This window comes from Helianthus annuus, chromosome 12, assembly GCF_002127325.2.
Source record: "Helianthus annuus cultivar XRQ/B chromosome 12, HanXRQr2.0-SUNRISE, whole genome shotgun sequence".
NCBI lineage: Eukaryota > Viridiplantae > Streptophyta > Magnoliopsida > Asterales > Asteraceae > Helianthus > Helianthus annuus.
The window spans coordinates 153,491,504-153,563,592 of NC_035444.2; the positions used below are offsets into that span (position 1 = coordinate 153,491,504).

The 72,089-nt window shown below is 38.6% G+C and overlaps 4 protein-coding genes, 1 long non-coding RNA gene and 1 other non-coding gene across 7 annotated transcripts in view; 1 reads left to right on the forward strand and 5 right to left on the reverse strand.

Moving 5' to 3' along the window:
• Positions 1 to 10,480: 10,480 nt before the first annotated feature.
• On the reverse strand, positions 10,481 to 18,762 carry LOC110931007. Its single transcript, XM_022174401.2, has 11 exons — positions 18,604 to 18,762; positions 16,933 to 17,136; positions 16,170 to 16,247; positions 15,784 to 16,082; positions 14,654 to 15,163; positions 13,882 to 14,036; positions 13,628 to 13,791; positions 12,905 to 13,038; positions 11,718 to 12,049; positions 11,547 to 11,647; positions 10,481 to 10,717 (listed from the first exon to the last, which is right to left on the reverse strand). The coding sequence occupies exons 2-11, from the start codon at positions 17,126 to 17,128 to the stop codon at positions 10,671 to 10,673; spliced, it is 2,016 nt and encodes a 671-aa protein (XP_022030093.1). The 5' UTR covers positions 17,129 to 17,136; positions 18,604 to 18,762; the 3' UTR covers positions 10,481 to 10,670.
• Positions 18,763 to 20,653: 1,891 nt separating this feature from the next.
• TRNAA-AGC lies at positions 20,654 to 20,726 on the reverse strand. The gene has a single exon. It is a non-coding gene; the product is annotated as a tRNA-Ala (tRNA).
• Positions 20,727 to 21,325: 599 nt separating this feature from the next.
• On the reverse strand, positions 21,326 to 25,080 carry LOC110928375 (protein NRT1/ PTR FAMILY 4.6). The gene is made up of 4 exons (XM_022171401.2): positions 24,969 to 25,080; positions 24,657 to 24,874; positions 23,121 to 23,558; positions 21,326 to 22,393 (listed from the first exon to the last, which is right to left on the reverse strand). The coding sequence occupies exons 1-4, from the start codon at positions 25,078 to 25,080 to the stop codon at positions 21,419 to 21,421; spliced, it is 1,743 nt and encodes a 580-aa protein (XP_022027093.1). The 3' UTR covers positions 21,326 to 21,418.
• Positions 25,081 to 31,287: 6,207 nt separating this feature from the next.
• LOC118485135 (secreted RxLR effector protein 161-like) lies at positions 31,288 to 31,944 on the forward strand. Its single transcript, XM_035981396.1, has one exon. The coding sequence runs from the start codon at positions 31,288 to 31,290 to the stop codon at positions 31,942 to 31,944; it is 657 nt and encodes a 218-aa protein (XP_035837289.1).
• A 1,724-nt stretch (positions 31,945 to 33,668) lies between these two features.
• On the reverse strand, positions 33,669 to 34,814 carry LOC110932644. Its single transcript, XM_022175965.1, has one exon. It carries the CDS (start codon positions 34,812 to 34,814, stop codon positions 33,669 to 33,671), a length of 1,146 nt encoding a protein of 381 aa, XP_022031657.1.
• Positions 34,815 to 71,136: 36,322 nt separating this feature from the next.
• Positions 71,137 to 72,089, reverse strand: part of LOC118484661 — a 1,944-nt gene continuing 991 nt past the window's right edge. For both annotated transcript variants that reach the window (XR_004873810.1, XR_004873809.1), the window contains 2 exons: positions 71,666 to 71,741; positions 71,137 to 71,288 (listed from right to left, as the gene is read on the reverse strand). This is a non-coding gene — a long non-coding RNA (uncharacterized LOC118484661). The remainder of the gene's footprint in view (positions 71,289 to 71,665; positions 71,742 to 72,089) is intronic.

Here is a 72,089-nt window from a genome sequence, read left to right on the forward strand (position 1 = left end):
ATTGTTATTTAAATTAGGTTAAAAGGCTAATCAGTAAAGCTTATACTCTGCTCGTAAATCTGCAATGTGAGTCATTCCTCTTTTATAAACTCTTTTCTCACAGTTTGTGAGTCAACTGTTTTACAAAACTCCAAGTTATTTTCAAAGTTATAATTACAGGGATTAAGTCTTTGTAATCACCAAGTTACAGCCGGTATGTGGGGTTTTGTATACATTACTTATTTCCCGTCACACTTGGACAAACGGGTGGCCAAGGGGTGATCTGACCACAGTCACAGACACCATTGGACAAATGGGCTAGCCAATGGATGGTCGAGTAACAAGTACTGTGGGTAGTTGGTTTGATATCAGAAACATTGTAATTCCCCTTAATACTGTAGATTATAACAAATGTGTCGTTTTCAGTAAAATGAATGATTCACTCAGTATTTCCCCGCTGACAAAACCTTTTTCAAATATGCTTCAGGTGATCTGGTATGAGCAAAGAAAAGTGTTGTGGAGCACTCCCAGCTTAGAAAAGTGGCTCAATGTAAATAAATAAATGAACATGTTTTGAAAATAAAGATTTCCCTGAGAAATCACATTATTGTAAATTTCGGGAGTTTATCCCTAAAGCTATGAAACGAGCAGTTTAAATTATTGAAAGATCATGTTTTAAAAAGACTTCCGCTGTCGCTTAAATTAAATACCACGGGATTCCTGTCCCGCGGCTCCTGAAACGGGTCAAACCGGGTCGGGGGCCGTGACAGGAAAAGGTGGTATCAGAGCCACTGTTTTAAGCTTACTGATTAAAGCTCACTGATCTAATTGATTTAAGCCTATTACAATTAGGAAAATTTTATTTGTCATTCTGTGAAAATATGTGCTTTAACTTATTAATTGTTGAAATTACAGTATGGGTAAACAAAAGATTTCTGCTAACTACCGCAAATTAGATAGTACACCCAAAGAACAGGGAACCTCTTCTTCCAAATCTCCCACCAATTTAGAAGGAGGAATCCTTGTCCGTAAGGCAAATTATAAAAACCCACTTACATCGGAGAAAAGGAATTCAATCCTTATGAAAGATCAAGAGAAAAAGAAACCCCAAACCAAGAGAGTGAGGTTTAACCCGGAAATTCAGGAAATTAACAGTAATCCACCAAGGGAAAATAACTTAGATGAAAAATGGGCAAATCTGTATCTGCTCGCTACTGTAGCAGAAAATGCAAATCTTTAAGCTTTAAATCTAGAAATATTTACTTCCTAGTAAATGAATAAATAGATCTGAGTGTGTTCTGTTTGCTGTTATGTTGTACAAACTGGTGTGCAATAAAAATGTTTATTTGTTAAGCTTTGTTCCAAAGTTTTAACTTAACATTTTTGTGCATTTTGCATATATGCCGTACAGCATGAATGAGATGTCGGAAGCATTTCAGAATCTCAACCTCTATCCTGTGCCAATTGAAGTCTCCCACAACTTCACTGGTTACATTGCTGACATAGAGGAACCGCTAGAATTCCAAGCTCCACCGCTGGAAAAAGCAAAACCTAAAAAGAAGAGAAGATATGTAGGGTGGCGAAAGGTGCGCCGAAGGAAACCTAGGAGAATCCCTAAAATAGAAAATCCTGTGAGTGTGAGCAAGGGAAAAGAAATAGAAACCGGAGAAAGTTCCAAGTCAGCAGAAATAGGGATAGACCTAAAGCAAAAAGGAATAGAGATCGGAGAAAGCTCTAAACAATCTGAGGAAATCACATTCCAGGACGAAATAGACCGCCTACTGGATAATTGTGATGTTTTAGAGCCTATCAACAATAATCTCTTCTCTTATCCTGCTACAGCCCAATTCCCAATAAACCTAGGACCAGCTATTCCAGACCCACTAGTTCACACCCGACCATTAGGCCAAATGGAGGAATGGTGGACCAATGACTGGCAATTCCAAAATATAGTTAATAGTCCCTATAGTTTTCTCCTACAGTTTGATCCAGAACCTATCCCTAATCCGTCAATGAGCTATGAAAATTTAGCTGAACTGCGTCAGTTTGGTGAAGAACTGATAGGCACCGGGAATAGGATTCGGGAAATGGGGGAGCAGATTTCTTGGAAGTACGACGAGAGGGAGCGTCGTTACTGAAACTGCCAGTGAACCAAAAGATAGGAGGGTTTTGGAGAAGTTTGTTTGTATTATATAGTAAAACTGACTTTGTAAAATGGGCAATAAAACAATGTAAGATAAAAGTGTGTATTGAAGCAGGTATAATATATAAAACAAAATAGAAGTCGAGGCATCGACAATTTTGGCTATGCTTGCATGTTATAATGATCTGTGTATTTATCTGTGATTTTGGTATTAATAATTAGACACTAATAATTCCTATTAATACTAATTAGCAGATGGAAAACGCTAATAGTTAACCAGTTAATGAAGTAAATCAGTCTGAGCACAATCAGGAAGATCAATATATAACTAGACAAGATATTGAGCACTTTATTGCTCAAGGGATAGCCAATGCTATTCCAGAAATTGTGGCTGCTGTTCAGAAACCTGCCAACCCACAATTAATTCCTAGTAAACGTATTCCGAAAGATAACGGCAATAACAGCATAAACGGAGGCGGCAATCATGACGATCATGATCCGCAACAGGCCCCACTCCCTAAGAGAGTGAAAGCTGCAACGCCTGGTTGCACTTACAAAGAATTTCTTGCCTGTAAACCCGCAGAATTTGCAGGTAATGAAGGGGCAACTGCAACACTGCGTTGGTTAGAGAAAACCGAGGCAGTAATTGCAATAAGTAAATGTGCTGAAGAAGATCAAGTGATGTATGCATCAAACTTGTTCAAAGAAGGGGCGCTAGAATGGTGGAACACGGTGCTACAAGCCAAAGGAAGAAGAGTGGCTTATGCGATGAAGTGGGAAGAATTTAAGAGTCTTGTCGAAAGAAAATTCTGTCCCGAATACGAGAAGGAACAAATGGCAAACAAGTTCCTGAGTCATCGTATGATAGGTATAGACTGTCGAGGATATACTTCGACATTCTTCGAATATGCGAGAGTGGTACCTTCCCTGGCTTCGCCAGAACCGGTACTTATTTCCCGTTATATTTGGGGATTAATTGGAGAAATCCGTAACATCGTTAAAGCTGCGAGACCACGCACGATTGACGATGCTGTGGAATTAGCTAATACTTTAACCGATGAACTAGTCCGCACCAGAGAGGAAGATCGCAAGAAGGAATTGGCTCAGAAGATTACCAAAGGATTTCGTATGGGTAATAGTAACAATAAGTTCAAAAAGAGGGGAACAGGGCAATCCTCGTCACCTCCTTTCTGTAGAAATTGCAAAAAGAAACACTATGGACAGTGCAATATATTTTGCAACTTCTGCAAGGCGAAAGGACATCGGGAAGAAGACTGCAGAAGGAAAACAAGAGTTTGTTATAATTGCAGAGAAACAGGACATTTCCAGTCTGAATGTCCTAAGTTAGCTAAACCAGCAGACAGTAGAGCTAAAACGACTGAAGGAACTACTAAGAAAAATGCACGAGCATTCCAGCTGACCACTCAAGAAGCCGAACTCATTCCAGACCTGATCGCGGGTACGTTCCTAGTGCATAACGTCTATGCAAAAGTATTATTTGATTCTGGTGCAAACCAAAGTTTCATTAATACTGCATTCTGTCAAGCTCTTAACTTACCTCTAAATACCCTTAGGCAGATTTTTACAGTCGAAACGGCAGATGAAATTCTGTCAACATAGACAAGGTTTTGCAAGAAGTAAAGATAGAATTGTTAGGTCATAAGTTTTCTGCAAACCTGTTACCTATGAATTTAGCTGGATTCAATGTGGTATTAGGAATGGATTGGTTAATAGCCAACCATGCTCGAATCCTGTGTGATAAGAATTTCGTAGAAATCCGTACCCCCACAGGAGAAGTAATCCTAATTACAGGAGATAGACCTCGAAAGCCACTGAAATTCATTTCAGTAATGAAATTGGCTAGTTATTCAAGGAAACAAGAAATGGTGTATATGATTTCTGTAATCATTAACACTAAAAGTAAGGAACTTCAGGACATCCCTATAGTTTTAGAATACCCAGATGTCTTTCCAGAAGAATTACCTGGGTTACCACCTGATAGGGAAGTAGAGTTTAGAATTCATTTAATTCCAGATACTACACCAATAGCTAAGACACCTTATCGATTAGCACCTACTGAAATGTTAGAATTGAAAAAGCAATTAGATGAATTACTAAGCAAAGGATTTATACAACCTAGTTCATCCCCTTGGGGTGCACCAGTGTTGTTTGTGAAAAAGAAAGATGGATCGATGAGAATGTGTATCGATTATAGGAAATTGAATAAAGTTACAATTAAGAACCGATACCCATTACCTAGGATTGATGATCTTTTTGATCAATTACAAGGAGCTAGGTATTTCTCTAAGATAGACTTAAGATCTGGATATCATCAGCTGAAAGTGCAAGAGGAGGACATACCTAAAACTGCTTTCAGAACTAGGTATGGTCATTATGAATTTACAGTCATGCCCTTCGGATTAACAAATGCTCCAGCCGCATTTATGGACATGATGAATAAGATCTGTAAACCATACTTGGATAAATTTGTAATCGTGTTCATTGACGATATACTCATTTATTCCAAAAGCCAGGAAAAACATTGTGAGCACTTACATGCACTCTTAACTTTGTTAAGAAAAGAAAAGCTTTATGCCAAATTCTCGAAGTGTGAATTCTGGCTACAAGAAGTGCAATTTTTAGGTCATATGGTGAATCACGAAGGAATTCACGTAGATCCTGCTAAAATAGAAGCAATCACAAATTGGAAAGTTCCACGAACGGCTATGGAAGTTAGAAGTTTTCTAGGCTTAGCTGGATATTATAGACGATTTATTAAAGATTTCTCTAAGATAGCTGTACCTTTAACTAAGCTAACTTGTAAAGCCGTTAAGTTCGAATGGGGAACTAAACAAGAAGAAGCCTTTAGGATTCTAAAGCACAAATTAACGAATGCTCCAATTTTAGCTTTACCCGAAGGAACCGAGGATTTTGAAATATACTGTGATGTTTCAAAATTAGGATATGGATGTGTGTTGATGCAACGCAAAAAGGTAATTGCGTATGCCTTTAGGCAATTGAAAAAGCACGAAGAAAATTATACAACTCATGACCTAGAATTAGGAGCTATAATTTTTGCCCTTAAAATTTGGAGACATTATCTGTACGGAAGTAAGTTTACTATCTATACATATCATAAGAGTTTAAGGTATATATTTGGGCAAAAAGAGCTAAACATGAGGCAAAGAAGGTGGATAGAAATCCTAAGTGATTACGACTGTGATATTCAATATCACGAAGGAAAAACGAACGTAGTAGCAGATGCCTTAAGTCGTAAGTATCATGAAAAGCAAAAGCGAGTCCGTGCTCTTAGATTAAATCTACAATTAGATTTAATGGAACAAATGAAGAAAATTCAGGGAACGGCAATCAAGGACGATGCCGAAGGAATGAAAGGTTACCTAAAAGAATTAGAACAAGGAAAAGATGGAATTTGGAGATTCCACAAGAAACGAATTTGGGTACCTAAGCAAGGAGAATTAAGAAATAAGATTTTAGAAGAATCTCATAAATCTAGGTATACTGTACATCCAGGAAATAATAAGATGTACCAGGATTTAAGAAATAATTTCTGGTGGATAGGAATGAAAAAGGATATAGCCGAATACGTATCTAAGTGTCTAACCTGTTCACAAGTTAAGGCCGAACATCAGAAACCTTCAGGACTACTACAACAGTTAGAAATGCCTGTATGGAAATGGGAACTCATAACAATGGACTTTGTTACTAAGTTACCCAAAACCAGAAAAGTAACGATGCTATTTGGGTAATTGTGGATCGATTAACCAAATCAGCTCATTTTCTACCAATGAAGGAAACCTTTAGCATGGAAAGGTTAGCCAAGTTGTATGTAGATGAAGTAGTATCCTTACATAGAGTCCCACTCTCCATTGTATCGGATAGAGATAGTCGTTTTACCTCCCGTTTCTGGACAAGTTTCCAGGAGGCAATGGGAACTCGACTCAATTTAAGTACTGCATATCATCCTCAAACGGACGGACAAAGTGAAAGAACGATACAAACCCTGGAAGACATGCTCCGAGCATGTGTAATTGACTTTGGTGGTAATTGGGATAGCCATTTACCATTAATTGAATTCTCATATAACAATAGTTATCATTCGAGCATCGAAGCTGCTCCATTCGAAGCACTGTATGGACGCAAGTGCAGAACTCCCGTTTGTTGGGCAGAAATAGGAGAAAGTCAATTATCAGGACCAGAGATTGTGCAAGAAACTACTGACAGGATATCGCAAATCAAGGAAAGATTGAAGACTGCTAGAGATCGTCAGAAGAGCTATGCAGACAATCGCCGTAAGCCATTAGAATTTCAGGTAGGAGACAAAGTACTTTTGAAAGTTTCTCCTTGGAAAGGAGTAGTACGATTCGGTAAGAAAGGAAAACTGAGTCCCAGATATGTTGGACCATTCCCAGTAATCCAACGAATAGGACAAGTAGCTTATCGTTTACAACTACCAGAAGAGTTAGCTGGAGTACATGATGTGTTTCATGTATCCAATCTCAAGAAATGTTTATCAGATGAATCCCTGGTAGTACCTCTTCAAGATATAGAGGTAAATGAAAAGCTGAAATTCGTAGAGAAACCTTTACAAATAGAAGATCAGAAAATCAAGTTTCTCAAACACAAACGACTAGTACTAGTAAAAGTCAAATGGGAATCCAAGAGAGGACCAGAGTATACTTGGGAACTGGAATCAGAGATGAAGCGAAAGTATCCTCATATATTTCAGTAAATCTCGAGGACGAGATTTTTCTTAAGGTGGGGAGGATGTAACAACTGCCATTAAAATCAATAGTTAGAACAATAATTAGTCAATAAGAAAACCCTAATTGAGACACCCAAGTAAATCTGCACTAGCCCTAAAATTTTCATAATGATCAAAATCAGGATCAGGGCCCCTAAAACTCAAGGGGGGCAAACCCTAGTTGGTAATAATCTAAAATAAAACGTTGCTTTGTTCCAATTGGTTGAAATCTTGAGTCACCAAGGCTAGTCCCGAGCTAGGCAGCCTATAAATTAGACTGCTTAGCTTACGGACCGTAAGGGTCAGGGCATACGGTCCGTAAGGGAGTCCCAAAACTTGCTATAAATAGCCGACATTGGCACTTAGCTTCTGGTGTTAAAACGTTGCACAAACCTTCTGTGAACGTTGAGTTATTCCGAAATCAGTCTAAACACACACACACGATCACGAGGTGCTGCCGCAATCAGGGTAATAACTCGATCGCTATTACGATTCAACGTCCGATCGATTATAACTATCCAACGATTGTCCGAGTGCTGCTCAAATTGAGCTTGTACTTTGTTATTCATTGTGATTTCAACTTGAATGTTTGAGTGCTGTTCGAATTCGGACTATGCTCTGTCATTCGTTGTGAATCCATTGAATTGTTAAGTATCGCGCTTGATAATAGTTGTGAGGGTTTAATCTCGTGAATTGACGTAACTGCTGAATTAGTTACTAATCCCGTTTGTGTGTGCATTGTTATTTAAATTAGGTTAAAAGGCTAATCAGTAAAGCTTATACTCTGCTCGTAAATCTGCAATGTGAGTCATTCCTCTTTTATAAACTCTTTTCTCACAGTTTGTGAGTCAACTGTTTTACAAAACTCCAAGTTATTTTCAAAGTTATAATTACAGGGATTAAGTCTTTGTAATCACCAAGTTACAGCCGGTATGTGGGGTTTTGTATACATTACTTATTTCCCGTCACACTTGGACAAACGGGTGGCCAAGGGGTGATCTGACCACAGTCACAGACACCATTGGACAAATGGGCTAGCCAATGGATGGTCGAGTAACAAGTACTGTGGGTAGTTGGTTTGATATCAGAAACATTGTAATTCCCCTTAATACTGTAGATTATAACAAATGTGTCGTTTTCAGTAAAATGAATGATTCACTCAGTATTTCCCCGCTGACAAAACCTTTTTCAAATATGTTTCAGGTGATCTGGTATGAGCAAAGAAAAGTGTTGTGGAGCACTCCCAGCTTAGAAAAGTGGCTCAATGTAAATAAATAAATGAACATGTTTTGAAAATAAAGATTTCCCTGAGAAATCACATTATTGTAAATTTCGGGAGTTTATCCCTAAAGCTATGAAACGAGCAGTTTAAATTATTGAAAGATCATGTTTTAAAAAGACTTCCGCTGTCGCTTAAATTAAATACCACGGGATTCCTGTCCCGCGGCTCCTGAAACGGGTCAAACCGGGTCGGGGGCCGTGACAGTAAGGCAAGGCCTTACGCGGCCCGCGTCGTAGGGGGTTTAGGCCGTAGTTGGTCCGTGTCAGCACCGGGTTCTGCCGCGTTGTAGGTCTCTCGCGGCCCGCGTACACTTAAACAGGGTCTTACGCGGCTCGCCTGAACTTAAGTTTCACTGAATTCAGCTAGGAGCCTTGATACCGCCCGCGTAAAGTGGAGGTGAGGTCCTACGCGGCCCGCCTCAACTTGAATAAACTTGTTTTTAATTTATTTTATATGTTATGATCTATTTTGGGCTCGGTTTTCATATACAGGATGTAATCTAAGACATATTGGGACATTTTAAGATATATTAGGGTGTCAGAATTATTATGAGGGTGTTGGTTTTCCGAGGATTGTTATATCCGTAATGGTTAATGCTTCTTTAGGATCATTTTTCGTCATATCACCATCATAACACCTCTCTTTTTTTGGAAATGTGTGAATTATTCGCGAATGTCGGGAGGTCTAGCATACGTTGTCTTAACCGGGTCCGCGCTAGAGAGTCCACTCGCACAATAGATCCCCAATTTAAACCCCTCAATGAGAAACCCCCTATCACCCAGACACGAACTTAAGACCTGGAGAAAAAAACACACCCAGACCCACCATAGGTGGAACTTAAATACCCGTGTCCATCACTAGAGCACTAGTGATGGTTATCATAACACCTCATGTAATGGTTAAGACCCCTTAATGTCTTTCATTCATTACTTTCCGTATTTTTCTTTCTCATTGGACATTATTCTAGAAATGTCCAACCCTCTTCGTGTTCCTATAATGCCTATGGGGGATAACGTGAGGGCGTTATCAAACCCTTTCATGCCCCTATAATACCCATTACGCATGACCTAATCGTCAATCTATCAATCATCGGGTAATTTCTCGTTAGGTTAAGTTGCATTTAAAATTTCTTGTTAGGTTAAGTTGGCTTTTTGCCCGTTTGGATCGGAGGTTTGTTTTAATGAAGTTTTATTTTCAAAAAAAAAAAAATTTAATTTTAAAACTTTGACCACTTTTGCCAAAAATAGATATTTGTGATATTTTCTTTTTATATGAAAAATATTCATTTTTATAGATATTTGTGATATTTTCTTTTTATATGAAAAATATTCATTTTTAAAGTATGTGTATACACTGTATTCGAATATGTTCTACGTCATTTCTAGACATTATCACATGCTTTTCTGAAAAGATGGTTTTAGTGGGAATTACTGATTAGCCGCCCACTTGTCGATTGGATTATGGGCTTTAGAGCCATCTTGGTCTACTGTTTTTAGATGCTGGGCCTGCTCATAAACTAGTCCTAAGTATTGGCCCATAAACTAGTCCTAAGTATTGGGCCCATTTGAGTTGGGTCTAGTGGATGTGGATCTGCAAAAAAAAACTCGAACCCGAAATCGGGTTTTAAAAAAACAGCTATTCCATACTCGAATGCGTACCCGACCCTATCGATAGGGTACACACCGGGTATGCATAACGATCTGAAAACCCGAACCCGAAACCGGCTCAATAGCCGGTTATACGCATACCCGATACCCAGTTATTCCCATACCCGTACCAGGGTTTTTCCCTATACCCAGACCGGGTTTCTGTTATTAATTTTAAATATATATGAGTTTTATGTTATTAATTTTAAAGTTTCTATATAAAAAATAGAGTTGGAAACCAATAAAAAAACAAGAAATTGCACACACTTACGTAACCGTGTATTCCTATACCCGACCTGGGTTTTAGGGTATTACAATACCCGAAAATAGAGTATTTTTATACCCGGGTATAGAAAAGAGAAAAAGCAAACCCGGACCCAGGTACGCTAGGTATGGTTTTCCTAGCCAATACCCAGACCTTAACCCGACCCAGGTATTGCCAATACCCGTTAATGCTCTTACCCAGGTATATACCCAGACCCAGGTATTCAAAAAAACCGGTTATGTGCACCTCTAAGTGGATCCTTAAATTACAATATTACATATAGGCTTATAGCCAAAAAAATGGTTATATTCGTTGTAAATTTTTGCACATCCAAGTTCGACCAATACCAAAAACGACCCATTGCCCCACCCGTCCGTCACGTTCAAGCCTAAGGGTACAATAACCACAAACAACTGGTTGGAAAATCATATTTCTTTAGACACATAAAACATAGATATGCATTCTCTAGCTACTAAAACCACATATCAATCCCATGCAAACAAACTTGTAAACAGGGTGTAACGATATATTAAAACCCTCATTTCGCAGCTTAAGTGTGCACACATTAGATGCTAGCACTGATACGTATGCTAGAAGTTGCATATCTTTAGCGGGTTCTCAGGGATATAAGATAAACCTGTCGTGCCACAATCAAAAAATGTTATTTAAAAAAAAGTAAAAACATAAACAGTTCAATTCGATGAAGGTACGTTTGGGCATAGGACTAATGTCTGCCCAACAAAATTTCAGATTATTATTTTTTTGAGTAAAATGTCATTTTCGTCCCTGAGGTTTGGCCAGTTTTGCGACTTTCATCCAAAGGTTTGTTTTTCCGCATCTGGATCCAAAAGGTTTGAAATCTTGCCATTTTCATCTGGCCAGTTAACTCCATCCATTTTTCTCCGTTAAGTCAGGGTATTTCCGTCTTTTTTGTTAACTTAAAAGGCAATTCGGTGACCGAATTGCTCTTTCAGTTAACAAAAAAGACGAAAATACGCCTGACTTAATGGAGAAAAATGGATTGAGTTAACAAGCTGGATGAAAATGGCAATATTTCAAACCTTTTGGATCCAGATGCGGACAAACAAACCTTTGGACGAAAGTAGCAAAACTGCCAAACCTCAGGGACGAAAATCGCATTTTACTCTTAAATTTTTTTTGCCAATTATTATTGTAAATATATTACTGAAATCTAAAATTGATCTAAAAAGCTATCAGGTTTTTTTTAAATGTTTTGGGTCAACCAACTCGGATATAAAACTACTTGTTTTAAGTTTTAACCAGTTATCCAACCCGCCTGACCTCCAGAATAAGCACGGTCGTATGGAGCTACAAGCTTTATAGAACACAAATATTTTTTTTTACCTTTTTCAACGTTAATCTGTAAAGAATCTAGTGTAATTACGCCATCAGTCAGTGGTCGTATGGAGCTACAAGCTTTATAGAACACAAATATTTTTTTTTACCTTTTTCAACGTTAATCTGTAAAGAATCTAGTGTAATTACGCCATCAGTCAGTGGAAGTAGCTCAAGCTTGACCGTAACTCTGGATCGTGAAGGAACACACCTGCATTTTTAAAAGTCGTATAAATTACTAACTTTGTAAGAGTAAATTGCATGAAATATTCTGGTCTTACCCAAGAGGAACTCTACTCTTCAACCACATATGTGTACCGCCCAGGTTACTTCTAGGAAGAACATCCGATATGGGAATTGTTTTCTCATTCAAAGTGCCAGGTGTACGGCTATGATCATGATCATCACCATCGCCAGATCTCTGATCTAGTACCTTAGAAGCTGAACGGAGTCTATGCAATGCAGAATTTTGCAAATTGTTATCGACTGGGCTCATTGGTGACGGTGGTGAAAAGGTTACGGACCCCACAGAAGGAGAATTAAGTAAAGACGGGGCAAGTAATGTTAGTGTTAAATCGTTGTTTGTCATATTTGATGCCTCGAGTGTTAAAACCTGATCATAATCATGCGTAAATATTAGAATCTGGTTACAACGGAAATGGGTTAATGGGTCAAGCGGGTCTAAAGTTGCCCAAAATGTATTCAAAATGCGAAAACCTCCTAATAGGGCTGCAAACGAACCGACGTTCGTTTGTTAAGGATATATATGTGTTCATGAACACTTACTGAACGAGATTTTATGTTCGTACTCATTCGTTAAGGAAATGAACGTGTGCGTGCTCGTTTGTTAATTATAGATAACGAACGCTCATGAACACAAACGAATACAAACTAATGTTCATGAACACAAACGAACACAAACAAGCGTTCATGAACAAAATATATTATACACTGATACTTGTCAAATATTTTATTTGTCAGAATTCTTAAGTATTAAACTAAAACATATAAATTAAAAGCACTAACAAATTATCGAACCTAACGAACACCTTACCAAGCGTTCATGAACATAAATGAACGAACGCGGCCTCTGTTCATGTTCGTTCATTTAACTAAACGAGCGGAATTTCTTGTTTGTGTTCATTCATTTATTAAACAAACGAACACAAATGAACTTTCCGTTGAACGGTTCACGAACTGTTCGCTGAACGGTCGATTCGTTTGCAGCCCTACCTCCGAAGTTGTTTTATTTTATAATTGGTACAACAATACAGTTTTCTTATCTCTCTATTCAAACATAATTATTTGTAAATTTACGAAAAGAAGACGAAAAAAAGTGTTTTGCATGTCGGTCCAGCCCACACTAACACGCTTTAACCCTTTCTAAGAATGTATCCATATTGACTCAAACTCGTTACCCAACCCACCCATTTTGTTTACTTCTAGTAAATATGTTTCGAATAAAAACCTGAACGGGTAAGTTAGAGAATTTGTCATCTGGCCCGAGAGGTCTTTTTGACATGTGAGATGCAACAGAGATTAATATATTCTTTTGAATACGTGGTCGCCAATTTGTCGGCTGCTTGAATAACAACCTAGATTCTGCAAGAACATCATTATTATTACTTTATTAGTAGTATGAGTAAAATGCCATTTTCGTCCCTGAGGTTTGGCCAGCATTGCGACTTTCGTCCAAAGGTTTGTTTTTTCACATCTGGATCCAAAAGGTTTGAAATCTTGCCATTTTCATCCGGCTCGTTAACTCCATCCATTTTTCTCCGTTAATTCAAGGGTATTTCCATCTTTTTTGTTAACTTAAAGAGCAATTCGGTCGTTTGAATACTTGTACATTTTGCTAAATGCTTGTGTACATAAAGTGAAAAAGACCGAATTGCCTTTTAAGTTAACAAAAAATACGGAAATTTTCCTGACTTAACGGAGAAAAATGGATGGAGTTAACGAGCCAGATGAAAAGGACGATTTCAAACCTTTTGGATCCAGATGCGGAAAAACAAACATTTGGACGAAAGTCGCAAAACTGGCCAAACCTCAAGGACGAAAATGACATTTTACTCTATTAGTATTATTGACGTCACTATTATTAGGGGTAAATAGCAAGCATAATCACCTCATCCTGACACTAAATTATGATCATTACGACATGAAGTCACAATATAGCGAAGTTAATTACCAGTATAGTTGCATCGACATGATACAAGAACCGCATATTCAACAGTAGGCGAGACCCCACGGTACACATTGGTGAAGATGCGCACACTTGATCCTGCACTTCCTACATTAGAACTCCAAAGTGGTGCTGCTGGTTTTAAAACGAACGAGTGTTCCTCATCTTTCCTGTCAAACAACATGGTTGAGTTGACTATTTGTCAAATGTCTAAAATACCCTTCATAGCCAAAACACTACAGATATTTGAGAGGATTAACCTGAGGGGTAAATTGAGCAAACCATGGCCATTTCCGGTTTCAACACATGCAATTGGTAAATACGTAGGGGCCCCACCCTTTGAAGCTTCCTCGAATACAAGTGTTATGGAATCCAAGTATATAACGATATCGGGAGCATGTTGTGGAGAAACATTCTGCTTAATCATGTTTCCGACACTAAATTAGGTGAAATGTATGCTTACATATGGAAAAGAGTAAAGTACACGAGCCCTGTGGTTTACCAAAGTTTTGGATTTGGTCCCTAGCTTTCCAAAAGTACATGGATGGCCCCTGTGGTTTGCACTTCTTAACGCATCAGCCGACAAATCTAAAGGTTTTAGCATGTCCAAGTTAAAGGCTAAATGCGTTACAAAATGGAAACCACAGGGACCATCCATGTACTCTTGGAAAAAGTTGGGGACTAAATCACAAAGTGCAAACCACAAGGACCATCCATGTACTTTTGCAAAGCTAGGGACCAAATCCAAAATTTTGGTAAACCACAGGGACCATCCCTGTACTTTATGGAAAAAATGGCGAAAAAACCTATGGACTTATGCTGAATTCACATATAAGTCCCTGGACTTCTGTTTTTGCACTGTGAAGTCCCTATACTTGTAAAATCTCAATGAAAAGGCCCTTAACCCTTTTATATAAAGGGTAGGGACTTGATCATGCAAAAAAAGAATGAACTATTCATTGAGTTCTTATATGTTTAGGGTCTTAATCATGCAAAAACGACATATTTGTAACAAATTATATAAGTTTAGACCTTTATTTGAACACAAAGAAGATCTTGTGTATTGCAATCAGCAGCAAAACAGCAAATCTTTAACGGCTGTATAATTTCAATTTTTCTTCTCCATCGTCGACCCGGAACGTAAATTCCTTCGAGCCCGCAACAAACTGAAAATCGTCCGGGCTCCAGGGGTACCCCTCGGAACGATAAAAGTCCTTCATCGCTTGAAAACATAGAAGCGTGTGCGTGTGCATTGGTTGACGGAAACGATGGCATGGAATGGCTTCTAACTTGACCTAATAAAAGGTTCTGAGAACCGAATGAATTTGGTTTCGGTTTTGTTAATGAGTTACGGGCGCTTGAACTGCGGCCAGTTTCTTGAGGAGATAAAAATCGATAATTGTGTACGGGAAGCATCCAGTTTAAGAGTTCACCATATGGGTCGTGTTCTGATTGACCCGCGTTTTCGTATTTTTCAAACTGGAGAATTTCCAAGATTGGATTTTTTAAGAAGTCTACACAAATATTTACTTGTAAGACTACCTGCATCCTTCCGAACAGGAAAACAGAATACATATAAGAAATACATAAACGCAAATCCAAACATGAAACACCCCATGTGTGTGTGTGTGTGTATATAGTGAAAGTTTAAGATACAAAAGGCTCTTAACATGAGACGGTACGCGACCACCAAAATAACGTGCGTAATCTTGTATTATAACGTGCGTATTTTATTAAATGAACATGCGTAATTCACTTCGCACAGTCGCGTACCGTCACACATTAAGGGGCCATTGTACGTTAACCTTCCCCTGTATATATAGTGAAAGGTTTAAATACAAAAGGCTCTTAACGTGCGCCGGTATGCGATCACCAATATAACGTGCGTAATTATGCAAATAACATGCGTAATTAGGGTTAACCAACCCATGCGTAATTATGCAAATAACGTGCGTAATTAGAGTTTTAACCCAACCCATGCGTAATTATGCAAAGTTAATTACTATTGTGCCACCGCATTTAGTTGAAGGCCTAGATTAGATCACATGTGTGGTTGAGCCGTTGAGATGCTCGCGTACGCATCGCACAATAAGGTGGTCTTGTATGTTAACCGGCCTCTGTATATAACATATATATATGCACACATCATTTATGAAACATACCACTATGTCTCCATTAGCTAGTTGGCTACATTTGACATCATTTTTCGCAATTCCACCTGAGGTACTAGCATCAAGAATTCCTCTTTCAACCGCCTCATAATCATTACAATATTCGACCGGAATAAATTTTCCTCCATTTGTTTCATGGATTTTCCTTCTTGACCAAAGAGTTTCATCTGACTCAGCAATTCGAGTAAAAAAATGGGAATTTTTAAATCGTTTTACCAACTCCTCTGTCTGTCTTCTGTATTCTTCTTGCTTGCATGCTGATAAGCACGCTATAATTTGAATTTGTTCACCTGCATTCAACAAAACGTCAAGATTTACCGCAAAACGGAAAAGAAGAGAAATCCAAATTATAAAAAGGTGAAGAAAAGTCAAACTACCTGGAAAAACAAAGGGGCGGTCCAACGTTTTAAATTGTAGCATATCAGATTCTACGTTCCATCTATCGGGAAGCTCTTCTGCACAAGTATCGGACAACATTAATGATTCTTTTAAAACACCAATAAAAATATATACCTTATACAACACTGTCTTTATGCTATAGAATATCAGGGCTGAAAATGAACCGAACGTTCAACGAACAGTTCGTGAACCGTTCAGCGGGAAGTTCGTTTGTGTTCGTTCGTTTAATAAATGAACAACACGAACAAGAAACTTTGTTCGTTTAGTTAAATGAACGAACATGAACAGAGGCTGCGTTCGTTCATTTATGTTCGTGAACATTCAATAACGTGTTTGTGTGTGTTCGATAGTTCATTAGTGTTTTTTAGTTTTTATATTTTATTTAAATACTTCAAAATTCTGACAAACAAAATATTTAATAAGCATCATTGAATTATATATTTTGTTCATGAATGCTTGTTTGTGTTCGTTTGATTCCATTTGTGTTCATGAACGTTCGTTGGCATTCATTGCCTAAACTTAACAAACAAACACAAACAAACACAAACGAACACGAACACGTTCATTTCCTTAACGAACGAACACGAACATAAAATCTCGTTTTGGTAAGTGTTCAAGAACAAGAACAAGTATATTTCCTTAACAAACGAACACGAACAAGGTCTTGTTCATGTTTGTTCGGTTCGTTTGTAGCCCTTGATAGAGCAAAATAGAGTAATCAAGGAAATAGCAAGGGATTACTGTATGGAATGATGATATATCCTTCGTCTTCATGAACATCAATGTGCTTATCTACAATTGTTAAACCGTTATTTGTACTTAAGCCCCCAAATTTATTCACGACTCGTTCACTCGTTCCATCGTAATCATTAGCAGATGTTGTTAATGGATATAGACTTTCAGCAATAAGATCATCTAATTTTGCAGCATGCTTCATGAGTTTTTCTGAAATGCAAAAGACAGATCGTCATTAGTTAAGCACCAAACATGAATATACAGGTATACATACACACACACATACATACATATTTAAGCATGTTTAATCTATACTACTTGGAACTTAAGCTATTCTTATCAATCAACTTATCCAAAAGAAATACAAGCTTGAACTTCTGTTTACAAGCGTTCCATATAAAGAGTACATTAAGTGCTTCGAATATAAAAAGTTAAAAACGTTGAGCATCCTTCGACTTTTATGCATATCAATAAGAGCATTTCTTACTTCAAATTCTTGATATCATCAGTGTTGTAAACATTGGGATTAATCGGTAATCGGTAGTCAACCGATTCGATTTCACCTAATCAGACCAAAAAAATGGTGGGCGGTCCTAGGCAGCCCAAATCAGTCCCTTGGTTTTAACCCGTTAACCCGAGTTCCCAACCCGTCCCATGAATCCATGAACTGATATGTTAATGTTTGAATTTTTAAGTACTTGATTTGTTATGTTTAAGTTTAATTGTTTATGTTTGAACTATACTATGTGAACTTTGAAGTATTATATATGTATCAATGTGTCTGAAAAATTACATATCATCATCATACTCAATAATCCCACCAATAGCAAAGCAAAGGTAGGGTCTGAGGAGGGTAAGATGTAGACAGCTTTACCTCTACCCCGTAGGAATAGAGAGGCTGCTTCCAGTGAGACCCCCGACTCGATAGTAGTTTTGCATCAAGCCTTGGACATAAGGCACATAACACTCAGCAATCGGGACAAAGACCGATCAGTGCATGTACCCTTTTGTCTTTCAGCTATCAACGCCACCACATGATACATGATTAACCGTCCTAAGCTTTTAACGTTATTTTCACGAAATTAGTAAAATAACGTTAACATTAGTTCACTTCACTTTTGCCCCCCCCCCCCCCCCCCCCCGGATGGCCCACACATATATACGTATAAAAATTCCAATCGGATTAATCCAGATTAATCGCTAGGTAGTACCTCATCGCCTGACTAGTACCTAGCGATTTTTACAACACTGGATATTATTCATAACACAAAAGCATTCATAGATCTTATCCTCTTAGGCACTTTAAACATTCAACACATTTCTCTAAAGTGATTTATATCTAACTTGTAAGTACTTAGGGCTTTAAGCTAGATATATTTAGAATCAAATAAAACTTTTAGTTCATAAATGAGACTGAATAATAACATTTTGAAGTGTTAGGTCATTCATAATCATAATCTACACTTCCGTACAAATTACTTCAAATCAGCATTACAAATCAACATTTCTGGCAACAATCTCATGATTTGTGACGTGTATAACTGAAGTGGAGTGAGAATTAGGGTTTACGAATGAAATAACTAACAGAAAAGAGGAAATTGCATGATGATATGTATGTGCCTGCGATAAGACAGGAGGAATGAATAATATGTTGAAAAAGAGTGTAGGAAAACAAACCGATCGGAGATCACGCTATAGAAGATGATCGTATCGTATGCGATCGATTCAGGTGTGTAAACTGTTGCCTTAGATATTTGTAGGTTGTTCGGTTAAGATCACGGTGGTGACATTGCACATGATGATGAATACAGTCTCCGATATACAGGCGATTGATAAAGCAAGCATATACTAAACCATTTTAAATTATAATTTGAGTTAAATGTAATTTTAGTTCACGTAGTTTGAGTTATTTTGTCAGTTTAGTGTAAATGTTTTATTTTTTGTGTGTGGATTTAAAAAGGTTTCACCGTTGCCATTTTAGTCCACTTAATTAACTCCATCTATTTTTTCTGATAACGAGAAGGGCAATTTGATCATTTTATATGGTCGAATTACTAACAGAATTACATATAAATGACCGAATTGCCCTTCTCGCTAACAGAAAAAATGGATGGAGTTAACCCAGTAGACTAAAATGGCAATGGTGAAACCTTTTTAGACCAACAGGCAAAAAATGAAACATTTGGACTAAACTGACAAAACGACCCGAATCACAGGGACTAAAATAGCATTTAACTGATATAAATTAATAAGGTATATAAAAAATTGATTTTTTAAACGTAATTTTAGTCCATGTGGTTTGGGTCATTTTATCAATTTAGTCTAAAGATTTGAAACATTGTCATTTTAGTCCAAATAGTTTTAAACGTTGTCATTTTAGTCCACTAGGTTAACTCCATCCCTTTATTTTGTTAACTAGAAGGGCGTTTCGGTCATTTTATGTGTAATTCTGTTAACTAGAAGGGCAATTCGACCATATAAAATAATCGAATTACCCTTTTAGCTAACATAAAAAAATGGACGGAGTTAACCCAGTGGACTAGAATGACAACGTTTGAAACTATTCGGACTAAAATGATAACGTTTCAAACCTTTAGACTAAAATGACAACGTTTCAAATCTTTGGACTAAACTGTCAAAATAACCCAAAACACAAGTACTAAAATCGCATTTAACTCTAATTGAAATAAAGGAAAATACAACTAACTACTAGCCTACTAAATAACATGGAAAAGGTAAACAACTATACATGCAAGTAAGAAAAGCAAACAATTTGCAAGAGTGGGCTACGTGGGTTGGATGGATAATATTACTTGTAAAAACAAATTTAAGGATGTGAGACTCTACATGGTATTAGATTCTCTCGTTAAATCCTCAAATAATGTAAAAACAAACCTATACTTGTATGGATTGTATAAATACTTCGAGGAGGTTAGGTCTATATCTTTTTCTTGTTTGGTTATGCTTTTACCTATTGCCATGAGTAGTTTATGATCATCATTTGTAGCACTTTTTCTTTCGTTGTTGATTTACTGCTTTTAGCCACATTTTAATAGCAGAAGGTTTCATTGAAAATAGCTCTATACCAAGGGAATAAAATTTGGCCCTCAACCAACTTTCCTCATACTACCCTATCAATAGTCTCGTTAGATCATCTAGTCATAAAGTCCTTTACGGGGCGTTATGCGACAAGTGGCAAAAAGTGCAGAAGGGGGGCTTTATGGGACTTTATATCACAAGAGTGTGTAGTGATAAGGGGGTCATATAACCCCTTCAATTATACATACATATGTATGTATATATATGTGTGTGAGTGGAGAAGGAAGATGCATGGCGTTATCACCTTCACGCGGGCACAAAATAATCAACCCATAGCGCCGGCCATAATGGTGTGGCCGGGCGCTATGGCACCCTCCACCGGGTATACCACCCCACTACGGGTGGCCTTATAAATGAGATTCATACGTTTGTTTTTTATTTTTAATCTCATGATAATGTATTTATTATTCAATACACCATCATTGATGTATAGGTATTATTATTGTCTAGTGGAAATGAATATGACTGGGTAATTTCGCTGATAGCACGATGATACTTCAGAGATCCGTTATTACACACGCAGAGATTATTCACACTACCAACTAATGTTTATTCAGTGAAACATATACTAGGATTTACAAACCGGTGCTATAACTGATATTTCAAAATGGGATTAAAAAACGAAAAATGGAGATGCGGGGTATCGATCCCCGTACCTCTCGCATGCTAAGCGAGCGCTCTACCATCTGAGCTACATCCCCTTTGTTTGTTGTTAATCATCTGCATTACCAATTATCGTTTGAAACAAATCTAAGAGTAACAAATATAAATTACTAAAAAAGTTATAATTAATTATAAAAACATATGAAATAGAATGTTTAGCAGTTTACATGACTGTATGCTCTTATGTTTAGTATATAAATAAATGATTAACCAACTTGATATATCTTATCACACTACTATAAAAAAAAATATCATTAGCAGCAATAGTGCGAAGTTTATGAGTGATGACAAGTGCAGGCCGGTTAACGTACAAAATGTTTTAACGTATATTGCGTACGCGAGGCAGTATCAACATGCGAATTTGGTTTATAACATGCGACTTTCATCTTTTTATATACATGTGATTTCAGTTTTTTTGATACACATGCGATTTGTATAAAAATTTTTAACATGCGATTTCTAGTTTCTTAATGTACATGCGACTTTCATCTTTTCTGTAACATGCGATTTTCATTTTTTTGTAACACAACGTGTGATTTTACCATCGCGTCCGCAACATACGTTAAAGAATATTGTATGATATACTTTTTCATGACAAAGTATTCCTCTAAAAAAACAGTGATAAACACATTCCAAGCACAACATAATCACATCATTTTCATTAAAAGACCTCTTACAACATAATCATTCGATCGATCTACTAGACCGAACTTCATACGACCTTTAAAGTTTAATCGTTCCCCGATATCAATCTATACTTGTAACGGTTAGCCCAAAACAAATAGAAACAGAAATTCAACACGCTCAAAACAAACATTAGCAAGTAAAACTTATCAAGTTGAAAATGATTCAAATTCTCACCCGACAACCACGGATGGTGTCCGTTTCCCCGGCCCGTAACACTGTTAACAAACGACACAATGACACCGCTAAGATAATAACCCATAGCCAAAGAAGCCCACGAAAACGACGTTGCTAACGATCTCACTTTAACCGGTGCTTGAGTAAAAGAAAACTCCATTAGCCCCGCCAACACAAAAAGATCAGCCGAGCCCAAAAACAAATATTGAAACGCAATCCACAAGAATGTAATGGGCAATGGGCCTGGGCCGGGCCCATGTTTGTTTGCCACTTTTTTCCGTTTGATCTCCACTAGGCCCGCAACCGCCATGGCTATAGTGGAGAAGCATAGCCCGAGCCCGATCCGTTGGAGATGAGAAATACCTGTTTCGGACTTGGTACATTTTCTAGCAAATGGGATTACGACATGGTCGTATAACGGGGCCAAGATCATCAAGAAGATTATTGGGAAAACGGGTAGTGATGCGGGTGGGACTTTGAATGGGCCGATATTTGTGTTCATTGTGGCCGCTTGTTGGACTGAAAACGTCGATAATTGGGCCAAACAACAATTGAGTATTATGGTGCAAGCAAATATTGGAAGTATTTGTAACATGATCTTGACATCTTCTACATCTTGGACCGAGCATTTGAGTGATTTGAAAGCGGGTTTGGCTTCGATTGCACGGTTTAGGAACCCGCGGGATTGAGATGGGTTTGGTGTTTCGGGCCCGTTATTGTTCTCTCGTTGTTGCTCGATGGTATATGTTGGTAGAAGAGGATACGGGCTTTGGGTCGGGTTGGCGATGTTATGGCTTTGTTTGGATTCAGTCTTGGACACATTTAGAATTGCTCCAAGTATAACCTGTGTATGACAAATTGTGTAATTACTAATTATTGAAAGGGAAAGTTTGACCCGTTATCTATAACGGGTCGAGCAATGTTTTATCTTTAATGGATAAAAAAAAATTGTCAAAAGTTAAAATGTCTATAATAGTTTTTGAACCATGTTTATGGCATTTATTATTTATATTTATAACTAAAAGAAAGGGCCAAAAAGTGTTGGCGGGTCATACTGACCCATTTTCGTAAAACTTATGTTTTGACCCGAGCCCAATTTGCCAGTCTGCTCTATATAGGTGGCAGTTTTTACCCATTTACTTACTAATGGATCCATATGGGTCGTTTTTCTCTTAAATAGATCAAGTAAAAACATTAGCTAAGAGGGGAACGAGTTAAAAATTTATTCAAAGTTCTATTTTTAAAGCATAGAAATCCCCTTAATTGTTTTTTTTAATCATAATTAATGTATTCATTTTATTTCTAAATTTTAATAGAATACACAAAATAGTTTTTATTCAAAGAAATTTGGCTAGTATTTTTAAAGCACATAACCTCATAAATAGTTTTAATTTAAATACTTTAATTATTATAATAATATTGTTTTTTTTAACCATGTAACACGTTAATTAATTATTTTGTTATAAAATGGCTGTCGGTCAACCAGACCCAAACTAAAATGACTTGTTTTGACCCATCAACCAATATTTCTGACACGTTAAACAAAAATGTGTATAGAAGGGCGCCCATACCTTAAACATGGTTGTAAGAGGACTTCCTTTGGGAACCTTGCAGCGATAGAAGCATGAACCCGAACTAAAGATTATGATTGACAAAAATATAGAAATGGTGGCAATTCCGAAACCCCATTGCCAACCTACATTATCTTCGATCCATAACACCAACGTGACTGCGATTAGACCACCAAACGACAAACAAAATACAAAATAATTGAAGAAAGTCGATCTTTGTTTCCTTCCTTTAGGGTCATCTTCGTCAAATTGTTCGGCTCCTAGTGTTGGTAGTGATCCCTTTATACCTCCAATACCAAAAGCCACAAGGTAGAGACCAATGAACAACATTGCGGCTTTTCCACCATGAATTTCTTCACAAATGGTTGTTTTTAGTTTGTTACATGGTTCGGGTTTGAGGTAAGGCGAACGGGCTTGGAAAGTAAGTATGATCAAACCCTGTTTCATAATAATTTTGAAATGTAAGAAAAGTTTCGCCTTTTGAGAGGTCAAACAAACTAGTATTTGACATATGATGTTCTTTAATCCATGTTTTCGAAGCCAAACAAGTGTTTAGTAAGAGATAGTAGAAATCGGGTTGGGTTGGTATCCAAACACTTATCCTCTATTTTTAAACTTGTTACATATTGGAATGGGTTCAATATGACTAAAAACATTTTGTCAATAATAATATAATTAATTAAATAAAACAGTTTAGGAGGTTGTATAAAGTATCCGTCGACCCTTTTGACCCGCTCCTTTTCAAGTTAAGTTGACCATCTCGAATTAAAACACAACCAGGTCCTTTTGACCCCACTCCTTGTTAGCCAACATTTAACTCAATGTAAATACTTCTAATATTATAAATTTATAATTTTCCTATTTCAGATATTTAAATAGAAATAATAGATTTTAATAATCTCAACTATTAGCCGTTGGCCTGCAACGGTCCCAATTTCAAAAATAACGAGTGGTGGTAGGGGTGTTCAAAACTATCCGTATCCGAAAATCCGATCCGAAATATCCGATTTTCGAAATTCAGATATCCGAATTTTTTAGATTCGGATAGTGATTCCGAAATATCCGAAAATTTAATTTTCATTTTTTTCGGATACCCGAAAATATCCGAAGTATCCGAAAACTTATATTCGGATATCCGAAACTATCTAAAATATCCGTTTCCGAATATGAAAAATTAATAAAAAAAATAAAAATTAAATAAAAAGTTGGATTTTCGGATATCCGATTCACTATCCGAATCCGTATCCGAAATTTCGGATATCAGAATTTTCGGATATCCGGTTTTGAACGCCCCTAGTGGTGGCCCCATCTTTTCACATATTGTAAACCAACAAACCTGTTTTACTAATAGAGCTTTAATTTCTTTTTGTCTTTTTTTTTCCATTAGCAAAGGTCGATTGTTTTACAATATGTGAAAAGGTGGGACCACCACTGTTTAATTTTGAAGTCGATACCATTACCGGACAACGGTTAATAGTTATGATTATAAAATCCATTATTCCATTTAAATAGCAAAAGTAAGGTAAGAAAAATTACCAAAAACTCAATGCCTGCACTCATGAGGTAGATATAGTAGCCAGTAAAGTAAGCATCTGATAAAAAGCCACCAAGGAGTGCTAGAAGGAAAGCAGTGCCCATAAAATTTGTGACATTGTTTGCTGATTTTGATATAGGAAGGTTCATATATTTTGACAAATATAACACCAAATTGCTTGCATTTGCTAAAAATGCCAAATTTTCTAAAACTTCAACACCTGCATACATAAAAAGCAACAAAAATTTCAATAATTTTATTCCAAGATATATATAAAAGAATATTTTAGTTTAAAAAAAATAATAAGTTCATACCCAAGACGAATAAAGCGGCACGCATGCCGCCATGTCGACCTTTTTGTGCAGGCCTAAACCGGTAATCCACATAACCTTTCCACCCGTCGAGTTCGTGCTCTAATTCCTTCATGAAAATCAAAGTGAAATGTATAGTGAAGAATGTAAAACAACATAAAAAATGCAAAAAAAATGCAAAAAAAAAAAAGGCAAACATACCATTGTCTCCTTTGATTGTAGAATGCAATGAATCAAGGACTTAAGAAGATATGTCTCTCTAAAGAGGTGCAATAGTATACTACTATAAATAGTGAGGACTTTGAAATTAAGATTATTATTGTCATCATACAAATGTGAATAGGTTGGAAGATGAATTTAATATTTCTTATTTTAAGAAAATAAACTCATCAACTGATATCACATCATTTATGAGTCATTTATGAATAGGTTGGAAGAAAAATTTAAAAAGCTTTTACTTAGAAAAAATAAATTTAACAGTTTGATATTCCAACATTTATGGCATTTATATCGTGATATTATAATGCTGTATTTAATCTTATTCTAAGAGCATATGGATAAGTTCGATAAGTTTATCAGTTGTTAATATCTTTCTAAATTAGCTAAATAAAAAGATATTAATAAACTAATAAACTTATTGAAATTATCCATATGCTCTTAGAGTAAGATTAAATACAGCATTATAATATTACGATATAAATGCTATAAATGTTGTAATATCATATTGTTAAATTTATTAGCTAAATAGATTAGCAATTAATTTTTGGCCGCGGTGTGCACATATAATGTATATATGTGTGGACGCTCGAGGAGGGGGGGGGGGTGAAATGGTACTAACTTTAACGTTATTTTTACTAATTTCGTGAAAATAACGTTAAAAGCGGCGGGTGGTTAATCATACATCATGTGGTGACGTTGATAGCTGAAAGACACGGGGGTACATGCACCAATCAGTCTATGTTCTGATTGTTTGAGTGTTATGTGTCTTAGGTCCAAGGCTTGATACAAAACTACAATCGAGCCGGGGGTCTCGCTGGAAGCGGCCTCTCTATTCCTACGGAGTAGAGGTAAGGCTGTCTACATCTACCCTCCTCAGACCCTAGATGATGAGATTAGCAATTAATTGTATGATAGTATGATAGAATTGATCAAAGTTTCTAGAAAAGATGATATAAAATTAATGTTTGTTTCAATATGTGTAGGAGAAACTTTAATATGTAGGATAAGTTTGATATATGTATGATAATTTTGTATATGTAGTATATGTGTGTGTGAGCGCGTGCGCACATGCGCATGTAGAATCAATTCCAACATTTTTTAGAGAGATTAAAGATGACTAATTGTTTCAATATATGTATGAGAAATTTTACTATATATCTATTACTACATTATAATGTAGACAAGAGAGGGAGTGTTGAAAATTAAGTATTTCTAGAACTAGATCCAAACACTTTATGGTCTTTGCACCGATTTGAACAAAATATTTTTTGGGTCAGCCAGACGTGTTTTGATGTGTACCAAGATTATGCATTTTAATTCCAATTTGTGTTGATCTGTTACCCAAATAGTCGACCCACAAATTTTGCGATGTATGCTATTTATTACACGTTTAATTTGGAATGCAATTGAGTAAATATAATTCAATATTCTAACTTCTTGAGTTGAACACAGGGTACTGAACTTGCTTCCCAATAAGGTAGAAGTGCAACAGCTTGCAGCAGCATAAGTCTGGCTACAGAACATGTTTAATTTCAACGTTATTTTACTAATTTTGTGAAAATAACGTTAAAAAGAGGATATGGTTAATCATGCACTATGTGATGGCGTTGATACCAAAAGACAAGGGGGTACATGCACTAGTCGACAGTTGTCTCAATTGCTTAGTGTTATGTGCCTTATGTCAAAGTCTTGATGCAAAACTACTATCGAGCCGGGGTCACACTAGAAGCAGCCTCTCTATTTCTACAGGGTAGAGGTAATGTTGTCAACATCTTATCCTTCTCAGACCATACCTTAGCTTTGCTATTGATGTGATTTACTCAGTATGGTGATAATGATTTATGCTTTTTGTATATATATAATAATTAGTAAATATAAGAACAATACATAGAAGATATAATCGATTAAAATATTTGAAACCATTTAAGATTTTGTTGTTTTATTTAAAATCAAAATAGTAAAAACTCTAAAACATATATCCAAAGTATCATTATTACATCTTTTTTATTTTGGCTTTTCTTTATCTGTGGTTACTCAAAATGAAGTGTGGAAATATAGTTCAAGTAGATTGTATTTTACAAGTAAAGTCTGAAGTAAGGCTATGTATAATGGGCTAGCACCTTTTGCCACCTCACTTATTTCGAACGTGAAACACTGCCTTGCAAGGGTGTTTTTGGGGCGTGATGAGCGGAAGGGTGGGGAAACCGTGAACCTGGGATGGAAATTGCACATACAAACCCTTTTAATTTATTGTTTTTATCCAATCACAATCAACCACGTACACTTTTTTTCTTTTATCTATTAAATTTTTAGATGTTACACACTTAAACCAAACCCAATGAACTGCATTTAAGGTGTATTTGTTGTTAAAATAAAAGGATACAACTTCACTTTCTGCACGTGCAGTGGTCATGCTTCATTTAATTGTTTTCTTTTATTTTATTAATAGTTAGTAGAAGTTGGTCAAACTTACTCAGTCAAGTTACCGATTCAGTAGGATTAGAACGTTGGGTAGTAGTGGCGTAGTGGCCCTAGTTTCATGCTCTGTTTAGTTATTTATTTCCCTTTGTAATCGTAGTTTTAATTATCAGAAATTGAGTGTTTTTCATTCAAGAGATTTGTTCTCTAAATCACTTTGTGTGAGTGTTGATTGTGTATCAAAAGATTATCACTTGTCTATTTATCAAGTGGTATCAGAGCCACATTCGAGATGTCGGACCTGCAATTGATCGGTGGAGTGAAGAAATTGAATAACCAGAATTACAAGACATGGGCTACGTATCTTTCTTCATATTTGCAGGGGCAAGATCTGTAGGAAGTGATGCAAGGAAACGACACCGTGCAACCCTCGAGAGAGACTCAAGATGGAGCTCTACGGAAGTGGAAAGTCAAAGCCGGTAAAGCTATGTTTATCCTCAAGACAACAGTAGAGGAAGAACTCCTTGATCATATCAAGGATGCGGTGAACCCTAAGGCGGCATGGGATACCCTAGCTGAAGTTTTGTCCAAGAAAAATGATGCTAGGCTGCAATTGTTAGAGAATGAGTTATTTAGTATAACACAAGGTGATCTAACAATCCCACAATACTTCCACAAAGTCAAAGCTTTATGTCGAGAAATTGGCGATCTCGATCAGGAATCCGTTATTGGTGATGCTAGAATGAAGCGTATCATCATACATGGATTGAAACCCGAATATAGGAGCTTCGTTGCTGCTGTACAGGGTTGGCCAACGCAGCCGTCGTTAGGTGAATTCGAGAATCTCTTAGCAAGTCAAGAAGTTCTAGCCAAGCAGTTGGGAAGTGTGACAATTGGTTCGACAACAAAAGCAGAAGATACGACTCTTTATGCTGAAAGAGGCAGAAGGAAGTTTAAGTCAGGTTACAACCAAAGAGGTTTAAATCGGTTTGGCGACAAGAACAAACGTCGTGATCACAATGAGAAAAAGTCATCTGATACGGACCAAGGTGAGTCGTCTGGTGAAGGAAAAACTCATCACAATGGCAAACGCTTTCCTTTCAAATGTTACAAGTGTGGCAACAAAGGCCACAAGGCGCAGAATTGTCGTAGGAAGACGAACGATGTAGGTAACTCAGCCACGATTGAACATGAAGATGGCTGGGATGTGGAAGCCCTTGTAGCTCACACCGAAGATGTTGTCGCTTTCACTGCCACTACGGAAGACAAAAGGAATCGGTTGGACGAATGGATCATGGACTCGGGTGCCTCAAACCATCTGACTGGAGACAAGGAACGGTTGCAAAATCCGACTAAGTATGGTGGTAGCAGGGTAGTTGTAATTGCAGATAATTCTAAACACTCGATTGCTCACATCGGTGACGTCATGTTTCAGTCGAGTAGCAACAAGAAAGCGTTAACACTAAGAGATGCCTACCATGTGCCGGGGATGAAGAAAAACCTAATATCGGTTCCGCAAATGACTGATGATGGTTACTATGTTCTATTTGGTCCAAAGGATTCAAGGTGTTTAAAGAGTTCGAGACGTCATCCATACCTGTGCTTCAAGGACACAAGACGGAGAGAACGCATGTTCTTAATGCCGAATCACCGTATATAGAGAAAACAAAGGGAAAGTATACGGCTGATTTGTGGCACCAACGTTTGGGCCATGTTGGATTTGAAAAATTGGGCTAATGCTTAAAAAGGAACTTGTATGTGGGCTCCCTAAGCTGGAAGTAAAAACTGGTGTTGTGTGTTCGGGGTGCCAGTACGGAAAAGCGAAGCAACTGCCGTATAAAAGTTCAGATCATCGCACGAATGGACCTCTTGAATTAGTTTATTCAGACGTATTCGGTCCAGTCAAGCAGTCTTCAATGCAAGGTATGCGATATATGGTTACTTTCACTGATGACTTTTCTCGATTTGTATGGACCTACTTTATGAAAGAGAAGGCTGAAGTGTTTTCAAAATACAAAGAATTCGAGACTGATGCAGAATTGATGACTGGGTGCAAAGTCAAGTGTTTGTGATCGGACAATGGAGGAGAGTATTTGTCCACCAAATTCAATGACTATCTGAGGAAGAAACTGGTTAGGCGGCAATTGACGTGCCCTAATACGCCTCAACAAAAAGGAATTTCGGAAAGGAAGAATAGACATTTGGGTGAAGTAACAAAGAGCTTGATTCATGGCAAAAACCTACCTGGTCGTTTCTGGGCTAAGACGATGCGTGTAGCGGGTTATGTGATTAATCGAGTGCCATCTCAATTCCTTAGTTACGTCTCACCGTATGAAAAGTTGACTCGAACTAAACCCAATGTAAGTTATTTCCGTGTTTTCAGATGTGTATGCTATGTATTTGTACCCGCTCATCTCCGTCACAAGATGGAGAAAAAGACAATTCGATGTGTGTTTGTCGGGTATGATTCACAGATAAAAGGTTGGCGGTGATGTGATCCCAACAGTGGTAAAGTTTATGTATCAAGAAATGTTATTTTTGATGAACAATCATCATGGTGGTCTCCTGAGAATAAAATACTCCCAGATAGTCAGCAACTCAAGGAAGATCTTGAAAATTCAAAGGTTACTTTGGAGTTATGTGAAGATGACTTGCACGAAGAAAATGATACAAGTCAAAACTGTGGCGAGCAAGCTGATACAAATAGTGAGCTGGATAATCAAGCTGATCTTGGTCTGAGGCGATCACATCGGGTACGTAAACCTATTCCGAAGTATGCTAATGTAGTTATTGTTGAAGATGTTTGGGCAGAACCTAGTAATTTCGAAGAAGCCTGTGTAAAACAAGAATGGTGCCAAGCAATGCAAGAAGAAATTGCTGCTTTGTATCGAAATGAGACTTGGGAGTTGGTCCTGAAACCGGCTGATGTGAAACCCGTAAGTTGCAAATGGGTTTACAAGTTGAAACAGAAAGTTGATGGGTCTGTAGAACGCTTCAAAGCGAGGCTTGTAGCTCGTGGTTTCTCAGAAGAGTATGGTGTCAATTTTGAAGACACGTTCAGCCCTGTGGCCAAGCTAACAACTGTTCGTGTTTGTTGGCTATTGCTGTTAGTAAAGGGTGGAATTTGACTCGGATGGATATCCATAATGCTTTCCTCTATGGAGAGCTTGATCATGTGATTTTCATGGACCAACCAAGTGGGTTTGTAAGCAAAGAACACTCAAATTGTGTGTGCAGGTTAAAGAAGGCGATTTACGGGTTGAAACAATCTCCTAGAGCATGGTTTGGTAAGATTGCTGAGTTTTTAGAACTAAATGGTTTTGTGCTAACCCATGCGGATGCCAGTTTGTTTGTCAAAAAGGTAGGTGAAAAAGTTGTAGTGGTTTTGGCTTATGTTGATGACTTAATCATCACTGGAGACTTGGATGATGAGATTACACAGCTTAAAGAAAATTTATGTGTTCGCTTCCGTATGAAGGATCTGGGCAAGCTGAACAGGTTTCTCGGTTTGGAGCTGTCATATAAGGAAGATGGAATAATCTTGCATCAAGCAAATTATGCAAGTGACATGATTCAGAAATTTGGCATGGTATCATGTAAAGCAGCTCCAACACCTGTTGACAGTGGAATGAAGCTGTATTCAAGTGTTGGAACATAGATTAAAGATCCAACAGTCTATAGAAAGATGGTAGGCAGCTTGATATATCTCACTCTTACCAGACCGGATATATCATTTGCTGTTGGAGTCCTTAGTCGTTTAATGCAAGACCCCCGGAAGCCACATTACCTAGCAATTCAGCGTGTACTTCGGTACGTGAAAGGCACTGTGAATAAGGGAGTAATGTTCAAGAGGGAGCTGAATCCAGAATTGACAGGTATGTGTGACGCAGATTATGCAGGTGATTTGAATGAAAAACGGTCAACTACTGGATATGTGTTTATGTATGGGTCAAGTCCTGTCTCGTGGTGTAGCAAACGGCAGCCCACGGTGTCTCTTTCGACCACGGAGGCCGAGTATAGAGCAGCTGCCATGGCTGTTCAAGAGTGTACGTGGTTAACTCAGCTGTTTAGGGACTTGAATCAAGCCATACCGTATCGTATAAAGCTGTTGTACGACAATCAATCAGCCATAAAGTTGGCTGAAAATCCAGTATTTCATGCTCGGACAAAACATATCGAAGTTCATTATCATTTCATCGGAGAAAAAGTTTTAAAAGGTGAGATTGAGATGAAGTGGGTTGATACTGATAATCAAGCGGCTGATATGTTCACGAAGTGTCTTTCAAAGTTCAAGCTTCTGGAGTTTTGCAGCAAGATTGGGTGTGTTTCAAGTGAAGATTGAGAGGGAGTGTTAAAATAAATAGATACAACTTCACTTTCTGCGCACGTGCAGTGGTCATGCTTCATTTAATTGTTTTATTTTATTTTATTAATAGTTAGTAAGTTGGTCAAAGTTACTCAGTCAAGTTTACCGATTCAGTAGGATTAGAACGTTGGGTAGTAGTGGCGTAGTGGCCCTAATTTCATGCTCTGTTCAGTTATTTATTTCCCTTTGTAATCGCAGTTTTAATTATCAGAAATTGAGTGTTTTTCATTCAAGAGATTTGTTCTCTAAATCACTTTGTGTGAGTGTTGATTGTGTATCAAAAGATTATCACTTGTCTGTTTATCATTTGTGACATGGATAATGAGTTGAAGAAGAGAAATTGTAGAAGAAATCATCTATGTGCATGAATTTGTGGAAATTGTGAAAAAGGAAGAGAGATAATGGGTGGAAAGAAAAAAAAACGAGTTAGTTAGTGAAACAACTTCCACTTATATATATATATATATATATATATATCAATGACATACAAACTTTTTATTCACTTTTTAGTGAAACCATTACACATAGACATTGTGTTTTAAAGAAGTGTATCAACCGCTTTGTATTATTGGTCCTTTTACACACAAAAAAATATTTTTATAAGAAATGTAAGAATGCATATAGCACGTGGCACGCGTATACTCGTAAATTTTAGGGCAAAGGGAGTTTGTCTATTTAGTATTTATGATCCAAGTACATGTAATGTGGGAAGGGTGTTGGAGCCTTGGAGGTTTGTACGTTGATTTTAAATTATTATTTGCAACAAGATCTTAAAATACCAAGATGCGAATAAGTTATGTATGAACAAGTTATATACTTATAGTTACTATTTAGATGTCAGCCGATTCAGTCTGTTTCATTTAAACAAACTGAATATAAAATACATTTTCGTCTAAAAATATTCAGTCTTTTTTATAATCTTACCTAAAGATGTTTGCAAACATGTATTTTGTACACTCCTTGTTTTGTTCACAAGTAAACCAAAAAAAAATGAGATATATGGCTCAACTTTTGTTTTTTACATTAAAAAATCGCTTTAAATATCCAACACAAATAAAAGATAAACTCACAATGATTTTACCTCACATTTATTCTCTTCATTTCTTCCTTATGCATTAATCATCAAAATCCACAACTTGTGGCATAGTGACAAGAGGTTTGGGTTTTCTAATGGAGACCTAAATTCGATCTCCATTTGTGTTATTTTTTGTGGATTAAGACAATAAAGTATTTTAGGCTTTTTGCGAGGTTGTCAATTCGAATCCCGAGCCCACTCGGGTTTTCATCTCATTGTGTGTTACGCCAGAGAGAGTTTTGCTCTTGTGGTGGCACAACGACTGTTAAGTGGCAGTCGACCATATGGTTTCCCGGGGAAACGACTAAACCAAACTCTGAAGCTAGCGTGGACCTGGTTAAGACAACATAGCCTGATCAGAGTGGGCAACGAGACTCATCAATTTGGGGAGTATAATGGCCTAACACAAGAAAATCGTCGTTTAAAAAATCATCAGTCGAAGAAGGAACCAAAACCAAAATAGAAACACCTTCCGTTTAACCCACCTTCGATTTTTTTTTTTTGAACGGCCGACAGAAATTTTTATTCATTGTAGCAAGATGCTACCACCAAAAAATTACAACCAAATTTACATATACACCAAGGACATAAAACGTTACACCATCTTAAACTAAATCACTCTTTTTTAACCAAAACATTTAAAACGACACCAATCATCCCATGACAACCGCGCCTCCTTTGATCTGTTTTTTACCCATAAGTACGCCATTGCTTTAATTTCCTCCAAGACCTTAACGGTATTCGGGGATCCTTGCCTGAATGTAACCTCATTCCTCATTCTCCATATTCCCCAAAACGTGACTAATACTATCGCATGAATAGCTTTTTTCCTTTTCTTTGAAACCGAACTATAACCATGCAAATCCAACAGATCTTTAACATCAAAGGCGATGATCGGAGGTATTTTACACCAAGATGCGATATTTTGCCAAATTATTTGCGCAAAATGACATGAAACAAATAAATGCTCACTTGACTCGTCATATTCATTACATAATAAACACCTCAGGTCTTGTACAGGAATGTTGCGAGCCGAAAGGGCACACTTGGTCGGTAACTTTTCCATTTCTGATCTCCATGCCACGATAGCCACCTTTTTAGGAACCCAATTATTCCACTCAAACACTCTGTTAGGCCGCTCCCTATTCGCTGAACCGAGGAGACTTTTCAGACCCGAGACTGAAAAACAGCCTGATGGGTCATAATTCCAGTGCCAGTAATCGCGTCCAACCCGGAGATTAACACAGCCAAGAAGGGATATCAACTGTTGTAACTGATCCGACTCTACGGTATTAGATTGTGAGCAAGACCAGTTCCAATTAAGTTGAAAACTACTTCCAAAACTTCCATCTCCAACCCGATCAGCCACCACACATTCTTTTTCTTTTTCCAACTTAAATAATTCTGGGAAACGAATATACAGAGGGTCCGGTTCCAACCAGCAATCCAGCCAAAAAGAGATACGGTTACCATTAGAAACTGAAGCTTTCACAGCCCGGTTCAAATCGATATCAGCGAGAAGAAAGGCCTGCCGAATGCTAATTATACTCTTCCAAGGACCTGGGACCGAAATTTTAACGGGGATATCGCTCCATGCTCTTGGATTATGATGAATAGCCCATATAACTTTCCTCCATAAGCCTTCTTTTTCTGTTTTAAACCTCCACCACCATTTTGCTAACATTGCTAAATTAGCATCCCTAAGAGAGCCAAAACCAAGTCCCCCAAATTCAACAGGAGCAATTGTTTTATCCCATGCAACCCAATTCATTTTTGCTTTTTCTTCCGATCCCCCCATGCACCTTCGATTTTAATATTCGACAAAGTGAAGAAGGGACAAAATAGCCATTTTTATTACTTCTGTTTTCTTCTTGTTCACCAACAAAAGAGGAATATCCCCCAATAATTCATTTTGACTTCTTGCCAAAGTTATGGGCCATTGAAAAAGAGAGACACACACAATTCTACAAAGTCCCTTTATGATTAAACAAGTACAAATGATAATTGTGTGGAGGAACTTGACTTGTATGTCTTAGTCAAAATTAACAAAAAGAGGACCGTGTATAAGTTAAACAAGAACGTGTTTTGCGACTACAAATAGTCCAAGATAAACAAAGAATGCCCCCTCTCTCAATTCTCCTTTTGTTTTTATTTATTTGAATGTTACACCTGTTGATGCAACAAATACAAGACTAACGGTAGTAGCTGGGTTGGTTAGGCAAAAGGGTTGAAGGGTTCAACTTTGCCTAACGCAGGTCGCGGGGTCCCTCCACGTTTGCAAGACATGGAAGGAGGTTTACTAGTTTATTATTATTATTTGCTGAAGATTCCTTCTCTGAAATGTACTCAGATTCGGAAGTGTGGGCAAATAGTATGTGTGTGTTGAATGTGAAAAGGAGTGACTTGTATACGAGCAAGTACTCCACACGAATGACCAGAGATTAGAGAATCAGAGCTGGCCAGGAGATGATTTCTGAAGTAAATGAAGTGTCAATTTATAAGTGAAGACATCTCCCGAAGTAGAATGTATTGGACTAGTAACCTTGCTTGCAGTGGAGGGTTTCCCCTTTTGGGGGTTGAAGGCTTTTGATCCCTGGGTAATAGCGTGCATTGTGCAGACCTGCTTTGCTTTTGCGGCTATGGGTTGGTGAAGCGATCTCCGGATGTGACTGGCCACTGTTTCCTCCTCGCTTTTCCCATCTTACAGCTTTTTAACCATTGAACCGTTTAACCATTTGAGCATTTGCATATTTAGTCACTTTATTTAGTCTTGGGCTACCCCCGTCATCAGCCCCCCAAGTCAGAGGTTTTTGGGTAGTATGCTCAAAGACTTCTGACTTTTATGCACGTATTTTATTGCCTGAAGGTTTCAAGGGTTCGTTGCTTGATTGCTTGAAAGGCTGAAGGCAGTTAATATTTGAATTTGAATTTTAAATAACTGACAGTTGATTTGATTGATGTGTGGCAGTTGATACGGTAGCGGTTTTTGCAGAAATTACTATTTGCTATTATTACCCCTATTGTGGGTTTTCATTTATTTTATATCTGCAAACTCTATTATTCATACTCTTTCCAAGTTTCTGCCAATTACCTTCCTTCTCTAAGGTTAGTTTCCTTTACACCCCTGCATTCTTCATTTTCTGTTTTTCAAAAATGGGTGCTCAAAAGGATTTAGCAAAATCATTTTCTCGGTTAACACAAGAGGAGGTAGATTTATTTTGTATGGAATATGGTATTGATAGAAAATTTAACCCAACTGCTCCCTCTTGCGATGTTCCTGTTGATAAACCGAACCCTGGTTCGATTGCTCTTTACTGTCGTCATTTTCAATGGTCGAATCTTCGTTATCCCTTTTCGTTTTTCGTTTTTCGTTTTGAACTTGTTGGAGTATTATCGGGTTTCTTTTGGGCAAGTTCATCCGAAGGGGATGGCTAGGGTTTTGCATTTTGAGGTTTTGTGTCGTGCTCTTGGATATGATCCTTCCTTGTTGCTTTTCAGGCGGTTTTTCCGTTTGGCCAAGAATGGCGATTGGTTCACTTTGAAACATCAAAGGTTGACACTTGTCTCATCTCGTCCATGGTTACAACACTCGGGACCTGGAAGGATCGCTTTTTCTGGGTTTCCGAGTCTATTGTTGTAACACCTCGAAAAATTTCGTCCAATAATGTCTTGACACGTGTCATAAGGTTCCGGAATGTGAAAACAAACTTTAGAGGGACTAAAAGTGACAAACAGTGAAAACTATGGAACGTAAGGGTCCAAAGTGTCAACAATGGATAAATAGACTCTATAATAACCCTACATAATGTTTATAACCTTAAACGGATGGTTCATGGATCATACGACGCGGAAATTGCACAAAAGTGAGGAATTACAAACTATAGGGGCCAAAAGTGTCAACATGTTGAATTTATACCTCTGAGTGAACTTTTGGCAGACCCGAAGCTTTTTAATGCTAAAATATACTCATTAGAATGTGTGGTAAAAATTTCGTGAAGTTTCGTTAACGTATGAGAAAGTTATGGCCAAAACCGTACTTGAAGGACTAAAAGCGTCAACGTCGAATTTCATGGCTTTTCGGTTGAGCGCAAAGTTATCCGAGGACATTACCATGTTGGTAAATGTCCCAAGGTTCTTAAAAACCAAGTTTGGGGGTTTACGAGTCAAAATAACTAGCCGAAACCTCGTATACGAAGACCAAGGACCAAAACTTCAATATTAAAGAGATTTGAGGATCAGATGGGGCTAGGTGTCACACCTAGGACCCTAGGCGTGACGCGAGGCCTGCCCAGGTCCAGAATTCGCGAAAATTGCATTTTAGGTCCGAATTTGAAGTGCTTAACAGCTCATATCACCTCCAAAATGCTCCAATGGATGGTCTTGCATGCCTAGGCCTATTGGGAGCTCTCTACAACATCTGAATCCTCTTTTAATCAGATTATTCATTCATTCTCTTGGCACTAGCATTTGATCAAGAACTCACAACTTGCAAAAGCTCTCAAAGCAACTTTCTGGAGCAAATCTGAACGACAAGGCCACCTCTATGTGTTAACTAAGCATCAATAGGACCTTTGTAAGCTTCTATATCAGTCTCTAATTCGTTCTTGCCTTGATTATTAGTAAAAGTCAAAACCGTTGTTCTTATACTTTGACTTTTCGATTAAACGAGTTATACTCTGTCATTTCTCAAATTGAAACCACATATATGTTGGTATTTATGTGGGAAACAAACCCTCAAAAGGGTATTCTCTGATTCCCACTTTATGCATGCTAATTGCCGAGTCAAACTTGTTTCTAAAAAGTCAACAGAAATGGTTTTTGTGAAAAATAGCTTAAATGGTAATGTAGATGACATGCAATCAGTTTGATCGTCAATAATAGCTTTATAATATATATAAGAATGTGTTTCACCATGATCAACTCGACAATCTATAGTATAAATACGAATCGGAACCGAAAGTCTTGTAAAACGACTTTTTCATAGACTGTCGATTCGGATCCGTACATGCATGTTTGAGATCTGTATTGGAGAGTATTTTTGACTATTTTTATTTTGGTAAAACTCTCTGGAATTTTTTTTGCTTGAGTCTATGTTTAGCCGATTCATTTGCATGTTTCCGATTTATGCTTAAAGTTGACTATTTTGCCCTTTTTGATATAAAACGTGATTTTTGGAAAAGTGAAAGAGTAGAAATCTTTATTTCTAATATATAAACTTGCACCGAAAATTTGAGACCAGTTGGTGGTCCAGATTTTGAGTTATGGCCGATATCGTAAAACTATATCTTAAAGTTACATAAACGGCGCATTTCGCGTATAACCTATTTCAGGCCATGTTTTGATACAAAACTTTTTACCCACTGATGTTATATATTATTTTGGGAATTTTGATGATTTTTATTTAATTTTTGGCTGATCGTATCTTAGATCGCTTAGTCAATTCGGTTAATGCCGGTTTTGACTATTTAAGCCATAAAATGAGTTTTACACATCCTTTTGACCCGGAACCTTTTTCCACTGATTTTATATGTTAAATAAATTATTTTAAGCATTCTGGAAATATAAAAATCCCAGCTTTCTTTTGAAAACCCAGAAACGGCGTTAAATCGCATTTTTAGCATTTTTAACGCATAGTAAGCGTTATACTCATTTTAAACATATAAGACTTATACCTACTGATGTAATTGGTATATTTTCATATAATAACAGTAAGTATAAGTATATGAACTCAGATTTGCAGTTTTGGCATTTTTAGCCCTTATGAATTTACTAAAATACCCCTACGGTGCATAGTTTGATTTTAAATGTTAAGTTTGGTATATGGGTCATACCCTACTGTTATAATATGTTAAATGAAGTATATTTACTGTATAAACCAGACCCGAAACTCAGATTTCCAAATTGACTCTTTTATAATCTTTTAAATGACCAAAATGCCCTTCTAAGGCATAAATTGAGTTTAAAATTATTCGGGGCATAATAGAACATAACTTACTGATATTATATCATATTTAGAGCATATTATCTCAGGGAACTTGCATATGACTCATTTGGCTACCCGTATCGCCCTTTTAGCATTCGGTTCGGTTTATGTAACTAGTTTGCATAAATTGACCGAAACGGGTCAAACGTTATCATTTTTATCTCAAAATCCAGAAGGTATTTAGTATACCCATATTATACAAGTATTCAAACTTGTCGGGACTAAATCACATTCTATCCGGTCTTTCGCTTAATCGTGCGCTTGTACCGTATCGTCCTTAAAACTAACCGGTCAAAGCTTAGGCTTAATTAAAAGACCCGTTAGGAATCTAATAGGTTATTATAAACCTCTGTTCCAGAATAGGAGAACCAGTAAAAGATATCTGTACTTGCTTGATGGTATACGGCTGGGGATTGAATTTATATTTTGCTCAGGTAAATACATTTTGACTTATTTTCCCTATACGGGCTTGGGGTACGGTATTTAAAATACCACTTGATCGAGCGCACAAATCCTGCACCCTATGGGTGTACAGTCTTGAATAGTTTGTGCGACTCGTTTAAACAGTCTTGTTCTTACTTTAGGCTTTGGGGGGTTATTGACCGTGTCCCGGATATCCTTGGTATTATCTTACGAGATGGCCACGACCAGAGCACGGGGTGTAGGCGTACACCCGGCGTGTATAACTCTTTAATGTGGTGTGTCATTTAATCTTTAGCCCGGACAGCAGATCCCGGGCCACCAAATGTACGAGTAACATGTAATTCGTTCACAAGTTTATATTGCATAATTATCCCAAGTTAATAAAAATATTTATGCCTTGTGCATTTAAATCAATTTTCAATCATTTTCAAAATGAGTCAGTCGATTTGTATTTACCAGTGTAAACTGACGTATTTTCCCAAAAGGTTAAGTGCAGGTACTATACGAACTAGGCTGGCTGTCTCCTAGAGCGTCCACAATAGTCTCGCAAGCTCGGACGACAATAACTGTTGAACAATTTATCTTATTTAGTTGATCCGCCTGTGGATCCGTTTCAACTACTTATGATGTTTATTATTACATTTAATTAAATTTGAAATGAATCTATTTCTGCTTCCGCTGTGCATTATTATATTGTGTTGTTTGTCTATGACGATGCCAACTACGTCACGATACCCCACGCCGGGCCCACCGGTGACACGTGGAGATCGGGGTGTGACAGGTTGGTATCAGAGCCAACGCTGAGTGAATTAAACATTTTCCTAATGTGTTTAATCTCAGTGACACAATTGCACATACTTGAGTCTAGACTTAACATAGGAATACTCCCGATTCTAATCCGGAATTTACTGCTTCCAAATATTTTTATATTGGATACGTCGCCAAACGAAGAGGCCGTAATAGGAGTTCTCCACACCCGGAGTCCCGAGATGCTGAGCTTCGTACCACGGCTAAAGTGAAATGAACATCCAAGGAGAAAGCATTCAGAAATAAAATGAAGAAGAAACTCCTTTTACTGAAGATCGTTTCCTTATTAGTCCTTATAAGGACATAATTATCTTTCAGTCCCTACGAGGACGACATTATTCCTTTCAAGTCCCGCTTAGGGCAACTTTAGACTTTTACTTTTATATAATGGAATGATTACGTTTGGACTTTCATTCTAAATAAGAAATATTAAATAAATGGAAAATATCAATTTTTATTTGATTTGCCATTTAACAAGAATCTTAGTAAGGTAAAACCTAGCTTGAATGTCTTAATAAAAGGCCTGGCCAATATGGTAAAACCTGGTTGAAAAGATTCAAATCTCTGTTAACATCTGTAAACATGTTAACACTCCTGGCTAAGCGTGACCTGTAAAATCACACAAGCCACCCTTTTTATAAATTATCTACAGATTATATCTGTATACAAGTCTGATAATGACTTGATGCCTACGGGTAATAAATTTGAAAATTGGGATTTATTTAAAATTCCCTGCAAGTAAAATAGCCATCCTTTAAGGATGAAGTGCCTACGGGTAATAAATTTGAAAATTGGGATTTATTTAAAATTCCCTGCAAGTAAAATAGCCATCCATTAGTGATGTAGTGCCTACGGGCCAAACTTATTAAACATCCAATAGTGATGTAGCGCCTACGGGCCATACTAATTGTCATATAAGACAAAAGGTAGTGGTGGTCTATGACTCCCTGTCAAGAAAAGGTAATGAACTTTGATCCACACCTAAATGCCTCGATCCCAGACGATCATGGCTTATAAATTAAACTTGTCTACGTGACTAAGCCTTTTGTGCTATTACTAAATGCCTCGATCCCAGACGATCATGGCTTATAAATTAAACTTGTCTACGCGACTAGGCCATTTGTGCTATTACTAACTTATAAATTAGGATTTATGAAAAAAAAAATCCTGAATAAAATAAATATCTTTCCTTCTCTGTCAGTATGCAGTTTAAAAAGGATCTTAAAGGTAAGACCTAGCCTACACGGCCAAGATGGTGAAACCTACTCAAGGATTCAGATCCTTGTTAACACCTATGAACGTGTTAACACTCTTGACAAATGTAAGTCGAAAAGTCACAACAGTCATCCTTATATTGGACTCCTCCAATTCTTTTGTCTGGCCTAGTAATTAGAAATCATGGCTTAAGTCATCCTATAAGATGATCATATTATAAACATCCGTTAGTGATGAAGTGCCTGCGGGCTAAACCTGTTGTCCAATAAGATAACACGACGGTTGTGGTCTACGACTCCCTGTCTAAAAACATTGGACTAGGTCCAAACATAATAGTCTATAAGATCAATGCGATCATGACTAATATCATCTAATAGGATGATCATGTTATTTAACATCCCTTAGTGATACTTTGCCTACGGGATATAATATATTGTCCAATAGTGACAAGGCAACTGTAATCCTTTATAATTTTTGCCCAAGGGGGTGAGCTATGCTCAAATCCCATAGTCTATATGATCAACGCGATCCTGACCAGCATCATCAGTATGATCACCATAATATTAACATCCCTAGTGATGAAAAGCCTATGGGCTATACTTTGTTCTATTTGAGATAGGACAAAGCTAGTGGTGGACTTTATGACCCCCTGTTTAAAGTGGTGGGTTATACTCAACCCTAACAGTATACATGATCAGTTCGATCATGACTAATATCATCTGATACGATGATCCTATTATTTTATAGAATATTTGAAGTACAATCTTGGGCCTCCCTATCTTCATTAGGAGACTTCAAGAAGTACTTTCCGACTCAAGGGTTATGATTATATGCATCTTGACGGTGAATTAGATAACGAAACTAGAGTAATACAATAAACACATGGTGGATACGCTGCTGGTACTTCCTATATATAAGTGTGTTTATTGTACTACCCTTCATGGTATTATCCTGAATCACTGATAAGATCTATATCACCCACGGGTTATATGTTATATTGTCCATTAGAGACATTGTCAATTATGACCATTGCGGTACCTCGTCGAAGGTGATGGGCAATGCCCAAACCTTAAAGTCTATAAGATCGATAAGATCATGACTGATATACTCAATGATGATAATTATATATACATATATGTATATATGTAAACATCCATTAATGATGTCCTAGGATTTGCCTATGTGCCAAAATAAAAATAAATCGCCTTTCAAGACGATGACAAGGGTAGCCTATGACTCCCTGTCCAATGGTGAAGAACTAGATTCAAATTTTAAAACCCCTAATCTAATAAGATTGCGGATTATAAATTAATGTCCTCTATGACAGGCATTTGTTACCATATTTTATAACGTCGTATGCAACAAGGCCTTCGTGCCATATGATTATTTATGTCCTCCCTGGCGGACTAATGTTTCATACTTTAGAAAGCCATTATGGCAAGCCTTCGAGTTATCTAAAATCATCGATATGCCAAAGACAACTGGGACATTTTGATCCCCTGTTAAAAGGGTAGCAGACTCGGCCAAAGCCCTAAAGGCCATTAATGATCCTTTTGTGTCTTAGGCCGGATATGATTGATGTACACTCAGATAACACTCCTTAGGAATGCTTATATGGTTTAATAATACCATGATTAATGTATGATAAGTCATCAAAGCAATGACTAGCTGATTGAAATGCACGCAATAAAATTGTCACATTTGGTATTTAATACCAAAAGATTCGAGTAGGGAAAAACTCGTATAAGACAAACAACAGTCGCAATACTAGAGATGCGACAAATGTTAACGGTGCAACAAGAGCGAACCTCAGGAGTTAGTACTCTATGATAAGCCCCGTTCAACTGAGGGCGGGTGCCCCTACAAATATTGCGTCTCATGCAAACCCAGAGATTTCAATGGCGAAAAGGAGCAATTGATGCTATGGAATGGCTTGAGAAAATGGAAACAGTTGTGGACATCAGCGATTGTGCTGATAAGGACGTGGTAAAATTTGTTTCATAGTCTTTTAAGGGAAAGGCTCTTGTATGGTGGAGGGCCATGATGCAGTCCACGGGGAAGATTCCCCTATACCTTATGGGATGGTCCAAGTTTGTGGACCTTATCAAAGAGAACTACTGTCCACAACGCGAAGTGGAAAAGGTGGAGACAGATTTTTCGACTCTCACAATGAAAAACCTAAATTGTCAGCAATATGTTACCGACTTCAACTCCCTATCTAGACTGGTACCCTATTTAATTACCCCGGAACCAAAACGCAGTACGCGTTTCATCGGTGGTTTGGCACCAGAAATAAACGGGAATGTTAAGGCTTCAAGGCCAATCGACTATAGATCAGCCGTAGATCTATCCTTGTCTCTCACTCTAGAGATAGTGGGACAAAAGTCGTTCATGAATGAGACTAATGACAAAAGACAAAGGGAGGAGGATAACTCTCAGAATCCTAAGAAGAGCAAATCCAAGCTCAACAATAACCAACAGGATTCCAACAAGAAGCCTACATGCAAAACCTGCAAAAGAAGACATTGGGGGCAGTGTCGATTAAACCAAAAGATAAAGCAATGTGGCATCTGTAAAAGAACTGGCCACCAGTCCCACGAATGTAGGGACATGAAGGATGCAAACTGTTTCAGCTGTGGTGAAAAGGGGCACATCTGTACTAATTGCCCTAAGGCTGCCAAGAAAGGAGCGGCTAGGTCTGGGAAGAATAAGAAAGGAACCGCCTAGACTATCGGTTGAATACCTGAGACAGTGCACGTCGATAATAGCATTAGGTACGTCCTTTACCGTTTAGCATTGATAGTGACTGCCGAGTATTTTACATTGATGCAAGGGATAATAAACCTTTAGCAAACCATAAGCTTAGCAAACTCTGGATCATATTCATAATGACTCCATATATTAAAAGTGAGGTATAATCTACCAATGAAATCTTTAATGACCTCTCTCCCATCCTCGTAGATAATCCTTTCATAAGAATCTGGAGTACTCTCCCTCGGAAAGAGTACGACAATATATATTATTTAATTTATTTTATTATTTTTCTCATTGTTTTCTATCGTCTGCGAATGCCAAACTATGTTTGATAAAAGTACCATATGAGGATTTGCGTATCCTAGTGTGTCCCATAGATTGCTTCCATGCCTGATCAGTATGGAGGTTTAATGCATGGGATCCTCGAAGATATCCCAAAGGTCATATTGTACTAAAGTCGACTAAGTGGTATTCAAAGAAGATATCCAAAATAAAAATGTCCTTATAAGTATTTCTACTTAGGGCATCTTTGCAATGGTAAAGGGAATGTGTCATTTATCTGACACCGACAGCGACAGATGAGCCAAAGCCTGAGAGTACGGAAATCTCTGACATCTTATGTATCCTAATTAGCTTCTTTATAAGAATTACCATGTTCACCTCTTGAGAGGCAAATAGAGTTAAGATTTATATCCCATTTCGGGTTATTCTATTATGAAACCTTCAAGGTAGCTAGTACCATCATTGGAAGAATCGAAACCCCAATTAAGTAAGTTTTAAAATAAAGGATTCATATAGCCTAACTCAATATCCTGAAGGAATCGGTATTGATAATTAAGAAAGACGGTTCATTTTGCTTATGCATGAAATACCGCAACCCAAAATAGGCAACAATTAAGAATTTCCATCAGCTGCCCAGGATCGTCGATTGTTCGACTAACTGTGAGAATTAACTATCCCCTAAGATTAGTTTAAGCGGTGATTGGAATAACCATCTCACCTTAAGATCAACTTTTCTATAATAGTTGTTATATAAGTATCAAGGTTGCTCCTTGGGGGACCTTGTATAGATAAGATGTTAAACATCTATTGCTAGACAGAAAAATTGGTAAGTCCAATTATAGGCGTTTGAAAGTTGCCTTGGAAACAACGAATAAGATCGAGCAAATCCATAACCATCTATAAGTTGCCAGTATTTGGCAAAGAATCAAGGATTCATGGAAATAGCAAACCTCCTAAGTTCTTGTTAAGAAATAAGGTTCAACAAAAGATATCACCCTGGAAAGGTGTGCCAATCTGTTGATTGTCAGGCTAGTAAGCTCTGAATATATAAAATCATTCGAAGGAATTGAATGTATCTTAGATCATATAACTTATGAGCTAAAAGCCTATTTAAGGAGCTTGGTGGAGCTCGCAATGTATTACACCCTAAAGATTTAGGGATATGTTTCGCCAATAAGTCAAGAAGCACTATCACATAACGGTTGGCAGACAGACGGACAGAGTGAGCGTACTATCCAAACATTGGAAGACATGCTTTGAGCATGTGTGATTGATTTAGGTGGCAGTTGGGATAACCACCTACCCTTGATAGAGTTCTCCTATAAAAATAGCTACCATACTAGTATTGGGGCTGCGCCTTTTGAGGCCTTATACGGTAGAAAGTGTAGATCGCCCATTTGTTGGGCAGAAGTTGGAGACGTCCAATTGTCTGGACCAGATATTGTTGTTGAGACGACGGACAAGATCGTGCAGATTCGCGATCGTTTGAAAACTGCCAGGGATAGGCAGAAAAGTTATGCGGATCCTAAACGCAAAGATTTTCACTTCGATGTAGGCGATAAGGTATTGCTTAAAGTATCACCCTGGAAGGGTGTGATGCGATTTGGAAAGAAAGGCAAGCTAAGCCCGAGATACATAGGACCTTTCGAGATTATCGAACGTATCGGGTCAGTCGCTTACAAGTTAAACTTGCCTGAAGAGCTTAGCGCTATTCATAAGGTGTTCCACATCTGTAATCTGAATAAGTGTTTCGGTGACGAATCACTGGTTATACCGCATACAGATATACACATAGATGAGAGTTTGAAGTTCGTGGAAAAACCTTTGTCGATTGAGGATCGACAGGTGAAAAAGCTTCGAAGGAAGCACGTGCCTATTGTTAAGGTCAAATGGGATGCCCGTAGAGGTCCCGAATACACGTGGGAAGTGGAATCCACGATGCAAGAGAAATATCCTCATTTGTTTCAGTAAATCTCGAGGTCGAGATTTCTTTTAAGGGGGTGAGGATGTAACACCTCGAAAAATTTCGTCCAATAATGTCTTGACACGTGTCATAAGGTTCCGGAATGTGAAAACAAACTTTAGAGGGATTAAAAGTGACAAACAGTGAAAACTATGGAACGTAAGGGTCCAAAGTGTCAACAATGGATAAATAGACTCTATAATAACCCTACATAATGTTTATAACCTTAAACGGATGGTTCATGGATCATACGACGCGGAAATTGCACAAAAGTAAGGAATTACAAACTATAGGGGCCAAAAGTGTCAACATGTTGAATTTATACCTCTGAGTGAACTTTTGGCAGACCCGAAGCTTTTTAATGCTAAAATATACTCATTAGAATGTGTGGTAAAAATTTCGTGAAGTTTCGTTAACGTATGAGAAAGTTATGGCCAAAACCGTACTTGAAGGACTAAAAGCGTCAACGTCGAATTTCATGGCTTTTCGGTTGAGCGCAAAGTTATCCGAGGACATTACCATGTTGGTAAATGTCCCAAGGTTCTTAAAAACCAAGTTTGGGGGTTTACGAGTCAAAATAACTAGCCGAAACCTCGTATACGAAGACCAAGGACCAAAACTTCAATATTAAAGAGATTTGAGGATCAGATGGGGCTAGGTGTCACACCTAGGACCCTAGGCGTGACGCGAGGCCTGCCCAGGTCCAGAATTCGCGAAAATTGCATTTTGGGTCCGAATTTGAAGTGCTTAACAGCTCATATCACCTCCAAAATGCTCCAATGGATGGTCTTGCATGCCTAGGCCTATTGGGAGCTCTCTACAACATCTGAATCCTCTTTTAATCAGATTATTCATTCATTCTCTTGGCACTAGCATTTGATCAAGAACTCACAACTTGCAAAAGCTCTCAAAGCAACTTTCTGGAGCAAATCTGAACGACAAGGCCACCTCTATGTGTTAACTAAGCATCAATAGGACCTTTGTAAGCTTCTATATCAGTCTCTAATTCGTTCTTGCCTTGATTATTAGTAAAAGTCAAAACCGTTGTTCTTATACTTTGACTTTTCGATTAAACGAGTTATACTCTGTCATTTCTCAAATTGAAACCACATATATGTTGGTATTTATGTGGGAAACAAACCCTCAAAAGGGTATTCTCTGATTCCCACTTTATGCATGCTAATTGCCGAGTCAAACTTGTTTCTAAAAAGTCAACAGAAATGGTTTTTGTGAAAAATAGCTTAAATGGTAATGTAGATGACATGCAATCAGTTTGATCGTCAATAATAGCTTTATAATATATATAAGAATGTGTTTCACCATGATCAACTCGACAATCTATAGTATAAATACGAATCGGAACCGAAAGTCTTGTAAAACGACTTTTTCATAGACTATCGATTCGGATCCGTACATGCATGTTTGAGATCTGTATTGGAGAGTATTTTTGACTATTTTTATTTTGGTAAAACTCTCTGGAATTTTTTTTGCTTGAGTCTATGTTTAGCCGATTCATTTGCATGTTTCCGATTTATGCTTAAAGTTGACTATTTTGCCCTTTTTGATATAAAACGTGATTTTTGGAAAAGTGAAAGAGTAGAAATCTTTATTTCTAATATATAAACTTGCACCGAAAATTTGAGACCAGTTGGTGGTCCAGATTTTGAGTTATGGCCGATATCGTAAAACTATATCTTAAAGTTACATAAACGGCGCATTTCGCGTATAACCTATTTCAGGCCATGTTTTGATACAAAACTTTTTACCCACTGATGTTATATATTATTTTGGGAATTTTGATGATTTTTATTTAATTTTTGGCTGATCGTATCTTAGATCGCTTAGTCAATTCGGTTAATGCCGGTTTTGACTATTTAAGCCATAAAATGAGTTTTACACATCCTTTTGACCCGGAACCTTTTTCCACAGATTTTATATGTTAAATAAATTATTTTAAGCATTCTGGAAATATAAAAATCCCAGCTTTCTTTTGAAAACCCGGAAACGGCGTTAAATCGCATTTTTAGCATTTTTAACGCATAGTAAGCGTTATACTCATTTTAAACATATAAGACTTATACCTACTGATGTAATTGGTATATTTTCATATAATAACAGTAAGTATAAGTATATGAACTCAGATTTGCAGTTTTGGCATTTTTAGCCCTTATGAATTTACTAAAATACCCCTACGGTGCATAGTTTGATTTTAAATGTTAAGTTTGGTATATGGGTCATACCCTACTGTTATAATATGTTAAATGAAGTATATTTACTGTATAAACCAGACCCGAAACTCAGATTTCCAAATTGACTCTTTTATAATCTTTTAAATGACCAAAATGCCCTTCTAAGGCATAAATTGAGTTTAAAATTATTCGGGGCATAATAGAACATAACTTACTGATATTATATCATATTTAGAGCATATTATCTCAGGGAACTTGCATATGACTCATTTGGCTACCCGTATCGCCCTTTTAGCATTCGGTTCGGTTTATGTAACTAGTTTGCATAAATTGACCGAAACGGGTCAAACGTTATCATTTTTATCTCAAAATCCAGAAGGTATTTAGTATACCCATATTATACAAGTATTCAAACTTGTCGGGACTAAATCACATTCTATCCGGTCTTTCGCTTAATCGTGCGCTTGTACCGTATCGTCCTTAAAACTAACCGGTCAAAGCTTAGGCTTAATTAAAAGACCCGTTAGGAATCTAATAGGTTATTATAAACCTCTGTTCCAGAATAGGAGAACCAGTAAAAGATATCTGTACTTGCTTGATGGTATACGGCTGGGGATTGAATTTATATTTTGCTCAGGTAAATACATTTTGACTTATTTTCCCTATACGGGCTTGGGGTACGGTATTTAAAATACCACTTGATCGAGCGCACAAATCCTGCACCCTATGGGTGTACAGTCTTGAATAGTTTGTGCGACTCGTTTAAACAGTCTTGTTCTTACTTTAGGCTTTGGGGGGTTATTAACCGTGTCCTGGATATCCTTGGCATTATCTTACGAGATGGCCACGACCAGAGCACGGGGTGTAGGCGTACACCCGGCGTGTATAACTCTTTAATGTGGTGTGTCATTTAATCTTTAGCCCGGACAGCAGATCCCGGGCCATCAAATGTACGAGTAACATGTAATTCGTTCACAAGTTTATATTGCATAATTATCCCAAGTTAATAAAAATATTTATGCCTTGTGCATTTAAATCAATTTTCAATCATTTTCAAAATGAGTCAGTCGATTTGTATTTACCAGTGTAAACTGACGTATTTTCCCAAAAGGTTAAGTGCAGGTACTGTACGAACTAGGCTGGCTGTCTCCTAGAGCGTCCACAATAGTCTCGCAAGCTCGGACGACAATAACTGTTGAACAATTTATCTTATTTAATTGATCCGCCTGTGGATCCGTTTCAACTACTTATGATGTTTATTATTACATTTAATTAAAGTTGAAATGAATCTATTTCTGCTTCCGCTGTGCATTATTATATTGTGTTGTTTGTCTATGACGATGCCAACTACGTCACGATACCCCACGCCGGGCCCACCGGTGACACGTGGAGATCGGGGTGTGACAATTGTTCCCTTTAAGATGGTGTGGAGGCATCCGGATGCTGTTCTTAATGATCCGGAGCCTTCTGAATCTGAATTGAATGATTCTTTTCTTACAGCCATTCGGGGGTGCCCTTCGAGGGTTCGTCCCTTCCCTGAACATTTGTTAGTTCTTTTAGGGGTTAGTAACATTTGGGGGAAAGCCGATCGGGATCCGGTACTAATGAGAAATGGCGTGGGTATGCATTTTCCCTTCTTGCCCTTTTTGCATTTCTTTTGACTTGTGACTTATTTGCTTTTGTTTTGTTCTTTGTAGTCATGTCTGCTTTGGATTTTATCAAAAGTGATGATACTCCTGATGTTGTGTTTGAGGATGCTCCATCTGTTCCTGGTGAGAATGTTGTGGTTAGGACTGCTGAGCAAAGGTTTGAGGGCACAGGTTATGCTAGTGTTGCCAATGTCAAGGGTTTTTCTAAGTCCAACGTTCCCAAGTCTTCAACCCGCCGATCTTCTCGTCGTTTGTTGAAAGCTGGTTCTCAGTCCACTTCTACTGAACCAGTGGTCTTGAGTGATGATATTGAAGTTTCGGAAGATCAAGGTGGTGAAGCAGGTGTTGATAAGGAATTTGTTGTTCATGGTAAAAAGGTTCCAGGCAAGAAGGTTGTTGCTACCCCTGTTCAGGAGTCTTCAAGCAGGGATGTTGAAGGGTTGGATCCTGAAGGGACTTATGTGCCTGCTTGGTTAGTGAAGAATGACGACACCTTCAAAGATGCTGTTGTTTGTGAGGATGCTCTTAGTCATCTTGCTCCTCCTTCTGTGCACAAGACCATTGCTAGGATGGGTGATGACTTGATGTTGTCCCGGATGGTTTTGAGTACTTGCAACCTTGCTGCTATGCTTCCTCAAGGTATTGCTCGTTTTCGTCAAAGGATGCAGGAGTATGAGGAATTTTCCAAGAAGAAGGATAAGATGAAATCCTCCATGGCCTTGATGAAAAAGGAGATAGCTGGTTTTGCCGAGAAAGAAGCAGCATGGCAGAAGGAGGTTAGTGACTTAAAGAAGATGCATGAGATTGAGATGGGTGATTTGAAAAAAAGTTTTGAGGCTAACTTATTGAAGTTAAAAGCTGACCGGGAGATTTTGGCTGTTCAGCAACAGGCTTTTTACGAGGAGAAAGAGGGGTTGAAGGCTTCAGTTGCTCGTGCTACCGCTGACAATCAGTGGTTAATTGAGCATGGTTTCCAGCAGGTTGTTACATATCTTTTACATTCCAAGGAGTTCAATTCTGCCCTTAGTGATGTTTATACTAAGCTTCTCAACCTGGGGAAACACCAAGGCCTCATTGCTGGTTACAAGCTTCATGAATCCGGTCATCCTTTGGAGAAGTCACCTCTATTTCGTCCCAAGGCTTCTAATGTTTTTAAAGGCTCCGTTGAGCAAATGGAGAAACTGACCAATCCTTACATCCATCAGGTTTTTGGTTGTTTTGGTAAGCCTCTTACTGTGTTGCAGGACTTGAAACCGGAGGGCTTAAATGAAAAAGTTTGTGCCGAAATCTTGGGTTCTCTTTCAAGGAAGAGATCCTATTCGGGGGATAGTGATGATACCCTTTCAGGTCAGATGGATGTTCCTAAGGATGCAAGCTTGGAGGCTTCAGCGGTGGGTGGTGATGGAGGTTTAAAGACTAAGAAGCTGAAGAAAACGAAGAAGACCAAGGGCGAAGGTTCCGGGGTTTCTAAGTCTGTTGACTCTTAATTCGTAGCTTTCTTAGCACTAAAAACAATTTATGTTTTGTAACTCTTAAAACAATATTAGGTTTTCAGGGACCCTTAAGGTTCCTGTTGGTTGTGTTGAAGGCCTGTGTGGCCATTTGAACAATTATTAGGTTTGCAAGTTACTAGGACTTGCTTTAACTTATGCTTGGAAGTCCTTTAGGGCTTTCTTTTATATGATATGATGTCTTAACTTTCTTATTTATCTTATGTTTTTAGACTTGTGTCTGTTTTTGTTAAGGCAGTCTGTTTGGCTTTAACCTTTCAAGCCTTTTGGCTGTCTGTTAGTATGTTGAAGCCTTTAAGGTTTCGAGTTGTTGCTTGAGTGGCTTGAAGCCTTGAAAGCTTCTTAGACTTGTGGCCTGAATTGGTTTGTATCTTTTTGTTTTTTGTCCAAGTGTTTTTCAGATTCTCTTTGTCTTTTTGCAACTTTGTCTTTGTCCAGTGTGTGCTGTTCTTATGTTTGTCATACCTAGAAGGGTTCAGTGCTGCAGACACTTAGCCTTGGTATTTTTAACAAGAAGATCTAGCACCTATCCTTTTTATTTCCTTGGTTTTTACTTGAATATTTTAAGCCCTTTTGTTGATTAAATTTTTAAGGCTTAGGGAACATTTGGTGTAGGCTGTTCACACCCGTCTATGAGACAATTTTAGGTTTTCTTAACAAGTCTCATGGAGTTGTATTGATTTTAGGAACTCACCCCTTATATAGGTTCATTCAACCCTTGAACCTATTGAGCGATGTGGCCTGGGAGCTCATCCCCTTACATGGCCCTTGCCATTGAGTTTCTTGCTAGGTTCTCAACCTGATCTTAGGATAGAAAGACAAGTTTGATAAAGCAACTTCATTCATTTCAGCAATACTTGGTTTTAACAAAAGATGTTCATAATTTTGCTTTGAATACACTTTGATACAAACCAAGCTTTCTTGTTTAAACATGGAACCTTTTTAAGGTTTTGCCGTTCCAATGCCTTGGAAGCTTTTTGTCACACCCCGACCACGTGGAACATACAAAACGTGGCAGAAATGTCGGGGAGTGTTGTAACAGAATCAATTGTTTCAAATCCATGGCAAATGAAGTTTCGTTTTATTAATCAAACATGAATGTTTACATTGTTTAAACAAGAACCAAAGAGTACATAACATAAATTAACTAGTTCTTGTCTCGTTTTAAGGCACTAAGGCACAGGTCCGCCTAAGTATGTCTTGATAAGTCCTATGCATCATCTCCTGAAAACACATGTGAAAATAGGTACGTCAGCATAAAAATGCCTGTGAGATACATTGGTTTTGCGAAAACGGAATTCATGACTTATGTTTGAGAAAATGTTTAGTCATGAACCTTGTAATTTGCTTTGTCTTGTAAATCATTTGAAAAACGGTAAGATCAAATGATATGTATAAATAAGAGAACACTGTATGGTTAAACGGATAACCATGTAAAATGAGTTTGTATAAGATAAGTCGTTTGTAAAACAATGTCTCGTGAAAAGTGTGTTATTTGTATAAAATGTCATATGTCTCAAATTGAAATGATTCAAATAACGCTACGATATATAATACCATACAAACACTTATGTATAGGAAGTACCAGCGGCGTATCCACCATGCTTGTATCATATTACACACGCCTCGTTAGTTAATCACTTACCCAAACCAAACCATCAAGATGAAATGTTTAACAATTGTGGAAATGTTTATGTATAGTCAAATGTCTATTGTCAAATGTAAATCATGTCAACGGATACAACTGGTTTACACGGTTCAATGGTTACAAACGGTTCATATAATCGAAGGGTTAAGACGGTTCACATAGTCAAATAGTTACAACGGTTCAAAATGTAGTATAATGTGTTCATATGCTGGATGAGCATATGCAACGGATATGCAATGTAAAACAATGTACTAAGTACGCACACAATGGGCATACATAACATGTAATGTAAAGCAATGTACTAAGTACGCACACAATGGGCATACATATCATGTGATGTAATGTAAAACCATGTACTAAGTACGCACACAATGGGTATACATAGCATGAAATGTAATGTAAAGTGATGTGCTAAGTATGCACACGATGGACATACATAGCATAAACACAATGAAATCATGTACTATATATGTACTATCGAACATAGCAAGTATATGATGTGAAAACCGGAAAGCATGAAAGTAACAAGTAGGCACATGCGTTTCACCCCAAAACAGTTTGGAAAACAGTAAAAGAGGGGTTCAATGTACTCACCTGAGATTGCTTTGAATTCCTTGTATAATAACCAGATAATGCTAGAGATCACGGAATATCAAACGGCACCTAATAGGTAGCTATATTAATATACCGGACCAAAATCGGAAGGATCGGATAGTATGCGGGTTCGTAAACCAAACGAGTATGGAGACTCGTGTAATATGGTTTAACAAAGCCTACATACTAAAATGAAACCTAACCTAAGTGCTTGCGACCCATTACGACCCGTTTAGGTAGCTTATGCTACCTTACGCGTCGTTCGCGTAGAACGCGTTTGGAACGCCTAACATCGTGACCACAATGGTATAACCTCGGAAGGTTATAGCTATGGTCACCTAATGTGTTTGGTCGGATCCTAATGATCGACCAGTTGGGTCGGGTTCGAAAGTATAAGCGATGGTTTAGATCGCTTACCTTACGACCCTATATATGCACTAAACTAAAAGTGACGAGCTAAGCATGTTAGAACATGCTTAACTAAGTTTAGAAAACAGGTTTGGCATCAAAACAAACGGCTTTGATGCTCACGAGTAATTTGGTTACAAAATATGCAAGAATGCACATTTTGGCCGAAACTACGACTCGTCACTGAGCCTAGATAACGTGGTAATCAGTAGGTATAGTCACTACGGACTATAACCATCGTGATCACGCTCACGTTATGAAGTTCCAAGAACTTCGTGTTGAGCATAGGCTGGTCAACGCAGAAAGTCAACAAAACGTTGACTTTCGGACTCGAAAAGCGAATAAAAGAATGAAAGAATACTTACGGAGGGTCCCCGAATGCTAATCTAGATCAAAGAGCTCAGGTATGAAGCAATGGCATCAACTTAGAGCATTTTGATCAGATTTTTGTGGGTTTTACATCAAAGGGGGGGGGGTATTTATAGGAAAGGTAGAGCCGTTAGGATCGTTTCTTGAATATCATGCCACGATCCAAGCCGTACACTTGTCACAAAGTTGTGGTGGCTTAATGTGACCCTTGGCTCCTGATTTGGTGAAAGGGCATTGCCCTTTGGGTTGTTTGAAAGGCCAAGTTGTGCAAGAAAGAAAAAAATCTGTTACTGAAGGGGCCATGCGGCCCACATCAGGATTGGACAAAACTCAGGGGGGCGGCCTGGGCCTGTCTGATCTGCACATACTTTCAGAAATGGCAGTTTTGGTCCCTGTTGCGTGTTTAAGCCATTTCTGACCCTTCTAAGGCCCGTAAAGCCAACTTTAAGGCCCTAAAATGATGCCTAAACATTGTGGACATGAAACATGCTCAAAAATATGTCGGATGTTGGTTCGTTTGGCCGTACGAATGCGATGTTCGGTTAATTACGACGGAATGCGCATAAGTGCGAAAAACGATCCAAAATGTGTGACGAATGGATTTTTCTCATGCCAAACACTAAGGCATAATATAAGGATGCTTACATAAATTTTTGGATGTCCGGATGTATTCAGAACATAAGTTATGCGCGAAAGTGCAAACTTGTGCACTTTTTGACACTTTTAGTCCCTGAATGATCCAAAAGCTTGTTTTAGCATACCAAACCCCTCAAAGCCTATTTCTAAGCTATGCAAAGGATATTTATGGTATGTTTAACTTATGGACATGTTCCGGAATGTTCGTTACAGTTCAAATTGGCATACTTTCGCAGTTTGTCAAGTTTAGTCCCTGTAAGCGAATTAACTTGTTTTAGCCATACCAAAGCCTTCAAAACTTATTTCTAAGTCATGTAAAGGTTATTTAAGGTATGTTGAGTATATGTTGATGTTCCAGAGTATTTATCGCATTAAACTGAGTACGTTTATGCACCAGTTTGCGTATAATTCTCCAGAAAGCGTTGTAGAGTTTGAAATTGAACAAGAATTGATATGTGCAAAAGATACACATATTTATACAAGATCCCAAGTATGAAATAAAATATTTCATAGGCTTGGTATTTGTTTGATGGTCGCGGTGACACAGGTGTCACAGTCTCCCCTACTTTAGGAAATTTCGTCCCGAAATTTATTCGTAGGAGTCTATTTGTGACTCTGCCAAATAACCATCAGCGATATGCAAGGCAGTATCCTGTCATTTCCTTAACGGTCATTCCTCATAAACGAAAGTGAACAGACGGGTCATTTTCCTCAACGAGTATTCTTCAGAAATTGAAATGACGGAATAAGCAAACGGATGTTCATTTCCTCAACGGACAAATCTTCAGAAACGAAAAATGAACAGACGGAGTCATTTTCAATGGTTGCTTCATCAGAAATGGAAATGAAGGATTACACAACGGATATTGATTTCCTCAACGGATAAATCTTCAGAAACGAAAATGAACAGATGGAGTCATTTTCAATGGTTGCTTCATCAGAAATGGAAATGAAGGATTACACAACGGATATTGATTTCCTCAACGGATAAATCTTCAGAAACGAAAATGAACTAACGGAGTCATTTTCAACGGTTGCTTCATCAGAGTTGGAAATGAAGGATTACACAACGTATATTCATTTCCCCAACGGATAAATCGTCAGAAACGAAAATGAACTAACGAAGTCATTTTCAACGGTTGCTTCATCAGAGTTGGAAATGAAGGATTACACAACGGATATTCATTTCCCCAACGGATAAATCGTCAGAAACGAAAATGAACTAACGGAGTCATTTTCAACGGTTGCTTCATCAGAGTTGGAAATGAAGGATTACACAACGGATATTCATTTCCCCAACGGATAAATCGTCAGAAACGAAAATGAACTAACGGAGTCATTTTCAACGGTTGCTTCATCAGAGTTGGAAATGAATAGGGTTAACTCTAGACACATGACAGAACTTGCCTTGATTTCTGTGCACTAAATTCCATAATTATGTATGCATCCATAATTACGAAATCCCTTGCATAGTCCGCACAGTTTGTTTTGTAATGTTTTGGGGAAGGATATCAAACTTGTGATGAGGGTGACTAGACTTCCATCGGTTCCCTTTAATTAGATCTACAGGGGATCTTCTTAGTTAGGCCACCAAGGAGTCCTTTCAGCTATATCATCACATGATATCCCTAGCCAGATTTTTGGATCAAACTGTTTAACTAGACCACTCAAGGGTCTAATTATGAAGTAGTACTTTATAATCCAAGGGACTTAACTATAACATAGAAGTCCATTGAGGATTTTAAGTAATACCCTTGGGTATCCTATGATGAATCTCTTGTACAAGGATATGTAAGATTCTACGTGGATTTGGATAGCATAATTTGGATCACACAACAACACATAAGGGAACACATAAACACAAAGTCACATAATTGTTTAACTTGATTATAATTTGTTATTAACTTGTTATTGATTGAATACGGATATGGAAACCAATCGACGGGTCTCAATGTTCACTGGAATCTATCTGAGAAGATAGAAAGATCTCCCAAAGTTCGATTTTTGATTATAAGGAATCACCACATTCGAATTAAGGTATACAACAATTAAAGACTTACGGGAAATCCTTAGGTACCCTATTAAGGATTTATAGTGGTACTTTGGGTATTCGTCATGTGTTGTAACTTGCGCCTTGTACTTCGTTTCCTTTGAATAAACGGGTACTTAGGAATTACATGGAAGACGCAAGAGATCATAGAATGGGAGAATTTTGGGGGTAGTTTGTTCTTCAAGGAATACGGTTTCTTGATTGTCGGTATTGTAAGAGATATGTCGTTTATACATGCAACCACAGAAATACATTGCAATGTAAATAAAAATTTATTTATCAACAACGATAAAAACGGTTTCTTGGACCTTGACAACAAAAGAAAATAATACATAAGACGTGATTATTTCTAAACGATGTTGTCTTCTAGTCAGTCAGATGCTTATCCCTGTGCTGGATTTGCATTAGCAAGCTTTGGGCAATTTCTTCGGAAATGAGCCATCTCGCCACAATTGAAACAAGAGCCTGGTAGAAAATGACCTTGAGCAGGATTGTTGCCAACTTGGTTTGGCGCAGCTGCAGCTGGGCAGACTCTTGCTGTGTGGCCTATAAGCCCACAAGTTTGGCATTTGCGGCACTGTACATTGGCGTGATGATGGAGGCTACATTGGTTGCACAAGGGTGCAGTTCCATCGTATGGTTTTCTAGCAGGGGGTTGAGCTGGTTGGTTGGGGACGGCTTGACCATTATGAGCGACCACAGCGAAGTTCTGAGAAGCCTTTCGCTTCTTTGACTTCTTAGGGGATTCAGTCTGTTCATCCATGGTCTTTGATTCCTCGATTGGGTTCGATTCCCCGACCGGTTTCTTGTCACCTTTTCGGAAAAGTTTACCTTTCCTGATCTTTGATTCAGTCAAGGTTGCAGATAGCTCAATGGCCTGTCTAACTGTAGTAGGGTTGCTACCAGTCACAATGTCTTGTATTGAGTCAGGAAGGCCATCAATGTACTTTTCGATTGCCTTATCCAAAGGTGTAACCATATCCGGGCATAACAAACTTAACTCCTCATAACGATCCGTGTAGGCTCGATGCTCACCGCTAACTTGCTTAAGATCGTCGAACTCCATTTCCAAGGCCCTGATCTCGTGACGAGGACAGAATTCCTTCATCATCAGAGCTCGAAGCTTGATACGTGGTTGAAAATCGGTGTCTGTAATTGTTTAATTTGATGTTTTTACACAAGTTTTAGTTTCGAATTGCCTACTCTTGATTAGATTTGTGTTTTACAGGTCTACCGGAGTTTAAGGAGCTTTTCGGGAGCTTTACGAGTCATCGGAGCGAAAACGGGACCACCGGGAAGCGACACGGGTCAACCGGAAGCAAGGAATGCGAAAAACAGAAAACCCAACATCTGGGCACCGTCGCCGACGCCCATAGGGGCCGTCGCCGACGGTTTGCACATATGGCCATGGCCAGAAATTGTCCGTAGACAGCTACTTTAGCCGTCGGCCACTTTCAAACATCCACACACCGTCGCCGACGGGCACATCCACCGTCGGCGACGGCTCATCAAAACCTGAAATGCGAACTTTGGGGTTTTGGGGTGTGGGAACGAATCAAAAAGGGTTGTTGACCAACTAATACGGGAGTTACACTTTTGGAGGAGTTTGAATCTTGTTTTTGGAGCCTCACACACCATCTTTGACACTATAAAACACCAACCATTCCATCGATCATCATCTCTACACCCGAGAATCATCACCATCATCACAATACAACCACCAATCATAAAACCCTAGTTCATCGAATCACTCACCATTTTCCACCATCATCATCCATCACTAACCTTCATCATTTCCATCCAATCAAGCTTCAAGATGAATCCTTCCGCGTTCCAAACATCCGGTGATCAAGCTTCTTCAACCATGAGCGGCTAATCATCTCGGTTTCACCCCGGTGTAGGTAGTTGTTAATTCTAGGGTTTTGAATTGTTCTTGTTTTAACTTAGTGACAATTTGTATTTGGTTTTTGAAACTCTTGACAATAGTATTACATTTGTTACGAATTCTGAATTGTCGAGCGATGTTAAAAGTTATGACTTCGCGAAACGGTGATATGTAATTGTACATTGTCATTGTTAGGATTTACTTGTGTTGATTACAAAGTGTCTTTTTTGTCCGTTCTTCGGAGCGTTGATAGTTAGTAGCACCTAAGTCACGGTACACTAAATCCGCTAATCAAATGCAATTGAGTTGAAACTAGAACTTGTAGAAATCCTAGGTTAATAATTACCGAAACCGGGTGTGATTCCTTTTTATTATTATTGTTCTCATATAAAAATTTCTTGCAATCATTAAGTAGTAGTTGTCAATTAAGTAATTCATTTTCCGTAGTTCAAATTCATATCTTTTTATTAAACAAAAATACCAAAACACTTTAGCAAGCTTCATAAATTGTGACAATCGTTTATAATTCATTCGAATGCATACACAAACCACATACTCTTCGTGGATCGACCCCTTACTACCACTAACACATTGTTAAGGGTAATTTGGGCTTATAAATATTATCTTTGACCGGAGCGCGACACTCCGATCAAATTTTGGCGCCGTTGCCGGGGAGTGCGTGCGCTTTGTGTTTGGATATTGTTTGAATTTTTTTGTGATTAACTGTTTAACTTGTTTAGCCTTCTTTTTGTATTGTCTTTTTTTTCCTTGTTACGCGAGGTGTGTTACTTGTGCAGGTTACAGGTAGTGCATGCGTACACGAAATTCCGGGAGGACTTCACCTTTAGTCTACGAACCGGAAATTGAAAGACTTGCAAGAAGGAACCTAGCAAGCCGGTTAGAAGCAACTCTTGCTTCTAATCAAACCAACCAAACACCACCACTCACACCGACCATTGAAACCGATTCAATGGCAAACCACAACTCCAACCAAGACTTTAACCCCAACCAAAACCTCCATCCAAATCAATTCCAATCTCGAGGAACCTTTTATCCCGCTCAAAACACCCAACCTATACCCCAAGAACAACCGGGTGGTAACACCAACGCAAGACCACCTACTCCACCTTTCCGAAACCAAAACATCAACAACACCCAACGAACACCTCAACAACAACCCCTTCACCGACAAGCATCGTTACCTATCAACCTTGATGATCGGAATGTCAACTCCGATCGTAGAGGTAACCGTGATCGCGGCAATCCCGCAAATGAAGACCCGTTTTTCAACATCGACGATTTAAGGAATGCAATCCCCGATGACGAACCATATAGTGTTCCCGGCTATCAATCGCCGGAATACGTAAGCATCCATATGGAAAATTCGGACGATGGGGGGTATTACGATGATCGAGCTAATGATGATGAAGATTGGGGCTACGTGAATAGAGGAAACGTCTACAATGCTAGAAGGTATGATGATGAGGAAATTGGTTACCAAAACGCCAATTATGTTGGGGAAGATGAATACGGTTATGGAGGTGGAAGAAACGATGGTTATGGGAACAACCGTCAACCACAAAACAACAACCAACGGAACCGGAATGATGGGTTTTACAACACCAATAACAACAACAACAATGTAAACCCTAACCGGATTCCTCGTTTCGTGGGAGGTGGTAACCCAAGGGATAATCGAAGGGGGGATCAAAGAGGTGAGAGAAGGGATAATCGAAGATCGGTCGATCAAGAAGTTAATGGGCCACAACGTCGTCAACAACCTCCACGGGGAGTAAATGACCGTTTCCGACCGATAGTGACTGAGAATAATTCTCCGATAGTATGCGAAAGGAGGATGTTTGATTGTAAGCCGCATTACATCAACATACTTCCTCACTTCAATGGGAGATCCAATGATGAGCCGTACACACATTTAACGGAGTTCTCTTCCATTTGTGACACTATTGGGGGGCATAATTTCGCACTAGAGGAAGTGAAGCTTCGGTTATTTCAATTTTCGTTGAAAGATAAAGCAAAACCAGTGGTTCCTTACACTTCCGGCCAATAGTATTCGAACTTGGGAACAAATGCAACAAGCATTTTTGGACGAATACTATTCTATGGCAAAGACCGACGATGCGAGAAATGAAATTCGGTCATTTCGTCAACTTTCAAGTGAGCCGTTACATGAAGCATTTACCCGATTCAAAGAGCTAATGAGGAGATGCCCACATCACCAAATAGAAAAATGGGAGTTGGTGAAATGCTTTGTACGGGGTTTGGATGATGCAACTTGGAATCGGCTTGAGACGACAAGCAATGGTACACTCTTGAGCAATCACGAGGATGATGATTGGGAGTTTTTGGAAAGGATGAGCAAACGATCCAAGGAAAAAGAATCGGCCGATAGAGCAAAAAGACATCCAGTTTCCCGGTCACTTCCCGATCTTGATTCCAAGGACCGGATTTCCACCTTAGAACGGGAAATAGCTCAACTGAAAAAGAAGAAAGAGGTGAACGCGGTTCAGTTTGCGGTTTGTGAAGAATGTGGGGATATTGGGCATGCGACCGAGCAATGTTCAATGGGTTTGAGTGGTTACACCGAAGAAGTCAACCAAGTGTATGGAGATAGAAAACAATATGACATGAACTCCAACACTTACCATCCGGGTTTGAGAAACCACCCCAACTTTCGGTATGGCAATGCTTCAAATCAAATGAACCCGAATTTCCAATCGGGTAATCAAGGAGGAAGCGGGTCATCATACCAAAACCGCCAAGGTGGTAGCCAAGGAGGCTACCAACGGAATTACAACCAAGGGTACCAAGGTGGGTACCAAAAGAATTACAACAACCAAGGCGGTAATGGAAGTGGGTCAAACAACCAAACCGGTGGTGATGATTTGAGTGCCAAGATGGATGCTTTGCTCAACATGCAAAAGGAGACTCATAGTGATGTCAAAGAAATAAAGAAGGCAAATGAGATCCGAGACAAAGCACACGAGGCATTGGCGAAACAAGTGGGTCAACTAGCGGAAGAAGTGGCCCAAATAAAGGGAGGCATGGGGAAGCTTCCAAGTGACACTACCATAAACCCTAAGCATCAAGGGTCGAGCTCGAGGAACACACGTGAGGCACCAATTAATAAAATTACTTTACGTAGTGGTCATATTGTTGATAGTGGTGTCGAAACACCACCACCCCAATTTGTTGAAGGGGTGGTGGAAGATGCGAGTGAAGATGAGCGTGAGGATGGTCAAACGGGTCAAAATAAAAATGACTTGAAAAAGAAAAACAACCCACCCGTTGCGACCATCCCCGTCCCCAAGGCTAAGGAAAAGGGTGTGGAGGCTAATACCGCCCCTTATCCCGAAGCATTGAAGGGACCGACGAAAAAGGTTGTAAACAAAAGAGGTCCACAACAAGAAGAGTTGTTGGAAATTTTCAAACAAGTAAAAATCAACTTACCTCTTTTGGATGCAATTAAACAAGTACCATCGTATGCTAAGTACTTGAAAGATTTATGTACCCAAAAACGCACTCACAAATTTCCAAAAAAATTAGATTTAACCGAAAACGTGAGTTCGATTCTTTCGGGTGCACTTCCACCTAAGCTTCAAGATCCGGGTGCGCCCATCATTTCAATTCAAGTGGGTGATTTTAAAATCAACCGGGCACTTCTAGATCTTGGTGCTAGTGTAAGCATTCTACCGGGTAGTTTGTATGACCAATACGAGTTTGGTCCACTTCAATCGTCAAACACTACCGTGGTGTTAGCCGATTTGACACCCAAACTACCCCGTGGAATTGTTTCGGATGTGATAGTGAAAATCGAGGATTTTTACTATCCGGTGGACTTTCTTGTACTTGATTATGTGGCCAAGGACCCAACCAAACAACCTACGGTGATTTTGGGTCGACCGTTCCTAGCAACTTCAAATGCTCAAATTGATTGTAGAACGGGAACGGTTGACATGACATTTGGAAACCGGAGGTTGAGGTTGCATGTTTTTTCCGGACTTATGAGCCCTCCAGTTGATGATGAATGCTTTATGGCAGACATTGTTGACACATGTATACCTCTTTGCGACACAGTCGTTTATGGGGAAAACACAATGGAGGATTGTTATATGTTTGACAGGTCACAGGTGGAGGTGGAGCAAAGCATGGACGAGGAAGTGAGGAGTTTAGAGGTGCTTGCGGTTAGAGAAGGAAAACCGACATGGACGCACCAAGTCGAGAGCTTACCGGAGAGCATTGATACTAAATTGAAGCCGTCTTTAGTGGAACCTCCGGAAGTGGAGTTGAAAGCATTGCCGAAGCATCTAAAGTATGCTTATGTTGGAGAGGGCAATACTCTCCCGGTTATCATTGCATCAAATTTAACCGGAGAGCAAGAGAAAAAGTTGATGGAGGTGTTGGTCACCAATCGGGCGGCGATTGGGTGGACCATTGCGGATTTGAAGGGTATTAGTCCCTCGGTGGTGATGCACAAAATCATCACGGAAGAGAATGTGACTCCCGTTCGAGATGCACAAAGGCGGTTAAATCCGAACATGCGGGAGGTTGTGAAGAAAGAAGTGTTGAAGTGGCTTGATGCGGGTATCATTTACCCGATCTCGGATAGCCAATGGGTGAGCCCAACACAGACGGTTCCCAAGAAAGCCGGTATACAAGTCGTCAAAAATGACGCAGGTGAAGAGGTAGCTACTCGGCCGGTAACCGGGTGGCGAATTTGTATTGATTATAGGAAGTTGAATACCGCAACTTCCAAAGATCATTTTCCTTTACCTTTTATTGATCAAATAGTTGAGAAGTTATCGGGGCAAAAATTTTATTGCTTCCTAGATGGTTATTCCGGTTATAACCAAATTGCCATCCATCCGGAAGATCAAGCAAAGACTACATTTACATGTCCCTACGGTACCTTCGCATTTAGGCGGATGCCGTTTGGATTATGTAATGCTCCCGCCACCTTCCAAAGGTGCATGATGAGTATCTTTTCCGATATGGTGGGAAAGTCTTTGTAAATCTTCATGGATGATTTCTCAATTTTTGGATCATCTTTTGAGACTTGTTTGGACCAACTAGATAAAGTGTTAAAAAGATGTGTTGAAACTAGTTTGGTCCTTAGTTGGGAAAAGAGCCATTTTATGGTTCAAGAGGGAATTGTGTTGGGGCACGTAGTGTCAAGTCGTGGGATAGAGGTTGATCGTGCTAAGGTACAAGTCATATCTACTCTACCATATCCCACGACTGTTAAGGGTGTTAGGTCGTTTTTAGGTCATGCGGGGTTTTATCGGCGGTTTATTAAGGGTTTTAGTGATATAACGAAGCCTTTATGTAATTTGTTGCTAAAAGACCAACCGTTTGACTTTAATGAAAATTGCCAAAATGCTTTTAACAATTTAAAAGAAAAGTTAGTGGAGGCCCCAATCTTGCAATCGCCAAATTGGTCGTTACCTTTTGAGATTATGTGCGATGCAAGTGATTATGCGGTGGGGGCCGTGTTGGGACAACGGGTTGACAAGAAACCCGTTGCCATATACTACGCAAGTAAGACTCTTTCGGATGCACAATTGAACTACACAACCACCGAAAAAGAGCTACTTGCGGTGGTATATGCATTGGATAAATTTCGGTCTTATATATGGGGTAGTAAAGTGATTATTTACTCTGATCACACTGCAGTTAGGTACCTCATGGAGAAGAAAGATGCGAAGCCGAGATTGATCCGATGGGTGTTGTTGCTCCAAGAGTTTGATTTGGAGATACGGGACAAGAAAGGCATTGAGAATGTGGTAGCGGACCACTTGTCCCGGTTGATGGTAGACGATGATCCGAAAGCCTTCGAGATCAATGAGTCTTTCCCGGATGAGCACATAATGAAACTAGATAAATTGCCATGGTATGCTAACATTGTCAATTATCTTGTTACAAGTGATATGCCGGCGCATTGGGATAGACGGAAAAGGCAACACTTCATGTCCCAAATCAAGTATTATCGGTTGGAAGAACCGCATTTGTGGAAGGAGTGTGCGGATCAAGTTATAAGGAGATGCATTGATGACGAAGAGATTCCAAGCGTGCTGCAACATCTACACTCGTTTGCATGTGGTGGTCACTTTAGTGGTCACAAAACGGGTCATAAAGTGTTGAATAGTGGCCTTTATTGGCCTACTATTTTCAAAGATGCTAACGAGTTTGCCAGAAATTGCATAGAGTGTCAAAAGTTAGGGGGTATCTCAAAAAGGGATGAGATGCCCATGCAACCAATCCTTGTAGTCGATGTTTTCGATGTATGGGGTATTGATTTCATGGGCCCATTCCCCAATTCCTATGGCAATTTGTATATCTTGGTGGCCGTTGACTATGTGTCAAAATGGGTCGAAGCAATAGCCACCAAGACAAACGACCATTCCGTAGTATGAAACTTTGTCCAAACCAATATTTTCTCAAGGTTTGGGATTCCTCGTGTCATCATAAGTGATGGGGGATCTCACTTTAAAAATTTTCGGTTTGGCAAGCTCTTAAAACGGTTTGGTGTTGACCATAGGATTGCTACCCCCTATCACCCGCAAACAAGCGGGCAAGTTGAGGTGTCAAATAGGCAAATCAAACAGATTTTGCAAAAGACCGTGAGGGCGGACCGTAAGGATTGGTCAATTAAATTGAACGATGCTTTATGGGCCTACCGAACGGCACATAAGACACCCATAGGCACTACACCTTACCGGTTGGTCTACGGTAAAAATTGTCATTTACCGGTTGAACTTGTGCACAAATCGTTATGGGCTATTAAAGAGGTTAATGTGCAATATGATGATGCAGGTAAGGAACGGAAGCTCAAGTTGTGTGAATTGGAGGAGCTAAGGGAGACGGCATACGAATACGCATCTCAATACAAGGACGGAATGAAGAGAGCGCATGATGCCAAGTTGAGGAAGAAAGAATTTGAAGTGGGTCAAAAGGTGTGGCTCTACAATTCAAAGCTCAAATTCTTTCCCGGAAAGCTCCGAAGCAAGTGGATGGGACCTTATGTTGTCACCCGGGTCGGACAATTGGGTGATGTTACTATCGAGGACCCGAAGGACGGGATACGGCAAACGGTAAATGGTCATCGGCTAAAACCGTTTCTCGAGGGTAACGAGAAAGTGGATGCAAACAAGGAATCGGTAAGCTTCGTGGTAAGTTTCCCGATTTACGAGGTCGAATGAAAAGGACCGGTAACACTTTTTGTAAAGTTATGTATAATTGTTTAATTGTTTGTGTGTTTCCCGGATTATCGTTTCAATTCCTACTAATCCTTCTTGATTGTGTGAAGTCTAGACATTACGAACGGGTCGTGAAGATACAAGGTATGTTCTTAGACTTGTTTATGTGTATTGCGGACAATACACGATTGTTTGGGGGGTGGTAGGGCCGTTAACGACGTCCATGCCTTGCGTAAGTTTTGTTTTTAACTTATAAAAAATTACAAAAAGATTTTTAATATTTTTTAGGATTTTTATATGTGCATAGCCCCTTAATAAAAATTAATTAAAATTCTCTTTTCTTAAAAAAAAATTAAAAATTAAAAATGTCGAAAAATAGGCACCGTCGCCGACGGTGGGGTGTGGCGTCGCCCACGGTCTTTCTAATTCACCGTAGCCTCAAATTGTCCGTAGACAGCAACATAAGCCGTCGCCACCAGGTCACGTTTCATTGACCGTCGCCGACGGTGGGTATACCGGTCGCCGACGGTGCTTCAATCTTCACCCGACGCTGTTTCGTATTTAGGGTATATAAGTCGCATCCCAAATCAATTGGGGGTATCCAAACTTGACCCGAACCTTCTTTTCACCACATAACTGACCCGAATTCATTACCAAACATCTCATAACACTCCCAAATCAGTAACCATCCCACATTCTCTTTCCTGCATCTTTACCTTCTTCCCCAACTTCTCTCTAAAACCCTAATTCTTCTTTTCTCCATAACTCTCTCAAATCTCCACCAAATCGCTTGATTCTTGAGTCTATCTTGAGTGATTTTCAGAGAAGAACAAAACCCCCATAACCAATTCCATCAATTCTTGCTTGATTGTAAGATTTCTGGACGTGTGTGTTAGGGTTCTTGAAGAGTGTTCAACCAAGTTCTTCTTTTACACTTTTCTTTGGTTATTCTTGTCAATCTTCACTAAAGGTATGAACTTTCACTCAATTTGTGCATGATTTTCATATATTGTTGTGATTTCTTCCGAAATTTTAGACTTATTGTTTAAGAGTAGGTTGTTTATCATAATGTAGGATGTTTAAGCATAAATTCAAGGATGTTTGTTTGATTTGGGTGGGATTTGAGCATGCTTAGTTTTAGTGATGTGATTACACTAAGATTTTGGCATGATTGAACATAGTAGTGATGTTGAACATTGTTGAACCATGATTTTTTATTGAAAAATCTTAGGATTAAACGTGTTAGTCAATATAGATGCTAAAATGAGCAACTTTGGAAGTTTAAAAAGGCGATTTTGCATCTAAAATTGGATTAAAGTTCAACATTACATATCATGTTCAAAGTTTGAGATTGTTGAAGGTTGGAATGTACTAATTGTTGTTATTTTTGTCTTGTGATTGTAGTCATGTTGCGTGGAAGCAAGAAGGCAAAGACCTCCGGTCAAGGATCATCTTCCGGAGCCGGCTCGGGGCTTCGGGGTTTATCAAAGACGTTGGGAACAACTTAGTAATGTAGAAGAAGGCGATGGTCAACTTGAAAGACAAGATTGGGCTTGGGAAGAGGCGAAGAACAGTGGGTCGGCTTCGAAATGGAAGGAAGAGAAAACAAAGGCTCTTTCTAGATACAATAATAAGAGGTTGGAAGCCAAGATGTGGAACATGAAAATGGTTACGGGCATTTCAAAACCCGTACCCGACAGGGCGGTTTGTGAATGTACGGTGGATGTCGAAGAGTTTAGGAAGATTGGTATAGTGCAAAGGTTCGAGAAACTCGGTTGGGGGCGAGTGATTGATTGGTGTGATGACATCACCAATCGGGTATACTTGGGGGCAGTTTGTGAGTGGCTATCCACTCTTCATTTTGAACACTCCGATAGACCAGCTCATAGATGGAAGTTGATTGGGAACATTGGGAAAAATCAAATGGTTATGTCCTTCGAGCACATGAATGCTATAGCGAGGTTTGACTCGCTTGGGGTCGACGCGTATGATTATTATGGGTATGATCAGTTTTTGGACAACAAGAGAAATGATGCTGACCCAGTGACTCTCTTGGAGGATACATTACCCGGTTCTGGGGGTGCAGGTAACGCAAGGGCAGATATGTCTCTGATGGGAAAGATATTGCAGGGTATCTCGTTGGAGAACATTATGGTACGGTTTGGAGACCGTGGAACGGTGAAGGCACCCGACTGTCGGGTGGTGCATGCATTGTTATATGGGACGCCCAAGCTCTCGTGGCGTCAAATTGTTATGATTAACACATGGGATACACGGGAATCGTTTAAACGCAAAATGATTCCTTATCCAAGATTGATCAGCGCCATGATTCTCCAACAAAATGCATTACCTCAAGACTCACTATGGGTATCCAAACCCATTGATCAATTCAACTTCGCATCTATGAGGCGACATTGGAACATAACCGTGAAATCTTTTGGGCATTTGCACACGGTTGAAGATGACCAAGGGGATAGTTATCGGTTCAACGACAAAGAGAGTGATGAAGAAGGTGAGGAAGAAGGGGGCGATGAGGAGATGCCCGATGTTGAGGAGGACATTGATCCTTCCGGTCCACGGGGACCGAGGCGTAGGTACCGGAAAAAGCATAGGGAAATCTCTGCCAATGTGGCAGATTTTGTGAATCAAAGACAAATACCGTCGTATCGGTTGTGGAACCGTGGGGATCAAGCGATCTACGACAATGTGTCGGCGGGTATTGGTGAAGCAAGAGAGTACCATGCTAGTCGGAAAGAATGGGAAGAGGCGCAAGGGGCGTACTCACAACAACAATGGGGTTTTCAATCATCTTTCCGCGAGAGGGTGGAAAAGCAGTTGGAGGAACAGCAGCTGCAATATGCGTTGCAACAATCTCAAATGGAACGCATGATACAGCTGCAAGAAGAGGAAAGGGCCAGCAGACAAGCATGGGAGGAAGCGGATGCTAGGCGCCGGAATGCACATGCAGAGTTGGACCAACGCCGATGGGGGGCAATAGCTTTCTCCAACCAGATGGCAATTAATAATTTCAAGGTGCTCCATGACCAAGAACGCCATCAACGAGATTATCAAGTCGGGCTTCCATATGCTGAACATTCGGGGTGGACCGATTACCCCAACCTTCCTCATCCGCAAGGGCCATCCGATCCAACCCCTCATTGGCCCGAAGCAGTCGGCTCGAGTTTTGTTCCGATGCCGTACCAACCGCCACCTCAACAAGAGTCAAGCCCGATGGATAACTATAGGGATATGTTTGAGGCCCTTACTGGTTATCCGTGCCAGCCAAATCCGCCCGTGAACCCGAATGAGAGATATCAGCGGTAGAGGCGAGGTACGTTTTTGTTGTTGTTGTTGTATATTATTAGTTTATTTTCTTTTTTTTTCCGTTTTGATTTTTTTAATTATTGCCTAGTTAAATGAACTTTGTGGGTGTGTTCCCTATATAACCCTCACGAGACTTCTCGTCCTCCCAAGCTATTGGGAGGTTTAAAAGGGCTTGTTGCATAAGCTAAATGCAACCGTGATTCCTACGAAAGTGAGTTAGGTTTATTGTTGTTGTAAAATATTTTCCACATAAAATCGAAGTGAGATAATGCATGGCTTGGTAATGTGTTCATAAAAATGGTAGAACTAAGTAACTAACAAATTTTGATGGTTGTGAGAAGCATGCTTCTACACAAGGATTAGAATTTGTAGGTATAACGGGTTCGCGGGACAACCACTTTTATGAAGAGACGAAGGATATGAGCATCAAGCGATAAAATCCAGGTGCATGTGTTTCTTTTTACTTTGATTGGTAGCTTAGAATAAGTGGATTGTAATGTGTATTTTAATTTCCGGGGTGAAAAGTTGGGAAGGTTAGTCGTGTCACATCCCTTGTGCATTGGAAAAACTCTAGTTCCTACACATTGAGGACAATGTCTACCTCAAGTGTGGGGATGGGGAGTAGTAAAAATTTTCGATTTTGACCCGTTCATTTAAACACTACACATTGAGGACAATGTTTACCTCAAGTGTGGGGATGGGGGAAAATTTCAAAAATTTTTCAAAAATGTCTTGTTTTCAAAGCAATCTCAAAAGCACAAGTAACCAAGTCAACGAGGGATGTCACAACCCATTTGGTCTTTTGTCATGGTCAAGTTCAAATTAATAAGCATAACTGGTATTTAGCGGGTGGTTATTTGGGAATAATTCGCCTAAGGAACTAGCAATGTATGCATATCACATATCATACCCTTATACGTGAGGTTTGAGCCACTTATATATCATAGATTCACATTTACATGTTTCTTTGTTTGAGTGGGCCGTTAGTCGCGTATTGTAGAACTTGCAACTTTTGATACGTTTGAGACTATATGTCACACCCCAACCGATGGCGGAAACATCGGGATGAGACGAAGTGCGTAGATTGCTCGAGACTTCATAACGCTATTTGTGTCAAGTGTTTAATGTTTACATTTTACATGGTTTGATCTAGAATATAACAAATTTAAAATAACTAATGCACGATAAGTATTCAAATAATTATATTTCATTTCATTAATAAGCAATTATTACAGGTATTGGAACCAGAATACAACAGGATTAAAAGTAAATTACAATACAACGAGCAATAAAGTTTAAATGTGTTTCTAGGCAATCCTACTGGATTCATCTGTCACAATCCTGCAACATGTGTTAAAAGCATGGATCAGTACGAAAGCAGCACTGGCGAGCATACAAGTTTGAATATAATTATTAGTATAAAAGTTTGTCTCAATTCCACATGGCATTCTATATTCAAGTTGAACGAGCATACATAAACAACTTACGCATAGCAAATAGTATATAATTAAAGTCCTTAACTAGCATGCATAACAACCTAAGCATAACAATATCATGAATTACAAGTTGGAACTCACAAGCATAAACAACCAAAGCATAACAATGAACGTGTTCGATGGTTTGAGTATTTAATTATAATCGATTGCGTAAAGTGGATTTGTATACATGTTGCACCCAAAAAAATGCTTTAAAGCGTAAAAGGGGTCGAGTATGCTCACATTGGTTGCGTATGATAATTCTTGAAATAACGCACGAGTGAAGATTGGAGGAACCGAACGAGTGGGAAAGATTATCCTAGATATTAAAATTCAACATAAATGATTTAGTTTATTTCTACAAATTAGATAATAATCCTAGTGTTTATGGTTTATAAGTTAATAATTAAATATTATAATTTATCTTATTAATTAACATTTAATGTCATAAATTAAATTATTTAGTTTTTGGGTTATCAATGCATTTCACGTTTAATAAAGAAATTTTGACTAAATAAGAATCCTAAAATGGTGGATGCAATTTAGTTATGCATATAAACAGATCTTACTGTAAGTATACTTAACAAACAAAATATATGTACACATTATTTTGAAGAGATTGTAACATGTTGACAAGTAAACTATTTTTACATATCAATGTATTAGT

Bases quoted from the DNA above. Each gene is read 5' to 3' on its own strand.
- LOC110932644 (XM_022175965.1), bottom strand. From the start codon at position 34,814: ATGAATTGGGTTGCATGGGATAAAACAATTGCTCCTGTTGAATTTGGG.
- LOC110928375 (XM_022171401.2), bottom strand. From the start codon at position 25,080: ATGAAGGAATTAGAGCACGAACTCGACGGGTGGAAAGGTTATGTGGAT. The intron at 24,875-24,968 runs GTATGAACTTAT...TTATGTATGCAG, and splicing joins TGCCGCTTTATTCGTCTTGG to GTGTTGAAGTTTTAGAAAAT. The intron at 23,559-24,656 runs GTAATTTTTCTT...ATTATGAAACAG, and splicing joins GTGCAGGCATTGAGTTTTTG to GGTTTGATCATACTTACTTT.
- LOC118485135 (XM_035981396.1), top strand. From the start codon at position 31,288: ATGGTAGGCAGCTTGATATATCTCACTCTTACCAGACCGGATATATCA.
- LOC110931007 (XM_022174401.2), bottom strand. From the start codon at position 17,128: ATGAAGCATGCTGCAAAATTAGATGATCTTATTGCTGAAAGTCTATAT. The intron at 14,037-14,653 runs GTCTAAACTTAT...ATGATTAAGCAG, and splicing joins TTCTTTGTGTTCAAATAAAG to AATGTTTCTCCACAACATGC. The intron at 12,050-12,904 runs GTTTTTATTCGA...GATTATGATCAG, and splicing joins TCTCTAACTTACCCGTTCAG to GTTTTAACACTCGAGGCATC.